Genomic DNA, 72089 nt, shown 5'->3' on the forward strand with positions numbered 1-72089 from the left:
ATTCTTTTCTTTTGAATACATAGAATTGCAAGATATTAATTTACAATCTATTTCTCATAGTTTACAATCTCCATTGTTAATAGGGATACTCTTTCAATTAAAAATGATCTTGAATCTCATATAATTCCTACATATTTAGATGCAAAATCTAAAAAGGTAAATGGTCAGGTTTTTGAATACTTGGAATATCTTGGTAAATCTGAATTTCAGATTGGTATGTGTGTCTTTGACCATTATACTAATGGTGATGCTATTAATTTTCTATTCTTACAATTTTAATCTAATTAGATTATAGTTGGTGCTCCTGGTCCCAATTCTTTCATTCCTTCTTCATCTCTAGAACATTATTCATTGTACCTAGATATTTTTGATAAGTTTATCATACCAAAAACCCCTCTAAGTTTTGTAGATATTTATCTAGCTAATCATGGTTACAATCAGGTATAGGATAGTGTAATCCTACAATTCAAGGATGAGAAGTTTGAATCCATTATTCATGATCTGTTCAACTATAAATTTTATGAAAGTCAAGAGAAAGACATTCATTCTCTATCTAATCAAGGGAATTCTTTAATTGATGCATTCAAAATATCTATTTGTCAAGAGTTTAATATGCCTCATCTCAAATCTAATCAAAATAGTGGAACTAATAGTGTTTTCATTGGTACATCAGATGATAGTGGTGCATGTATAACTATTGGTTTATCAAACTTCCCCAAATTTGATGATCCGCCATCAGAAAGTTTTGAGGCTTGTCAGGAAGTCAAGGCACTTCAACTCCTACTAATGGTTATGCAAATTTCTTGTGACAATATTGAGATCTTCGAATGAAGTTGGACCCAAATTTTCATGTGTAGTTCCTTCTTGAGCATCTATCCATTGGTTATGATTTTATTCTTAAAGGACATTCATCTTTTCCAAGTTAATCTTGGTGTTCCTCGAGATAAAATTTCTAATCAAATGAAGGATTCTTGTTTGGTTAGTCCTTTTTAATTTAGATCTCTTGTATTAGACCAAGGGTTGGAGAGCACATCTTTTATGGACCTTTACAACCTTAAAACCTGTCATTTTGATTATCAAGAAAAATGTCATTTTGGGTTGAAGGATTTCTCTCTATTAGCATCCTCTAGATTCGATCATCTTTTATATCATTTTTGCATGTCATGAAGCTAATCATATTCTTAGCACATTTCCTCTTCTGTAATGTTAATCAATGTTTCAATCATTCAGAAGAGAAAAATCCTTATACTGACATAAATATTGGGTTTCATTTGCTACATCTTTCTTATATTTTTCCAACTTAGTATCATGATTGGTTTTCTAGATTCACAATCTCAACAATCATTTGAATACCCTATGCTTTCATATTATGTATTTTCCATGTAATTGGATACAAAGGAAAGTTGTAGAGAATTAAAAACCTCTCATGTTAATCAACCAATCTGATCCTTATACCATAGATTCTCTTTGTGATTTGAGTGTTTTTATGGAGAATTTATCTTCTCATGAGTCTCATTGTTTTCAAACTAGTTTTTTTGGATATCAATATCCAAGCATTGAATGGTTAGAGAAATCTTACCTGGAAGGATCTTATGCTAATACTAAGTTTCAATATTTCTTGATGTTTAAAAGAACTGAAAGCATATATGAATGTGTATTCACAAATGACCTACAAGGATTGTATGATTCACATTTTAATCAATTAGGTAAAGCTCAAAAACAGCTCAAGCCAGTTAGTATGGCACATTGTTTTGTTAATAAGCAGGACCTTTAGTTCATTGTGCAAGTTTCTCAACCTTTTGTCTTTACTTTTGCATGTCAATTTACACTACTTTGAATTGTTCATATCTTTGTGGTTATAGGTTGGGAACTATGATGGCTATGGAAATTCCATTACAATTATCATTGACCTTATAGCTAGTTAGGTTAGGAGTGGGCTTAGTTGCATTTAATTTCCCTTGCATTGCATCCACCCTCTATTCTGCTTTCAATTTATTCTTTCTTTGTTCCCTTACTTTTGTCTCACATACTTTTTTGTGTGTTTTTTTTCATTTCTTTGATCTTTTGATTTTAGTTCGTTGTTTTTCTATGACTTTTATTTCATGTTTTTTTAGTAAGAATTTCCATGAAAGATTCTCCTTTTGGCTCAAAAGATAATGTGGAAAAACTTGAAAAGGGTAATTGTATCGACGAAAAATGCTTGGCTTATCTATTATCCTCTTCTCTATACTGGGTTTGCATATATGTAAAGTCAATGATGAGTAAATGGAAAATATGATTCGTTCCAAATGGAAAACCTTGGTCAAACTATGAAGCATGTATATTACTAGGATCTTCATTCCTAACTCAATTGTGCATTTAATGATGTTATGATTCGTTAACTCAACCAAGTATAGAAAGGAAAGTAGAATAAAACAAGGAACAATCTCTCCTGATCTCAATAAGTTGGGATCTCTCTTCCACCCATGTTATAAACGTTCAATAAATTCTTCAGGCATATCTTTAAAGAAATAAAATAAAGGGTGATGAAGATAAAGGCTTCCTGTGCAGAAATATGAAGCAAACAACTTCATTAGGGTACTGTCTAGGCCTGTTAGAAGCAAAGTGATGATTTTTTTTCCTTGAGGTGACTCCATTAGGGTGATGAACAAGCTTGTTGATAGTGTAGCAACACTGCAGAATGTGCTTAAAATTTCAGTATAATTATTATCCTGTTGATGCCTTTAAAATCGTAGCACCAACATTGGGGGATAACTACCCGGTCTAGACCTTAGTACAACTCCTTTTCCATTTGGTATGGTGGCTCCAACTGGATATTATGGGACCAATTTCCCAATAATGTGTGGTTTTATGGATGAGTATTTTAAATGTATATCAAATATGGTAGATGGTTGAATCTATGACTTTAAAATATATAAATATACCTATATAACCCAGGTAATCTTATAACAAATGAAATTTTTTGATAATTCCTAGCAGATCAATAATCATATAGATGATTTACTTATCCATAGAAAGATTCATTTAAATAATGATTACTTTGTTTAATAAATTAAACAAAGTAATTATAAAAACATATCGCATGACATGATAATATATATCGCTAACATATATCTCTGATTTAGCAATTATAAGCTATTCAAAAGTGACTAGATATAGAATTGCTTGAAGTGAGTGAATACATCAATAATAGAAAATTAAATGGAATGCTAATTAAATAAATACAAAAAGAAAAGTCATATAAATACCACATGAATTTGATTCTTGATATGTAGGTAACATTCTGGTTCCACCTTTTTATTCCAGAACTTCCAGGAGATACAAAAATGCAGGTCTTGAAAAATTTCTTTCACAAAAATCTGAAACCCTGATCCACCGCTCATAAAAAATAAATTTAGAAGTGTAGAAGTGAAACTTATCAGGTCTAGTTTTTGTACAAATTGAGGAACCCTTCTTCAATAACATTAAAGGGTTTATATTATAGAATTAAAACAAACTGTCAACAAAAATAGCTTAGAGTTGTTGGAACTGCAAACATTAAAATCTGGGATTTGAATTGAAAAAATAGTAGTGCGGTTTCCTTTGAAAAGATTCATCGTATCTATTTCTTCTCTTGTATCTGAAACTAAAAAATTGAGAGCATGTTTTGAATTTCTGGAGGATGACTCATCCTAGGGTGTAGTTGTCACGTATACGTGGCATGTGAAAGCTCGAGCACCATGTGATCAAGAACATTGGCAAGGCATTTGATGGTCATCTATTGGCTTTGTGGATTGTCCAAAAAGGACGAATAGGCATCCCAAGTCAATCTTTGTACTCTACTGAGTTGTTCATCTTTGGTGCCCAAATCTTGCTTCCATTGATTTTCTAACACTTTCTCTTTTGGAAGCTTTCCTGGGGAACAATCAGAAATCAAATTGGCTCCATATAAATTATCATTTACTAGCTCAATAACATTGTTCATTATAGCCTTGGACCTGGAAGTAGCCCTTTCTGCCAACATCAACTGTGTTTCCCATTCCAAAAACAATATTTCTTTATGCGACTCTTGAATTTTTGGTAGGTTAGTAGCTCTTCCTTCCACTATGCTTTGACAAGAGAGGAAATTTGTGACCTTATCATCTGCATCCTCAAACTCTAATCTGGTATTAACTGCTTGATCAATCGGTGATGTAGTTATAATGCATAATGGGTCGACAAGCCATATTTTATTGCAAAGTAGTTTGAGCTATTGAGATAAGGCTTTATTCGCTTCTAAGGCTTCCTTCTTAAATTCATCGACATTAGGATAATTTCTGAATGGTTCTATATATAGTTGTAGCTATGAGATTTGCTCCTCTTTAGCCTTCATTCCTTGTTGATGTGTGAATTGGAGTTGTTCGAGTTGTTGGGACAACTGTTGTTGTTTTTGGATGGCATGCTGGTCAATCTTTTGTTTCTCCAGGTTTAATTGTATTTTAAGCTGCTCGTTCTTTTATTTTTCTTCTTCCAACTGTTCCTCAAGCTGATTAATCTTCTATTGTTCTACTACAATTTTCTCTTTAGGTTGAGTAATCCTTTGATCTTTTTCTTTGATTAATTGGTTAACTTCAATTTCCTTGTCAATTGTAGCAACTGTGTATGCCCCTGCAAATTGGGATAACTTAGTCAAGTCCTTATAAGGATTGACCTCTGAATCCTTCCATATAACATTCATGAATTCAGATTGAGGAGCTGTGGATGATGTTTGGTAAATTTTCCTTTTTTTCCTTTGTCTCTTGACTACAACCCTGTGATTTGGGCTGTAAAATACATCCAAGGGTGGTATTTCCTCAATATTTAATGTAATTCCTCTTGAAGAATTTTCATGGATTACTTCAATCTCTTTCTGAGCTATGTCTTTACTGGGTGTCCCTTCAATCACACTATCAGTAATGATGGGCTGTTGTGTTGTAGACGATGCTGATGCAATAATGTTTTGGTGGTCGCTCTGGCTTTTTGATCTGTTGATCAAATTTCTCCCATTCTCTAATCAATATGGGGTTAGTATTAACATATGTGATAAGCGGTTCACTTTTTTTTCACTTGTTTCCCCTTCCCTGGAAATCTCTTCAATAGTCTATTCCTCGCTATGCTCTGCTTGCTGAACAATAGAGGTAGTATTCAATAAATCTAGAGGTAATTTTTGTAACCTCCATGTCTTGTATTCCATGAATTTATCCATATTTTTGGATCCCAATTTGAAACTTTCCAGATGAGTTACTTGTGAGAATAACTTTGTTGAAGTGAATAAGTCATCAAAATCATCCTCCTAATGTATCAATTTAGTAATTTTCACCTGATTGGTGAAATTAAGCGACCTTGTTTGGATCATATTGTCTTTTAGGAATCACTGGTAAACTCAACATGTTTAAAATAATGCAATGTGTAAGTGCCACAACGGAGGGGAAATGAAGGCCACACTTGTTTTTTCGAGTCTTTCAGGTTTCTAGACATTCCATTTTCCACTATCTGGTATGCTATTTCCCTAGCTAATATCTTATCTGAAATATAGAGTGGAAGGACATGAGGGTCTGCAATACTTCCAAAAACCATAATATAGGTGAACTTCTCCTCCCCGAACCAACTGCCGATTTAAGTTAAATAAATGTTAGCCTCATGAGATACCTGAGGAGCAGGTTTGTTAAAGATGGCTTGATGGACAAGTAAAATGAAACCATGGCAAATTTTGTAGATATGATTCTTGTAGTTAGACTTCCATAAATACTTATGATAAATATGAATGGGGGTTGGATCCTGGACAGTCCATTTCCAACCTAGAATGGGAAAGTCGGAATTAAAACAGATTGTGTCCATTATGTAGGCACTCATATAAAATGGGGGCACGACTCGGGTGGTGACAAATTTGTTCCTTCTATAATCTAATATTTGACTGGCCATTTTATCTAATAGATTGGTTACCCAATCCATAATAAAGGAGTTGATTGTTGCTTCCATCAAAGGAACCATTTCTGTAGAAAATCTAGCAGAATCAGGGCTTCCAAAGAGCCTACATACCATAGCAGCAACATAACAATATGGAGATGCCAAGGAGTCGACAGAGTACATACCAGAAGATTCATCTTTATGCTTGTTGGGAAAATGTCTCCACTATTTTATAGGGTCTGACTCTACCTCATTCTACCCAGTGAAAGCTTCTAGGAATGCCTTGTTGTAGTGTCATCGGGGGTCTGGCAATTGATACATTTTCTTGACATCTTCAGGCTTGAACATCTCGAACATCCTTCCATTGGTTGTAAAGAAAGCTCTGTTTGTTATATTAATACATTCAATCACCCATCTCACTAGATCATTATATGGTAAAACTTTATCACGGGCTGTTATTCTATGGAGGAAGGAGTTGGCCAAATCATTCAGTGCGTTTTCTGTTTTGTCAGTTGCATAAGCTGTTGCTTCTTCCTCTATCTCCATTGGATTTTCTACTTCAAGTAAAGCATACCTGCCTTCCCATGAGATTTTACAGAGGCCTTGACAGGTAGTGTCTACAATTACACCAATTTTGCTGGTCCTTCTTCCACTATAACGGGGCCCTTTGCCTTTCGAGATTTCTTAGACATCTTCCCTAACTATGTGATTCTCAGTTAGCTCTACAGAATGAGAAAGAAGAGTGTAACAGTCGAAAAACTTGAGAAGAGATAATACAAATTACAGACCAAATGTAGTTGAGACCATTAGATGCATGAGATGTTATATTGTACTTAGCTATCACAAATGAAACCTTTAAAGGACTTACCCATAACTGCTCCTTAATGTTTTACTATAACTTCCAACGTAAAACTTTAACGTTGAAACCATATGTTGCATCGCAAGTTTTGTAATGGTCCTTTTAAGAATAGGTTCTGTGACTCTACGATTGCGATCAACGACTGCATTATTTTAATATTTGTGTAATAATCACGTATCGCAAATCGGGAGTTACAAGCGCCACACTCAAAAGGTTTATTTGCATAGTTGCAATTGCGATGAGTGCTAAGCTGGCATGGGGATACAACGGGTTTCAATCTTGGGAAATCATGTTATTTCTTTATAATCAATCTATCCCTATGCCGCATGTATTCATATTATTTATCACTTTGCTTTTATTGAGAGCATGGAATGCGATAATTAAATCGCATCGCGATTCTTCAATGCAATGTATTGGATGCTTCCCTACGAATCGGCAATATGCGATTGTGATTGCCTTATCGCATCACAAGTTTTCAATGGAGTGTTTGGATGTTTCCCTATGAATCAACGATATGCGATTGCGATAGCCTCATCGCATTGCAAGTTTTCAATGCTGCTTTAAGTCATTCAGTGGGATTAATGATATGTGAGGCGCGATATTCACATCACATCGTGTTTTTATAAATGGATTACTTTTATTGAAACTTTGAAATGAGTGCTTTGATATGACTTTGAAAGCATCACAAGATCTCCAAATGGATGTTCATAGGTTCTAAAGAAATGTGATTTACGATGAGTGGTCCTAAATACTCTAAAATAAATTTTCATATGACTTTTATGGAAATTTTATTTTATTCAAAAGTTTATTGCTTTTATTTATATTCTAAAGGGGACCCATTTCTTATGTATCATTTTAAGACTAAGAATTTAAAAATTGGAATGGCGGGGGGGGTTGTTGTATAGCACAACAATTGGCAATTCACTAGGCGAACCAGTTATCTCTGAAAAATAATGAAATTTATAAAACTTTCTTAAGTAGAATCAATTGAGGAAAAAGACAACTATCTAAGAATTGGTTAGATAAAAATTTACTCTGAATAAAAATATATGATTTTTTCCACTTCTTGTACAAACTCTTATGATAAAATAAAGACATATTTTGGTTTCTTCAAGCTTTGATTGGTTGTTAAAGATAAAGTAGGGGGCTCTTCGAACTTAGCTTTTAAATTTACTCTTTTGTCACGGGTGGTGCCTCCACTGCCAACAAACATCTATAGACTTGGCAGGGTTACCTTTTACCATCAGTGATTCATTGTCCCATCCATCTAAGAGTATAAATTTTGAAAGATAAATCCAAAAAGATATGTCTACATCTATTTTTTATTTTTTACTTTTTTATTTTTTGGATAAAAGCCATTTTCCTGGTTTGGGGGCCAGATGATGACAAGGCCATTCATCGGTTGTAATTGAACTGAACAAGTTGGCTCGTAATGAGACCCTTGTCTTATGATTATAAGCCATTACCCTATTTTGATATGAAGAATTGGTAATGTCAGTCTAATTAGTTCCCTGTGATCATGGTAAGCAGGCTCGTCATGAGACCTCCTATCTTTTAAATCAGATATATTTTAGAATTACACTTTGAAAATCATAAACCTAGTAGATGGGGTGAATGAATTACTCCTTAAGAGTTTATGGATGACAATCTTAGAGTTGTATATGCTTAGCTGGAGAAAGTCTTTACATTTTTGTAAATAACCTTTCTCAACTTTATAAAACTCAAAATGATTTACTATATTTTTAAGGTTTGGAAGATATCACAATTTTAAAGAGGTTCTCAGAGTTTCATGTTTTATCTAACTTCCAAAATTGTAATAATTTCCTTGAAAGGTTCTATTTTTTGAAAGCAATTACTCACAATATTCTTTCAAAGATATTTTCTATCATGAAAAGCCAATGGGAGACTATTCACAACATTATTTCCTAAAACAAACTAGCTTGCATAAAGAATATGTACAGGTAAGAAGGGGTTAGCTCCTTAGGAAAATAATTTATTTAAGATAAGCCCATTCACAGGAAGAGAATCTCTCTTTCATGATAAGTATTGTAGTAGAAACATTGATGAGCCTATCTTTTCAATGATCTGAAATGGTCCAAGCCACATTTTCTAAAATTTGGTATGCTTACCTTTCTCTTCATGTGCTTTGTCCCATTTCAAAATGAGATCATTGATCTGTAATGATTTTGAGCTGAAAGAACTTGCATCAAAAGAAGATTAATGGTTTGTTGATGCTTAGCATGAGTAATTTTGGCCTTCTCACTTTTCTCATCAAATTTAAGGATTTTATCAAACCTCAATTGAATGGAGGAAGAAGGGATTTCTTCAAAAATTGTACTAGGGCTAGAGATGGTAGTGCTAAATTTGGTGGTATTACAACTTCTTTCCCATACACCAAGTTAGAAGGTGAAGTACCTATTAAGGCCTTCTGAGTTATGTGATCTGCCCATAATGCAAATATTAAATATTTATGCCAATTCTTCTAATTTTGATCAACAGTTATTTTAATAATATTGATGAGATTCTTGTTAGTTGACTCTACTAAGCCATTTCCTTGAGGATAGTAATTTGCAAAGTATTTTAACTTAAAACCTATCTTAAGAAAAAATTCAACTATACTATTCCCAGGAAAATAAGATGCATTATAAAAAATAAGTGCGTTAGGTAAACCAAACATGGTAATGACGAACTGATGAATAAATTCAATAATCGCATCAGAATTAGCTACCTTTAGTGGAATTTCTTCTACCCACTTTGTGAAGTAGTTTGTGGCCATGAGGATGTATTTGTGTTTCTTGGAAGAATGTGGAACAATCTCTCCTATAATATCAAGCCCCCACTATTCAAATGGTTGCTCAATATTTACTGGTTGTAGAGGAAACGCTGGTTTTCTTTGTCTTCCACTAGCAATTCCACATATCTTACATTTCCTTACATAGTCATGGGAATCTTTAAACAAAGTCGGCCAATAATATCTAGCATGTAGTATTTTGTGAGCTGTAGTATCTCCTCGAAAATTTCCACCTGTTGGGCCATCATGCAATTCCTGCAAAACCATTTGTTCTTCAGTTTTTCAAGGCACCTTAAAAAAATGAATTATAGTTTCTCTTGAATAACACATTATCAATGATTTCAAAGTGTTTGGATTTTAATATTAAGGCATGTTTGTTTTTGTAACTGAATTCAGGGGGATCATATCCATTTTTCAGGTAAAATATCAGATCATCATATTTAGATTCAAAATCAAAGATACTTATCTCATTTACTTGTGTAATATTGTTTGAATCTTCATGGTCTGGAATATTGGAAGCTCCTGCCAATAACCTGAAAAAACCTTTCCCTCTAACAATTTTCGTTGGTTTAACATCAATATCATGCTCTTGTAAAGTTGTTACCCAGTTAGCTCTATTTGCTCCTACTTCCCTTTGAACTAGCAATTGCCTCACTGCAGAGAATGGGACTATTACTTTTGTGTGTGTTTTAAGGAGAAATGATCTAAAGTGTTTGATAGATTTAAATACAGTGAAAGCTTGTTTTTCAACTTCAGCATAGTTGACCTCAACACCTTGCATATTAGAACTAAAGAAGGATATGGGTGATCCTACTTGCTGGTCATTGATCTGTGTTAAAGCAACAATATAAGATGTTTCAGTGGCCAAAGTATACAAAATAAAATGACTAGAAAATTTCGGAGTATTCAATGCACGAGCATTAATGATTACTTGTCTGATCGATTGAAAAGCCTCTTTTTCATTATGTCCCCATTTGAAAACTTAACTTTTCTTAATCATAGATTTCAAGGGTAAAAATATATGAGAAAAATTAGGAACAAGTATTTTCACGAAATTTATGTGTCCCAAAAATGATTGTATAGATTTCATATTGTGTGGTAAAGGAATATTAGAAATCTCTTTTATCCTGTCCAGATCAATATATATGTCATCTTTGGATACAATAAACCCTAACAGCTTACGTTCATTAAGAGCAAAGAATGATTTCTTAGGATTTAAAGAAATCCCATATCTTTTGCAACATTCAAAGATCTACCTTAAATCATGGAGATGGTTGCTCCTTTTCTAAGAATAGACAGTTATGTCATCTAAGTAAAAGTGATTGTCTTATTGATCAAACCTTTGAAGGCTATATCCATGGCTCTTTGGAAAGTAGCTCCAACATTTATCAAACCAAAACGCATTTCTCAAATGCATATGTTCCCCATTTAGTCTGGAATGTAGTCTTTAATCTATCATCTGGATGTACTAGTATTTGATTGTATCCTGATAAACCATCAAGAAAAGACATTAACTCTGAGCCAACTACTAATTGAAGTATTTGTTCCATGGTTGGCAATGGGAAATTATCTTTCTAACATGCTTTGTTGAGATTTCTAAAATCTATGCAAATCCTAATATCACCATTCTTTTTCCTTACAGGTACCAAGTTTGAAACGCATTTAGAATGTTTAACGGGAAAGATTATTTTAGCTTTAAGGATTTTATTCAACTCTACTTTGATTTGTCTTTCATGATTCAGGTGAACTTTCCTTAGCTTATGTTGTACAGGTTTTTCATGAGAAATCATTGGAATTATTTGTTGAATGATAGAGGCATCATAAGTTTTCAGATCTTCGTAATTCCAAGAGAAATTTTTTTTGTATTTGTTTAATAATTTGATGAAAGCAAATCCTTCCTATGATTAAATTCCAAGTCCTAGATTGACATTCTGGGGTATGGCCTCAGTGCCAAGATTTACTAATTCAAACATTAAAGTAGAACTTTGAAGTTTTTTATTAATTACCTTTTTTAATCTATCCTTAGTATTATAAAGATATTCGAGCTTGACCACAGATTTAGGAATAGGATTTTCATTGAGTCTTTATTTTAATTGAAGATCATGATCACTTTCATCGATAATCTGATCGTCATAAGATCTTTTAGAAGTCGAGAAATTTAAGATGTCTTCATCATGATTAAGTACACACCAATGGGTGACATTATCTAGGACAGATGGCCAAAAAATTAATTTAAGTGAAAATCTATTTGGACTATAATCCTCGGATGGAAGGAGTTTAGAAACAACATTAGCCAAAAGATGGGATATTGAATTTGGTGATCTAGGAATAGAAGAAATGTCAAATGCTAGAAAATGAGTTATGAGATATTGAACAAGTGATTGATAATGTTTAAGATGACCAGAGTGTTGGAAATAATACTGAGAGGGGGGGTGAATCAATATTATCATATCAATAATTTAATTTTCAAAACTGATTTGTATATGCTACTTCAATTTAGTGAACTAGCATGTATATGAAACTGTACTTAATGCAACCAGCGTATATGCAGAGATCTTTTGATTTACCTAAATTATCATACATTGAACTTTAACTAGTATGCGAGGAGTGCAGTAAAGACAGAATAAAGAATCACACATAAGAAAGACACATGAACACCAAGATATAAGGTGGAAACCTAATGTGGTTGAAAACCACGTGCTGTAGTTGTCTATGTATTCTTTTAATAATAGGAAAATTATGTTTACAATTTTTTTACTGGTGTAGTCTTATACCAGTACGCAGGCTTCTTCCTGCAGAAGGCTACAACATTCTCTCTTTCTCCAGTTTCTACTGAAGGGAGCTACAACCCCCCTAGCTCTTGTACTAGCTGATATGTTTACTAGTACGTAGGTGCCGGCCTACAGAAGGCTACCACCTTCTCTTTTCTTCAAGGGACCACGTTTCATAAATTTTCAGACTGGATCCATCAACAACATCATTCAATCATCAAATATATCTGCATCAACCAATATCCTTTTGAACCAACCACAACCAAATCAATCAATCACTCCATCAATCTAAACATTCGAAATGTTGTCACCAGAATACAATAACCAAAACCCAAGCCAAAATATAGAACACTGCAACAATAGACAGAAGCAAGTAAAACATATTTTATAATGTATATGCTACTTCTATGTGTCGAAGTTGCGTGTATATGTGCTTTCCTCAAAGCTAAATAGTGTACAGATCTGCAAATCAAAGTTATGATGTATATGCTGCTTTGATATGCAGAAACAGCGTGTATATGCTCCTTTTATAAATTGAACCTGCGTATAGATCTGTAAATGAAGATTTAAACATTACAAATATTCCAGACTTCAGTCATACCTAGACCATCATATTTACAGACTACAACATGTACCAGTTATTCTGATACATGATCAAACCACATAAAGATAATTCACTTCAAGCCTTGAGATCCTGATACATCATTAGATCTTATCCTTCATCAAACACTAAGGTTCATCCTTGGTTCAGATCAAGCACAACACCATAATCCAATAACTTTCATATTAGATCTCACACTTCATCAGATATTCAATACTTGCACACCTTGGTCTAATGATTTTCTCCTCCTTTTATAGTTTTAGGCCTTTCTGAATACCCTGGACCAAAACCACTTAGGACTAATACTTTGGACCAAATACCTAGGGTCAATACCTCGGACCAGATACCTTGGACTAATACCATGGATCAAAATACCATAGACAAAATACTTCAGACCAAAAATTTCATTTTCCAGGGTATACATGCTTTTCCTTCTGTGAAAGTGCGTGTGTACTTATAAGCGACTTGTATATAGTGAACCTGCATGTATACATAGCTTGGCTAATGGTGAACCTGCATATACCTCTCTTTCTTCATTCTGTGAAGACTAATCTATCATTCTTTGTTGTTTACCTCCTATACTGTGATCTTTCATCTAAGTGAGTTGTCTTTAGAACTGATTCCTTGAAGGTACCCTGCATTTCATCACATCTGTAAACACTACTGTGATGCATTATGTCACATTTGATATCTCTTCTATAGATTCATCTAGTTACCATATACAAGTGAGTTGTTCTGCTACAAGTGGGTTTCCATCAAGTGCAACACATACATCATAATTCCAACAATCTCCCCCTTTGGACTTGATGGAAACAACCACAGCAAGTCACTCTCCCCCTTTGACATCAAGGGAAAATGGTCATGCTCCCCTTGAGTGTATGCTGAATTCTTTCATATGTTGAAATGTGCTGGTTGAGCTCTCGTGATCGAGTCCATGCTCCCCTTGAGCATAAGCAAAGTCTGCAAAGAGATGTTCTAAAAGAAGAACATGACTCTATACATACATCACAAATGACCTTCCTATCACCAATGACTCATACATACATCCATCTCCCAACTAAGAGGGGATATACCAAATTTGACTCATCCACCCAACCAAGTGGGGATATATCAATTGTTTATACATGTCAAAAACAAGAAACATTACATCATCCATCCCATGCATAGTGGGGTTACAAATTAGGTCTTTTCATGACCGATACATTAAAATATATACATAACATATATAACAGAGACCAAATATATTAAACAAGACCATGATAGTCATCAACAACTATCATATGATCTGCACCATCAGCAGCATCTGTCAACAACATCCAGACCAGTAACCTGTGTATGTCCATCATTAGTTCCCAAAATATCATCAACCATGTTCTCCCCCTGAACCTATTCCACCTGTTCACTGTCAAATCTGATGATTGCATACGTCAGTAAGAGATATCAAAACATCATCATCAATCAGATATACATCAAGTTATCAACAACTTTATGAGGACCAATATATTTCCACATGTTATCAGTAGAGTGAGAACATCATCAAGTAGAGCAGATAATTGATAGAACCATAGCAGACCCCTTTTTCCTGAGTTTGGGCCACTGCTTTTCTTTAAACCAACATATACATGACTGTGCCAATAAAAACTTGTGTATGTACGCAACTACTCTTCATGAAACTTGCGTATAACCACCTTTCTCTGGAAAAATAGGATTTAATAGTAGGATGATGTAGCAACTACTCCCAGCTTTTGTCTGAGATATTCAAATGTCTCTCTGGGTAGTGGTTTAGTGAATATGTCAGCAACCTATTCTTTGGAGGGAACATATTCCAGTTTGACCTTTTGTTCAAACACTTGTTCACATAGGAAATGATATTTGATTGGTATGTGCTTGGTCTTGGAGTGCATGCCTGGATTCTTTCAAATACTAATGGCACTTATATTATCACATATAATGGAGATGGGTGGAGTACATGTGATCTGAATATCTTGCAAGGTTTTCATCATCCAAAGTAGTTGTGTTCAACAAGATGCAACAACCACGTATTCTGCTTCAGCTGTAGATATTGCAATTGAACTTTGTTTCTTGCTGAACCAAGACACTAACCTGGACCCCATATAGAATGCTCCACCACTAGTTCTTTTTCTGTCATCAACACTTCCTGCCCAATCTACATTTGTATATGCATGAAGTGTAAGATCTGTATCTCTAGGATACCATAAACAAAAGTTTTGTGTTCCTTGAAGATATTTTAAAATCCTTTTGACCACCTGAAAGTGTGATTCCTTTGGATTTGCTTGGAATATTCCAACTATTCCCACTGCATGCATGATGTCTGGTCAGGTACCTGTTAGATAAAGCAGACTGCCAATCATGGATCTGTAAGTTGGTTGATGTACTACTGCTGATTCATCATTTGAGCTATGACTGCATCCTGTTACCATTGGGGTATATACTAGTTTAGAATCTTCCATGTCATACTTTTTCAAGATCCATTTGAGATATTTGGTTTGTGAGAGAAAACTACCATCTTCATTTAGTTGAACTTGTAGACCAAGAAAATAGGTAAGCTCACCAAGCAAGGACATTTCAAATTCTTGCTACATTACTGAAGCAAAATTCTTACTAATGGATTCTTCATTGCTACCAAAAATGATATCATCAACATACACAACAATTATTGGTAATTTTCTAGTGTTCATCTTTGTATATAGATTGTTATCTGCTAACCCCTTTGAAAAACCCTGTATGTGGAGATATTTGTCAAGACGACAATACCATGCCCTTAGAGCTTGTTTTAGACCATAAAGAGCTTTTCTCAGTTTGCATACAAGTTTTGCATCATTTCCAAGAATGAATCCTTATGGTTGTTCAATATATACTTCTTCTTCTAAGTCTCCATTAAGAAAGGTAGATTTTACATCCATTTGGTATACTTTGAATTTCTAAAAACTAGAACGAGAAAGAAACATTCTTATGGCTTCAAGTCTAGCAAGAGGTGCAAAGAGTTTCTTCAAAATCTATACCTTCTTGTTGAGCATATCATTTACAAACAAGTATGGCCTTGTGTCTAATAACTTCTCCATTTTTGTTCATCTTGTTTTTGAATATCCATTTAGTTCCTATGATATTCTTATCATGAGGTCTAGGAACTAATTCCCAAGTATTATTCTTTTCAATTTTCTCAAGTTCTTCATTCATGGCCTTGACCCAACATTCATCTCTGCATGCTTCATTTACATTTTGAGGTTCAGTGGAAGATAGTAATGCTAGATAGCTTGAAGCTTCAGCAATGGTTCTTCTAGTGAGCACACCCGACCCTTTTTCTCCTAAAATTTGAGTTTTCAGATGATTTTTCTGAACATACCTGAATTGAGTATCTTCTCCTATCATTATCTCTTCTTCTGGTGCTTCATTGGTTTCTTCTTCAGAATCAGTGTGATTTGATGTGGGAAAATGATCCTCATCTTCTTCATTGTCATAATCTTTAGTTTTTATTTGTTTTAGATTTTTGCATGCTTCATCAACCACAACATCAATACTTTCAATAATTTTCCCAAGTATTCTATTGTAACATTTATATCCTTTACTTCGAGAAGAGTAGCCAAGAAGAATACCTTCATCTACTCTAGGTTCAAACTTACCAAGTTTTTCATCAGTCCTTTTGATGTAACATTTGCTTCCAAAAACTTTGAAGTATTTTACAGTAAGAGTCTTACCATACCAAAGCTCATGTGGAGTTTGAGTTCTGTTTACCCGAACATTTGCTTGGCTGATAATAGTGACGGCACCGAATGCAACTTCACCCGAGAAGGTTGCATGAGTTCTAGATTCATCTAGCATAGCATGAGCCATTTGTTGAATAGTTCTGTTCATCCTTTTACCACTGCATTTTGTTTAGGAGTCCTTTCCGTGGAGAACTTCCTTTTTATTCCATGTTGTTGACAAAAGTCAAAGAATTTATTCGAGGTAAATTCCCCTCCTTGAACAGATCTGAGGCATTTGATTTTGCAATCTGATTCATTTTCAACCAAAGCTTTGAAGGCTTTGAAATTTTAAAATGCTTCATCTTTATGCTTTATAAGACTTATCCAATACATTCTGGAAAAATCATCAATGGACAATATAAAGTATTCTTCTCCACGAGGTGACTTTTTCCTTGACGGTCCACATAAATCAGTATGAACAAGTGCAAGAGGCTTACTAGTTGATCCTTCCTTTTCGATGAAGTGAGATCTCATTTTCTTACCGAATTGAAATGATTTTCATATAGTATTTTCAAGAATTTTGATATCTAGAAGATCATGAACAACCTAGAATCTGCATGCTTTTCTTATTTGAGAAAAGCTTAGATGTCCCAATCTTCTATGCCATAGCTAGTTTTTATCATGATAGCACTATTGTTGTCCTCCCTTGAGTATGTATAGGTTGTTTGGAGTTCTTGTCCCTTTAATCACAGTTTCTCCTATATCAAGCTCACGAACACCACATCCATTTGATCGAAACACTACTGCATTTCCTTGATCACACATTTGGCTCACACTCAACAGGTTATGCTTTAAGCCATCAACATACATAACATTCCCAGCTTTAACTTTTTCTTTCAAGGAAACAGAGCCTTTACCTTTTATGACAGCAGGAGTGTCATTTCCAAATGAGACACTCTTTTCCTTTTCTAAGGAATTATATGAATGTAGTTTTTCTTTGTCACCTATCATGTGTTTTGAGCATCCACTGTTGATATACCACTAGTTTTCTTGTCCTTCTGCATACAAGGCTATACCACATCTTTTTGTTTGTGGTTCTTTCTTTCTCCATATTTTGGGATTTAATGGAGTTTCTCCTTTTGAGCTATTTTCCGAAATTTACTTCTGCATTTAGATTCTTCATGGCCAAAGTTGTTACAGATTGAGCATTCTATTTCATTTTCAAGAAGAGAAAAGTTATTATCAGAAATTTTCTTGATCCCTGTCACATCCCTTTGATTTTGTGCTTGTCTAGTCATGATAGTTTTGTAAGCGACACATTGAGCAGCTTTGTGTCCAAAATTATGACATGAGAAACATTGACCGTTAAAGAAGTTTCTGCAATTGACCTGTTGATTGTAGTTTCTATTGATATTTATCTTTGAATCAAATTGTGTATGATTTATCTGAGGTTGATTGTGAATTATGTTCATCCTTGAAGTAAATTGAGCCTAATTCACATGGTGATTTGCTTCATGCCTTTATTAACGATTGTCAAATTGTTCACTGATTTTTGCTGCATCAAGATAGCTTTTAGTGGAGGTTGATGGCTTCTGTGATTGAGATGTTTCTTCAGTATATCCAATACCTATCTTTATTAGAGGAGAGTGCTACACTTTGATAATTTCATTTAAGGTTTCTGATCCTTTAACAAATATAAGATTGAGAGATTTTGTTTTCTCGAGATCCTTTCTTAGACTCACAATTTCACATTCTATCTTTTCATTGTGTTTTTCTCTTTCAACAAGTTAGAATGTCAAGGTATCTATAATCATATTCTTTTCTTCTAAATAGATTTTGAGTTTAGAGATTTCTTCATAAAGGTCATCTTCATCTAAAGCATCCAAGAAATCATCATCTTCATAAGCCATAAGAAGTCTATAGTCATTACTATTTTCATTTTCATCACTATTTGATAAACCATCGCTATCTTCATGAGTATAGTAGCTCTTTTTATTTACACTTTGTTTTCTATTCCATTTTGTAGATCCTGCTTTTCTTCTATGGCAGATACTTTTGATTCAAATTTAGTAGATAAGGATCTTAAAACTTTTTCAACCAAGGTAACTTCCTTTATCTCTTCACCGAGATTCTTCATGCAATTAACAATCTCATCTATACGTAAGAAGTAACTAGCTATAATTTCATCATTGTGCATCTTGAGAGTTTCATATTGAATTCTGAGAGTTTGCAGTTTAGCACATTTTACCTGAGAGTCTCCTTCATAGATTAGAATGATTTTGTTCCATATTTCTTTGGTTGATTTGAGTTACAGAAGTTTGACAAACTCTGATTGTGACAAAATTCCCAATAATGTATTGACAGCCTTGGCATTGGTTTCATATTGCGTTTTACCTGTTGTATATGTAGGAATTGCTGATGGAAATGTATATCCTCCTTCCATGATTTCTCGGACATCTATTCTAAGAGATTGAAGATAGGTTGTGGTTCTTACCTTCCAATAAACAAAGTTTCTCCCATCAAATATTGGCAGTGTCATGGATCCCCCACTTTCTTGATTAATCATGATGATGGATCTTCCTTCAAGCGATCAAGCCTCTTCTGAAGGACCTGTTGTGATTCCAATTATTCGAAATAATACAGAGGGGGGGTGAATAAGTATTATCATATCAATAATTTACTTTTCAAAACTATTTTTAATATGCTACTTCAGTTTAGTGAACTAGCGTGTATACACAACTGTACTTAATGCAACCAACGTATATGTAGAGATCTTTTGATTTACCCAAATTATCATGCATTGAACTTTAACCAGTATATCAGGAGTGTAGTAGAAACAGAATAAAGCATCACACATAAGAAACACACATGAACACTAAGATATAAAGTTGAAACCCAATGTGGGTGAAAACCACCTGCTGCAATCATCTCTGTCTTCTTTTAATAATAAGAAAATTATGTTTACAATTTTTGTACTGGTGCAGTCTTATACAAGTACACAGGCTTCTACCTGCAAAAGGCTACAACCTTCTCTCGTTCTCCAGTTTCTACTGAAGGGAGCTACAACGCCCATAGCTCTTGTATTAGCTAATATGTTTACTAGTACGTAGGTGCCGGTCTAGAGAAGGTGACAACCTTCTCTTTTCTTCCAGGGACCACGTTTCATAAATTTTCAAAGTAGATACATCAACAACATCCTTCAATCATCAAATATATTTGCATCAACCAATCTCCTTTTGAACCAACCAAAACGAATCAATCAATCACTCCATCAACCTAATCATACAAAATGTTGTCAGCAGAATACAGTAACCAAAACCCAAGCCAGAACCCAGAACACTACAATAGAAAATAGAAGCAACTAAAACATATTTTATAAGGTATACACTACTTCCATGTGTCGAAGCTGTGTACATATGTGCTTTCCTCAAAGCTAACTAGTGTACAAATATGCAAATCAAATTTATGATGTATATGTTGCTTTGATATGCAAAACCAATGTGTATACGCTCCTTTTCTAAAGTGAACCTATGTACATATCTCTAAATAATAATTTAAACATTACAACTATTCTAGATTTTAGTCATACCCAGATCATCATATTTACAGACTACAACATGTACCAGTTATTAGGATACATCATCAAACCACATAAAGATAATTCACTTCAAGCCTTGAGATCCTAATACATCATTAGATCTTATCCTTCATCAAACGCTAAGGTTCATCCTTGGTTCAGATCAAGCACAAGACCATAAGCCAATAACCTGCATATTAGATCTCACATTTCATCATATATTCGATACTTGCACACCTTGGCCTAATGATCTTCTCCTCCTTTTAGAGTTTTAGGTCTTTCTCAATACCATGGACCAAAACCACTTAGGACTAATACCTTGGACCAAATATCTAGGGTCAATACCTCAGACCAGATACCATGTACCAATACCATGGACCAAATACTTCGAACCAAAAATTTTGTTTTCCAAGGTATATGAGCTTTTCCTTCTGTGAAAGTGTGTGTGTACGTATATGCGACTTGTATATAGTGACTTGTGTGTATACGTATCTTGGCTAATGGTGAACCTGCATATACCTCTCTTTCTTCATTCTGTGAAGACTGATCTATCATTCTTTACTGTTTACCTACTATACTGTGAACTTTCATCTGAGTGAGTTGCCTTACGAATTGATTCCTTGAAGCTGCCCTGCATTTCATCACATCTGTAAACACTATTGTCATGCATTCTGTCACATCTGATATCTCTTTTGTAGATTCATCTAATTACCATATACAAGTGAGTTATTCTACTACAAGTGGGTTTCCATCAAGTATAACATGTACATCATAATGCCAACACCAAGAGACAATGGATAGTATTTCTTACTTGTTTAACGACAATTTCGGAATCACCAAATACTTTCAGATATTGGATATTCAGGCCTAGTTCTTTATAGAGCCCTTGAATCAATGCCTCATATTCCGCAATGTTATTGGTACACTCAAATTCTAATCTACATGATAACATCATTTTTTCTCCTTCTGGACTAACTAAAATACATCCTGCTCTTGCACCGTCATTGGATTTTGATCCATCAAAATACAAAGACCAAAACAAAGGCTTATTTACAAGCTTATTTACAAGTTCATCTTCAACACTAACACACTTTGAGGTATCAGTATGGGAAATTTTTTTGATTTGCAATATAACACTACAGGAGATTGTTGAGCATTAAAATTTCCAAGAAATGACTTAGCTGAATAGTCTCCGAGAATGTTATTATTGAAGGCTATAGGTTGATTTTCTTGTTCAAACTTAGTTGTTGTATGATTCAAATATTTTTCATGATCTATTCTTATTTGACTTGTTTTCCCGTTATACGGAAGCCACATGTGAGACCAATCAGTCGAAATATAACCGTGAATTTTTTTGGACCAATCTCTACTAACAATCAAACAATAAAACCCAGGGATGTCAGCAATTAATATATCAACTATTTGGACAGCCCTGGGATCTGCTGCTAATATTACAGTAACTAAATTTATCTCTCCTAAAACTTGTACCTTAGTTTGATCTAATTGAACAATGTGAACTACAAACTTCTGGGGCTCAATATTTAATTTTGAGCAAACTGAGGCTGGCATTATATTTGATGAATCTCCTGAATCTATCAAGCAGTTATGCAAATTTCTATTGTAGATCTCATAAGTCAAGAGAGAAGGAGGAGTATGAGAATTCAACCCATCCCCAATTAAAATAGCATCAATAGCATCTACCTTATCAGATGGTGGCTTACCTGATCCTTTAACAGCCTTGGATAATACGCTTGTTGGGAGAGTAGAAGAAGGCACAAGATTTAATTCTTTAAGCAACAACTTCTGTTGATGTTTGAGATAGCTAAGTTCATGCAAAGAAATATTTTCTTGAGTCTTCTTCATGTCTTCCACAATGTTATAATCCATGAAGTCTGAAACTACTAGCGTTCTAGATGATGAGGGAGGATTGGAGGATGATGGTTAATTTTGGGGGAACACAAGTAGAGTTTTGTTTTTGGGAGCTTTGTCTTTAGTAGCAAGACTTGAGTTTTTCTTCTTAGAATTCACTTGATTAGGCTCTACTATACTTTTGCTCCTGGTATTTATTGGGAGAGCTTCCTATTCACTTTCACTATCAGAGTTGGGCAAGATAAAGTCCCACATTCCATGACATTCATATGTTTCATCTTCTTCCGTTTCTTCAGCTGGCAAAATTGTATCTTCATGTTCATCATCATCCAGATCAGATTTTGCATTAGATATAGCATTAGGTGGTTTAGGATCAGTTGGATGATTCCTTTTAAAGTTCCTAAATGGTTTTTTTCTTGTAGAAGTTTTAGCCACCTGCTTTTTAATTTCAACCATTTCATTAGACATAGTTTTAAGAACTTTTTGTAAACATTCCATGTCATATGGATCTTTGATTTCTTTCTTCTTTGAATCATCCCTAAAGTTAACATTTTTGGATTTCCTTTCCTCGAGAGCGTTTTTCTTTTCCAAAGCCAATATATGTTTTTCAATAGCGATCGCTTCCTTCATATTTTCTTCTAATGTTGGTTTATCATCCCTATCAATGTAGATGTCTATTTTTGAAGGCAAGGCAGAGATATACCATTCATTTCAGACTTCTTCACTAGGCTTGGATGTCACAAGAATTTTAATCAATAGCTTATTAAAGCGTGAGTTAAATTCTTTGATGGGTTCCTTTGATTCAAATTTCAGATTGGAGAGATCATTAATCAAAGTGGGTGTAGATCTATCGTCTCCAAAATTATTTAGAAATTGCTCCTGAAAAGCATCCCAACTATTGATGGACCCTGGTGGTAATGAAAATTACCATGATCCTGCTGCTCCTTATAGAGTGTATGGAAATATTCTAACAACATCTTCTTCCGTGACTCCATTCAAGTTGATTGATAACATGAAATTGTTTATATGTTCTTCTACTAACAGACCAATGTCAGGGTTAAATTTTGGTAACCGTTTTTCAGGATGAGCTGGAAATTGGCTCAAAGGTGTAGGCATTTTGACCACTCCTAGATTGGTCCATGGCCTTGATTGAGGTTGACTATGTGCCACCGTTGAGCTCACAATAGAAGAGGGTGATGAATCAGTTGAAAATGATTGGGTAGAGGATGTTGATGTTCCTGTACCTGTTTGGACTATAATCTTAAGTTGGGAAATGGATGGACGACTTTGCAATGGTATAGATGGAATAGATGATAATGAGGACAGAGTCTCACTGTTTGGTTCAGATGGTGTCTTCCTAGCCCTTTTTTGACTTGGTAGAGGGAATTCAATTGGTGGAATGCCAAGTTTTTCACTCTATGCTCTAGTAAGCAGTTGCAATGGGATATATTGTGAAGTCACAATGCCTTGGGATAACTCACACTCTTCATGAGATATTGAAAACCGTTGGAGTTTATGAATCAAGGACTATACTTCAGGGGGTTCAAAAGAAGAATTGTATGGTGTGTCTAGGGTTCTAGCTGTGGGTGTTGTATTATTCTTTTCAACGTCTCGATTAGAAATAGGATACTTAGAATGTGGAGGAGAAGTTGGAGGAGATGAGGAGGGAGTTTTACTCTTGTAATGGATTGTGGAGTTAGATTTACTCACCATTCATAGTTAGCCTTCCTTCTAGCACCACAAATGTTGATACATCTAAAATTGTAGCACCAATATTAGGGGATAACCACCTGGTCAGGAACTTAGTACAACTCCTTTTCCATTTGGTATGGTGGCTCCGACTGGATATTATGGGACCAATTTCCCAATAATGTGTGGTTTTATGGATGAGTATTTTAAATGTATATCAAAGATGGTAGATGGTTGAATCTATGACTTTAAAATATATAAATATACCTATAAAACCCAGGTAATATTATAATAAATGCGATTTTTCGATAATTACTAGCAGATAAATAATCATATAGATGATTTATTTATCCATATAAAGATTAATTTAAATAATGATTACTTTGTTTAAGAAATTAAACAAAGTAATTATAAAAACATATCGCATGACATGATAATATATATTGCTAACATATATCTTTGATTTAACAATTCTAAGCTATTCAGAAGTGACTCGATATAGAATTGCTTGAATCGTGTGAATACATCAATAAGAGAAAATTAAATGGAATGATAATTAAATCAAGACAAAAAGAAAAGTGATAGAAATACCGCATGCATTTGAGTCTTGATATGTAAGTAACATTATGGTTCCACCTTGTTATTCCAAAAACTTATAGGAGATACAAAAATGCAGGTCTTGAAAAAGTTCTTTCACAAAAATCTAAAACCTTGATCCACTACTCATAAAAAATAAATTTAGAAGTGCAGAAGTGAAACTTTTTAAGTCTAGTTTTTGTACAAATTGAGGACCCCTTCTTCAATAACATGAAAGGGTTTATATAATAGAATTAAAACAAACTGTCAACAAAAATCACTTAGAGTTGTTGGAACTGCAAACATTAAAATCTGGGATTTGAATTGCAAAAATAGTAGTGTGATTGCCTTTGAAAAGATTCATCGTATCTATTTCTTCTCTTGTATCTGCAACTGAAAAATTGAGAGCATGTTTTGAATTTCCAGAGGATGACTCATCTTGGAGTGTAGTTGTCCCGTATACATGGCATAGTTGTCCCGTATACATGGCATTTGAAAGCTCGGGCACCATGCGATCAATAACATTGGCAAGGCATTTGATGGTCATCGATTGGCTATGTGGCTTAACCAAAAAGGACCAATACGCATCCCAAGTCAGGCTTTGTACTCTGCTGAGTTGTTCATCTTTGGTGGCCAAATCCTACCTCCATTGATTTTCTAACACTTTCACTTTTGGAAGTTTTCCTAGGGAACAGTCAAAAATCAAATTGGCTCCATATAAATTATCATTTACCAACTCAATCACATTGTTCATTATAGCCTTGGCCCTAGAATTAGCCCTTTCTACCTTTATCAATTGTGCTTCCCATTCCGAAAACTATATATCTTTATGCAACTCTTGAATTTTCGGTAGGTTAGCATCTCTTCCTTCCACTGTGCTTTGCCAGGAGAGGAAATTTGTGACCTTATCATCTGCATCCTCAAAATGTAATCTGGATCAGTGATGTAGTTATAATGCATAATGGTTCGAAAAGTGATATTTTATGGAAAAGTAGATTGAGTTGTTGAGATAAGGCTTTATTCGCTTCTATGGCTTCCTTCCTAAATTCCTTGACCTTAGGATACTGTCTAAACTGTTTTATATGTAGTTAGTTGTGAGATTTTCTCCTCTTTAGCCCTCATTCCTTGTTGATGTGTCAATTGAAGTTGTTCGAGCTATTGGGACAACTATTGTTGTTTTTGGATGGCATGCTGGTTAATCTTTTGTTTCTCCAGGTTTAATTGTATTTTAAGTTGTTCGTTCTTTTGTTTTTCTTCTACCAACTGCTCCTCAAGCCGATTAATCTTTTGTTGTTCTACTGCTATTTTCTCTTCAAGCTAAGTAATCCTTTGATCTTTTTCTTTGATTAATTGGTTAACTTCAGTTGCCTTGTCAATTGTAGCAACTATGTATGCCCCTGCAAATTTGGATAACTCAGTCAAGTCCTCAGAAGGACTGACCTTTGGATCATTCCATATAAAATTCATGAATTCAAATTAAGGAGCTATGCATGATGTCTGGTCAATATTCCTCCTTTTCCTTTGTCTCTTGATTACAACCCTGTGATTTGGGCTGTAAAATGCATCCAAGGGTGGTATTTCCTCAATATTTTATGTAATTTCTCCTGAAGAATTTTAAGGGATTATTTCAATCTCTTTCTGAGCTATGTCTGTACTAGGTGTCCCTCCAATCGCACTATCAATAAATATTGGTTGTGTTGCGGGTGATGTTGATGTAATAATGTTTTGGGGGTTGCTCTGGCTTTTGATCTGCTGATCAAATTTCTCCCTTTCTCTAATAAGATAGGGTCAATATTAACATCTGTGGTAAGGGGTTCACTTGTTTTTTCACTTGTTTCCCATTCCCCAGAAACCTCTTCAATAGTCTGTTCCCCGTTGTGCTCTTCTTGTTGAACAGTAGGGGTAGTATTCAAGAAATCTAGAGGTAATGTTTGTAACCTCCGTGTCCTATATTCCATGAATTTATCCATCTTTTCAGCTACAAATTTGAATCTTTCCAGATGAGTTCCTTGTGAGAATAACTCCGTTGAAGAAAATAAGTCATCAAACTCATCCTCCTCATATATAAATTTTCTAATTTTCACCTGACTGGTGAAATTTTAAGCGACCTTGTTTGGATCATATTGTCTTTTAGGAATCATTGCTAGACTCAGATCCTTAGTTTTCTTTGCTTCTTTCTCAACATGTTTAAAATCATGCCATGTGTAAGTGCCACAGTGGAGGGGAAATGAAGGCCATACTTGTTTTTTAGAGTCTTTAAGGTTTCCAAACATTCCCTTTTCCACTATATGGTATGCTATTTCCCTAGCTAATATCTTATTTGAAATATAGAGTGGAAGGACATGAGGGTCTGCAATACTACCAAAAACCCTAATATAGGTGAACTTGTCCTCCCCGAACCAACTGCCGATTGAAGTTAAATCAATGCTAGCCTCATCCGATACTTGAGGAGCAGGTTTGCTAAAGATGGCTTGATGGATAGGTAAAATGAAACCATGGAAAATTCTGTATATATGATTCTTGTAGTCAGACTTCCATAAATACTTATGATAAATATGAATAGGAGTTGGATCTTGGATAGTCCATTTCCAACCTAGAATGGGAAATTCGGAATTAAAACAGATTGTGTCCATTATGTAGTCACTCATATAAAATGGGGTCACGACTCAGTGGTGAAAAATATGTTCCTTCTATAATCTAATATTTGACTATCCATTTTATCTGATAAAATGGTTGCCTAATCCATAATAAAGGGGTTGATTTTTGCTTTCATCAAAGGAACCATTTCTATAGAAAATCTAGTAGAATCAGGGCTTCCAAAGAGCCTACATAGCATAACAGCAGCATAAAAATATGGAGATGCCAAGGAGTCCACAGAGTACATAGCAGAAGATTCATGTTTATGTTTGTTGGGAAAATGTCTCCATTGTTTGGTAGGGTCTGACTCTACCTTGTTCTCCCTAGTGAAAGCTTCTAGGAATGCCTTGTTGTAGTGTCACTGGGGGTCCAACAAGTGATACATTTTCTTGACATCTTCAGGCTTGAATGTCCCGAACATCCTTCCATCGAATGTAAATAAATCTCTCTCTATTATATTAATACTTTCGATCACCCATCTCACGAGATCAATATATGGTAAAACTTTATCACGGGCTGCTATTCTATGGAGGAAGGAGCTGGTCAAATCATTGAGCATGTTTTCCATTTGGTCAATTGCATCAGTTGTTGCTTCTTCCTCTATCTCTATCAGAATTTTTGCTTCGAGTAAAGGATATATTCCTTCCCATGAGATTTTACTGAGGCCTTGATAGGTAGTGTCTGTAATTAACACCAACTTTGTTGGTCCTTCTTCCACTATAATGGGGGCCTTTGCCTTTCGATATTTCTTATACATCTTGCCTGATTGTGTGATTCTCAGTCAGCTTTGCAAAATGAGAAAGAATAGCGTAACAGTCGAAAAAATTGAGAAGAGATAATACAAATTACAGACCAAAGGCAGTTAAGCACATTAGATGCATGAGATGTTATATTGTACTTAGCTATCACGGATGAAATATTTAAAGGACTTACCCATAATTGCTCTTTAATGTTTTACCGTAACTTTCAACGTGAAACTTTAATGTTGAAACCATATGTTGTGACACAAGTTTTGTAACTTTGCCATGACTATGCGATTTGCGCTCAGCAATTGCATTATTTTAATATTTGTCTAATAATCACGTAACAAAAATCGGGAGTTACAAGCGCCACACTGAAATGGTTTGTTTGCATAGTTGCAATTGCGATGAGTGTTGAGTTGGCATGGGGAGACAACGAGTTTCAATCTTGGAAAATCATGTTATTTCTTTATAATCAATTTATCCCTATACCATATCTATTCATAGTATTTATCACTTTTCTTTTATCGAGAGCACGACATGCGATAATTAAATCGCATTGTGATTCTTCAATGCAGTGTATTGGATGCTTCCCTATGAATCAACGATATGTGATTGTGATTGCCTTATCACATCACAATTTTTCAATGGAGTGTTTTGATGTTTCCCTATGAATCAACAATATGAGATTGTGATAGCCTCATCGCATTGCAAGTTTTCAATGTCGCTTTAAGTCATTCTGTGGGATTAATGATGTGCGAGGCGCAATAGTCACATAACATCGTGTTTTTATAAATGGCTTATTTTGATTAAAACTTTGCAATGAGGGATTTGATATGACTTTGATCACGTCACAAGATCTTCAAATGGATGTTCATGGGTTCCAAAGAAACGTGATCTATGATGAGCGGTCCTAAATACTCTAAAAGAAATTTTCATATGACTTTTACGGAAAATTTTATTTTATTCAAAACTTTATTGCTTTTATTTATATTCTAAAGGGGACCCATTTCTTATTTATCATTTTAAGACTAAGAGTTTAAAAATTGAAATGGGGGGGTTGTTGTATAGCACAACAATTGGCAATTCTCTGGGAGAACCAGTTATCTCTGAAAAATAATGAAATTTATCAAACTTTCTTAAGTAGAATCAATTGAGGAAAAAAGCAACTATCTAAGAATTGGTTAGATAAAAAATTACTCTGAATAAAAATATATGAATTTTGCAACTTCTTGTACAAACTCTTATGATAAAAAAAAAAATTGGTTTCTTCAAGCTTTGATTGGTTGTTAAAGATAAAGTAGGGGGCTCTTCCAACTTAGCTTTTAAATTTACTCTTTTGTCATAGGTAGTGCCTCTGCTGTCAGCAAACATTGATATTCTCAGAATGGTTACCTTTTAGCCATCAATCATTCATTATCCCATCCATCTAAGAGTATAACTTTTAAAAGATAAATCCAAAAAGATATGTCTACATCTATTTTTTACATTTTTGCTTTTTTATTTTTTGGATAAAAGCCACTATCCTGGTTTGGGAGCCAGATGATGACAATGGAATTCACCAGTTATAATCGAACTAAACACGCTGGGTCATAATGATACCACTTGTTTTATGATTATAAGTCATTACCCTGTTTTGATATACAGTATTGGTAATGTCAGTTTAATTAGTTCCCTATGATCATGGTAAGAAGGCTCGTCATGAGACCTCTTATCGTTTAAATGAGATATATTTTAGAATTACACTCTAAAAAATCATAAACCTAGTGGATGGGGTGAATGACTCACTCCTTAAGAGTTTATGGATGAAAATTTTAGAGTTGTAGATGCTTAGCTGGAGAAAGTCTTTACCTTTTTGTAAATAAACTTTCTCAACTTTATAAAACTAAAAATGATTTACTATATTTTTAATGTTTGGAAGAGTTCACAAGTTTAAAGAGGTTCTCAGAGTTTCATGTTTTATCTAACTTCCAAAATTGTAATCATTTCCTTGAAAGGTTCTATTTTTTTAAAGCAAGTATTCACAATATTCTTTCGAAGATCTTTTCAATAGTGAAAATCCAATGGGAGACTATTTACAACATTATTTCTTAAAAGAAACTAGCTTGCATAAAGAATATGTATATGTAAGAAGGGGTTACCTCCTTCGGAAAAGAATTTCTTTAAGATAAGCCCATTGACAGCAAGAGAATCTCTCTTTCCTAATAATACTTGCATTATAAATGTTGATGAGCATATCTTTTCAACGATGTGAGATGGTCCAAGACACATTTTCTAAAATTTGGTATGCTTACCTTTGTCTTCATGTGCTTTGTCTCATTTCAAAATGAGATCACTGATCTGTAATGATTTTGAGGCAACAGAACTTGCATCAAAAGAACATTTAATGATTTTTTGATGTTTAGCATGAGTAATTTTGGCCTTTTCTCTTTCCTCATCCAATTTAAGGATTTTATCAAACCTCAATTGAATGGAGGAAGAAGGGATTTCTTCAATAAATTGTATTAGGGCTAAAGACGGGAGTGCTAAATTTGGCGGTATTAAGGCCTTCTGAGTTATGTGATCTTCCATAATGCAAATATTAAAGATTTATGACAATTGTTTTGATTTTGATCAACAATTATTTTAATAAGCTTGATGAGATTCTTGTTAGTTGACTCTGCTAAGCCATTTCCTTGAGGATAGTAATTTGTAGAGTATTTTAACTTAAAACCTCTCTTAAGAGAAAGTTCAGCTATACTATTCCTAGAAAAATAAGATGCATTATCAAAAATAAGTGCGTTAGGTAAACCAAACCTTGTAATGATGAACTGATCAATAAATGCAATAATCGCATCAAAATTGGCTACCTTTAGTGGAATTGCTTACACCCAGTTTCTGAAGTAGTTCATGGCTATGAGGATGTATCTATGTTGCTTCGAAGAATGTGGAACAATCTCTCCTATAATATCAAGCCCCCAATATTCAAATGGTTTCTCAATATTTACTAGTTGTAGAGGAAAGGATGGTTCTCTTTGTCTTCCACTAGCCGTTTGGCATATCTTGCATTTCCTTACATAGTCATGGGAATATTTAAACAAAGTCAACCAATAATATCCACCATGTAGTATTTTTTGAGCTGTAGTATCTGCTCCAAAATGTCCACCTGCTAGGTCATCATGCAGTTCTTGCAAAATCATTTGTGCTGCAGTTTTTTCAAGGCACGTTAATAAAATTGAATCATAGTTTCTCTTGAATAACACATTATCAATGATTTCAAAGTTTTTGGCTTTTAATCTTAAGGCACGCTTATTTATTTAACTGAATTCGGGGGGAGCATATCCAATTTTCAGGTAAAATATAAGATCAACATATTGAGATTCAGAGACAATGATACTTATCTCATTTACTTGTGAAATATTGTTTGAATCTTCATGGTCTGGAATATTGGAAGCTCTTGCCAATAACCTGCAAAAACCTTGCACTCTAACAATTTTCAATTGTTTAATATCAATATCATTCTCTTGTAATGTTGTTAGCTAGTTAGGTCTCTTCTCTCCTACTTCCCTTTGAGCTAGCAATTGCCTCACTACAGAGAATGGGACTATTACTTTTGAGTCTGTTTTCAGGAGAAATGGTCTAAAGTGCTTGATAGATTTAAATACAGCAAAAACTTGTTTTTCAACTTCGGAATAGTTGAGCTCAGCACCTTGCAAATTAGAACAAAAGAAGGATATGGGTGATCCTACTTGTTGGTCATTGATCTGTGTTAAAAAAATAATGTAAGATGTTTCAGTGGCCAAAGTATACAAAATAAATGACTAGAAAAATTTAGAGTATTCAATGCAGGAGCATTAACGATTGCTTGTTTGATTGATTCAAAAGCCTCTTTTTCATTATGTCCCCATTTGAAAACTAAATTTTTCTTAATCATAGATTGCAAGGGTAAAACTATATGAGAAAAATCAGAAACAAATCTTTTCACAAAATTTATCTGTCCCAAAAATGATTGCATAGATTTTGTTACACAAAAATATTGTCACCATGACTATTTGCAGTCAGTATGGGTCTATCATCATTCACACTGTCCTCCTAAGAAAGTCTCAAACCTCAGCTCTTCATGTCGAGCTTTGAAAATGAGAGAAAGACCTTAAAAATCATTAAAGCTCTGGTTCAACACTTTCTCTCACTGTTGCCTGCGGTCCCGCACCCTCTGTTCGTGTTACCTGCGGACCTGCCCGCTCTGTCTCTAAAGGAGTAGGTGCGGACCCCTGTGAAATTCAAAAAGGCACAAGTTTATTCTTAAAAACTCACTTTGGGTTAATTCCAGATGATTCTAGAAGGAATTTTTACGTGGATGACTCGCTCCTAGGTGGTTCATGCATCCCAAAAGTGAAGGAGCTAATCCCTTGATGAGAGGAGCTAGCCCATTGAAGGAGGACTTTATCCCCTTGAAGATGGACCTAGTAACTTCCCTCCATTGCACTATAAATTAAGGCATTGGACTGGTTGCTAGGGAGGTTAGAAGCTGAACATTTTTTAGGGTAAATGCTGGTGAAATTGAGACTTCCTAGTTGAGCTTGAGAGGAGAGATCACATACCTTTTGGCTTCATTGGGAATAGAGTGAAACTTGTCAAAGTAGAGGAGACTTCTTGTTGGACCCTGGGAGGAGCTTGTACAACATCAAGGTAGAGGTTGTAAAGTTCTTCTTTGATTTGAATTAATACAATCAGATTCATTTTTCTCAACAAATTGTCTTATGTGATTTGTTTCATGAATTCCTTGATCATCATGATAAGTATGCTTTATTATATTGGCTTTTCAGGTGCTATTTAATTTGTGTGCTTGTTTGTGTTTGCAGATTCTCTACAAGGGAGTTCATTTCGATCAACGGAGCGAGGCTTCCACAAACTTGCATTGGACCCAAGGTAGGCCTAAAACACTTGTTTTCCTTTGTTTATAAATTACATATTTAGAGAAAGATAGAATTTTATTGGCTTGCTTGTCACTAGATATAATTAGATACTAGGGAGGTCGGTCTTGTTCGCAAGAACGACTCATTTCGTGTGACAAAATGGTGACTCCATTGGGGACTTGATTTTTTTATTTGCTTTACTTTGACTTGAGAAACTGTGTTTTTGTTTCTATTTTTGGCTTGTTGTGTGTGGAATTTGGTAGATTTAGTAGATCTTGGATTATTTTTGTTTTTCATACTTTTGGGAGAGGACTGCACCCTCTGGTTGTAACACAGTGCGGACCTATCTGCATTTTTTCTTTACACACAGAGTGGTACCGCACCTGTGTCGACTGCGGGCCTGCGGATCCTGTCAAAATTTTGGAAAACTTAAGATTTTCTCTTTTAGTCAGCTTAGAATTTGTTTAGGTGTTTTTTGCCTCTGCCCAGACCTGCATGTGACTTGTCCGAAACTTTTCTTAGGTTAATTCCATTGGTGTTAGGGTTCTAGGTGAAATTCCTAGAAGTTTTGGTTATCGGGCTTGATTTTCATTTTGGTCTTGTAGTAGCTTAGAGCTTAGAACCCTTAGAAACCTTAGATCACCTTGGTTTTTACTGGCCTTCTTATGAGTCTGACCATTTGGAAAATCTACCTTTGTTGAGGAATCCATCTTGTGCTTCTCTTTGCGAAACTTCGAAAAGACTTGTGTTAAAAGTTTTAGATTTCATTTTTAGAAAAGAAAACAAAAATTGGTTGTTTTTTTACTGATTTGTGATTATGGAAAAATTAGTCCTTAGTTTGCTTATAGCTAAGTAAAACATCCTTAAAAAGAAATCTTGTAAGCTTTTACTTCAAATAGCTCTTAGAATTTATAGATCTCAAGATTAGATTTTTCCATAGTTTTGAGTGTTTTATAAAAATAAAAAAATCTCTTTTGGAAAAGTTTGTTTTTGTAGTACTTGAGTGTTTGAAATAAAAGGGAAATTTTTGTGAGCATAACTAGTTGTCTCATTTTTGAGTGCATTGGAAAAGACAAAAATTCTCTTCTTTTGATTTGTTTGTTAAGGAAAATATTTGTTTTTACAAGCATTTTCATTCTCAACTCTTTCCCAGCTAGAAGTTCATTGAAGGGAAAAGATTGCTTATCATCCTAAGTGCATTTTTTAGTGATTTCGAGTCGAGTCTTCACACCATAGGTTTCATCTCCACACCTTTTGGCTTAAGACAAAAACCAATAAAAATAACGCTTAAAGTAAAATCTATCTAGTAATCTTTTTATTTCTAGGGCTCTATTATACCAATATAGCTTAGGCTAGTGTCTTGGAGTAGGGAGTAATTAACTCTCCAAGATAGTAAAACAAACAAGTAGCTGTATCTTGCAGTAGGAGATAAAATCCAATTGTTACATCTATGCTCTGGGAAAGCTCCTCTTAAAGGAGAAGCATGAGATCGTGTCCGAACCAGTGTGGGAATCAATCCTTCATCATTGGGAACGACGCCAGATATTCACGTATTAAAAATGGTGAACCTCGGATTAACCATTGTCGAGGAGCTTGGGGTCACTTGTTGGTAAACCTTGGATTATGTCAAGGAGCCTTCAAGGGGATTGAGCTTGTTACTCTTCCCTTGCGTGCGTATCGGATCGTAGACTATTCCCCTTGGTATATTTGTTTCCTTTGGTAACCATAGTGACCATATTCTATAGAATTATTTCCTAAGGTGACGGTGGAGGGAAGATCCCACTGTACCTGGAGCAGACGTCGGCTAGACTCACTTGGATTTTCTGGGGGGTTCTCTTCACTCGAGACGATTTAGTGGAGAAACTTGTGCCAGTCTATTCATTAAGCAGGTTGCCGGGGTAACTGTTCCAACCACCATTTCTGTATTGAACTCTACGACGTTGGATTTCATCACCAACTAGTGTTTTTAGTACGGAAAGTTACTGTTTGTGTGTGGTTTGATCTCCTAGATTCTTTAGGCGTGTGATTCAAAATTGTTTGGTTCTTTAGAGGCTTTCAGGTGGTTTTCATTGAGATTTTTCTTTATTTGTGCGTGAAGTAGTTAAAATATTTAATCGTGGCTGAATTACTGAGGAAGTCCTGTAGACTTCGGGGCGAACCTCCTGAGTTTTCACCGAGCCAGCCTAAAGAGTTATGAGCCCTTGTAACTCCTAGAGACAGTAGAGTTGGGTCACCTGAAGAAGGAGAATCTTCTTTAGTGGTACATCCTGATTATCAAGCTCTAGTAGGAGATTGTAATCCAGAATCTGTTCCTGTTTCCGAAGTTACTGGTAGATTTTCATCTACTAGTGATTTAGGTGAGGAACCTGATATATCTGAACCTGAAACTGAATTTGCTGCTACGCCAACATCAGGATTTGCCTCTCCAACTTCTAGTGGTCCTGGTTCACCCAGGGTAGAAAGAATAATTACCCAAAATCTTCCTTGTGGACTTATAGCTATTGAAGAACTTGCTACTCCAGAAGAAGAAGGTATCCCTATCCCTGAAAATCAACCTGCTATAGAACTTAGGGAGCGTGAATCAATCTTTTACAGTCCACCTAGGAGCAACACTTGGTACCTTTCATTGACCAACTTTTTGGAAAACCCGGGACTAAGTTTTTCACCACCTCGCATTCCTTTTCACCCAACACCTAGGGGTTACTATACTCCGTTAAATATGTCAAGACAGTCGTCCATGTTTTCTCAATCTACAGAAACCTTTTTATACGACGGTCCTTTTGTTCCCTCTTGATATCAATTACTTACTGGCACTCTTTCGGGAGCATCTCCTCAACCTATTGAACAAGGATTATTAACTAGAAATAATGGAACTAAGCCATTGAGTCTAGAAGATATTCTTATGATGTCAGGTACTATTCCTAATCCTCGACCTCAAGATGGCTAGTTACCGCCTTGGGGGCAGCCTCAAAGTCCTCAATTATTTCCTGGGGGGCAACCTCAAGGTACCCAATTTCCGCCTGGGGGGAAACCTCAAGGACTATACATACCTACGGGACAGTACGTTCCTCAAGGTCAAACCCAGACTCAATATCTACCTCAAGGTCAACCCCAGTATCAATATGTACCTCAAGGTCAACCCTAGTATCAGTACGTGCCTCAAGGTTATCAACCTCAAGGTCAGTACCCAACCCAAGGTTTCCAACCACCTTCCAGTCAATCATATGTCCAAGGAACTGGAAATGTACCTTTGAATTATCAACCCTACCCTCAACCCAATTACGGTACTCAATATTCTCAACCTGTTATGGGTCCGTACCCCGAAATGAACTTAGTGTGGGATCCATTTCAATCTTAATAGGTCTTGCAACCGAATGTACAGTTGTCATCTCAAACTGGACAACCCTTGGTTTCTGGTTCACCCCAGCAACTTGTCCAGTCTACTATTCAAACTTCTGCACCTTCTGTAGTTTCTCAGTCTGGGCCTAGTACGCCTCGTACTCCACCTCAAATGACTGTTGCAATTGCTGCAACATCTGTTCAATCTACCCCATCTACTTCTGGAGTATCGATAGCTCCGGTTTCTACTGTTCCTATATCAACTCCTCAGACATATTTACCTCAGTCTGGATCCATAATTCGGACTTCGGTTCAAATGCCTATAGGACAACCTGGTCCAAGTACAGTTGTCACAAGTCAACCTCAAATTACTTATCAATCGTACCAGGGACAATACCAATTCGGTCCTGCTGTGCAGCAGCCAGTCTATCAGTATCAACCGTACCCTGGGTATACATATCAACAACCTCAACAACCCCAGTACGGTCCAGTTAATCCTAGTTTTCCGGGAGGATATAATATCCCAAATGCAATTCCAATTCATATTTATCTTGGATATCCTCCTCCTGGGGCTGGTCTCATGACCCAGGGTGTCAGGGACCCTAATCCTCAGTTACCGTTTATTGCAACTTTGGACTTGCCTGACTTTTCGTGCCTTACGAATGATCCCATTAACTATCTTCCATTTTGGCCGCCAATGCCGAATAAGTTGCCTAGTGATATTCCTAAGTTTGAAGGCAAATCAGGAGAGGACCCGTCGAACCATGTGATGACTTATCACCTCTAGTGTGCATATAATTCCATTTCAGATGATTCAATCCATTTAAGGCTTTTCCAGCACACTCTAATTGGTCTTGCGGCCAAATGGTACATTGAGTTACCGTGAGCCACTTTTTATAACTTTAGTCAGTTAGCTACTTCGTTTTTAACTCATTTTCATTTGCCAGTCATATATGACAATGGCACGGAATTATTAACTTCATTAAAGCAGTCAACTTCCACTTATATTTCAGATCACATTCATGAATGGAGACGTCGACGACGTTTAGTGAAAGTTTTTATCCCGGATCAAATCTTAGCTAAATGGTTTGTAAAATCTTTATTACCGAAGATCACTAAGGATGTAGCTAAGGCTAGAGTCGTTACTGAAGAACAAGTAATTGCTCAAGCTCAGTATCTTGACTTAGTTTATACGCAGTCAGGTACGTTACACGCGAAAATCCCCGATCTTCCTAAACAAAATCAAATAACTACAGCTCCTTCAGGGTCTCATGCCACTAATGGTATGATTGGTACGGTTAATACCAAAAGTAAGAAGAAATCTTCTAAGAGTTCTTCTCCTATCATAACTTTACCAGATTCTCCGACAGGAGATTCTTCCGTGGAAATTTCCACCGATATTCATGTTGTACAGTCATCCACAGCGAAATCAAAATCTGGTGGTAAGAAGAAAGGGAAGAAGAAAAATAAAACAGATAAAAATTCGAAAGACAAACCAAAAAAAGTAGAATGAACTGATGAGAAATGCAAACCTCGTTATCCTTGTCTCATTTGTGACGAAGATCATTTTACAAGAGACTGCCCTCATCATGCAGAGGTTACGAAAATTGTCAAAGGTTCCCAAACGCCTGCTGTTTTGAAGGATCCTTTTCCTAGTCAAGACAGTAAGATGATAGGTTCTTCCTAAAATTCCTCTGAAGAACCAATAATGATGATGTCCCATGTTAGGATTGCGAATCGATCGCATGATTATGGAAGTAAAAGTCCTGTTGATGGTAAGGAAGCAGAATCTTCTCATTTAAACCCATCAACTTCAACTCCTGGTTCCGATCCACTGCAGATCGAGAAACCTAACCCAGACTTAGTAATCAAACCGCTCGCCAAGGGTATACTTCGAAAGTTAGCTTTCAATCCACATGCGAGAGTGGCTAAGAACTATAACATTGTTGAAGATTTGGTTGTTTCACCTTCAGCAATGTTGGCTTTGGAAGTGCTACAATCATGTCCAGCACAACGTAAATTACTATTGTCGGCTATAGGAGCTATTGACATTCAGGACTCGAACTTTATAATTTTCGATCTAGAAAATAGTACACCGTGCCTACCTCATCAAATGGCTTTCCAGATCCCAGTGTTACTAAAAAACAGACCTTGTTATAGGACTGTGATTGATGAGGGAGCCTCAACGTGTATTATGTCGATACAGTGTTGGAGATTTCTTGGTTCTCCTATGCTAAATCAATCCTCGACGATTATAAAAGCCTTTGATGGCCGTGGGTTTCATCCTTTTTCCATTCTACAGGATTTACCTATAGGGGTTGAAGGCAAAACTGTTAATCTAGATGTGGAGGTGGTTGATGCCCCTCTAGATTACAACCTTCTCTTGGGTTGTAGTTTGTCTTACATTATGACAGCTATCATTTCATCGGTATTTCAGCTTATAAAGTTCCCTCATAATGGAAAGATCATAACTATAGACTAGCTGACTTACTTTCATCCGACCCAGCCTCTTCTGAAAGCATTCAGTATGTCGGCAAAACAACTATCCCGTATAAGGATGTTGGAGTAGGACTAGTTAAAGATTCTGGTTTACTAGGAACTTTTCCTTTTCCTCCTACCAATGCATCGTCTTCTACTACAACCATTCATATGATTTCGTCAGACACTATTGTTTATGATGATCCTTGGATTGTACCTTCCGAATCTGAGATAGACTCATTTGGTGATGTTATGCCTTTGAGTCCATATGAAATTGCGTATCAGGCCGTGCATTCGTTTTCTGACCTATCTTCAACCAAAATTTACTTAATGAATGTGGTCCATGAGGAATCACTTTCAACATCAAACTCGGATTCAACAACGTTTTCCGAACTTGTTCACATAGATGAGCAAATTCGTGAAATCCTATATGTCGATGATTTACCATGGGAAGATCCTCATCATAGATCTTCATTTTTACTGGAGATTGATCGTTTTGAAAATGAATTTTCATCTATTTTTATGACTGAATATGTCAAGGAACCTCAGAATCCAATGAAAAATCTTGATTCAGAGTTAAATTTGGGAAACATTTCTTGAACTATTCCTATTGATATTTCGGTTAAACCTGGAATTGTTGAAAACATTCATATAGGTGCCTCTTGTACGGAAGATGAAATTCAAACATATAAGGCCCTATTTCAAGAATTTGCGATGTGTTTGCTTGGTCATATGAGGAAATGCCAGGAATTGAGCCAGCAATTGTTGTTCATGAAATCAAAACTTTCCCAGATGTTAAACCCGTCCGGCAATATTTGCATCAGATCCACCCGCGAAAAGCTGCTGCTATTAAAGTAGAAGCTGAAAAATTACTCAAAGCAGGTTTCATTTATCCGATTCCGTTAACGGATTGGGTATCAAATATTTTCCTGTTAACAAAAATCAAGGGACAATAAGAATATGTATCGATTATAGGGACATTAATCGAGCCTGTCCAAAAGACAATTACCCAACTCCCTATATCGATCAAATCATTGATGAGAGTGCCGACAGTGAAATATTCTCCTTCATGGATGGTTTTTCCGGATACAATCAAATCAATATTCTACCTGCTGATCAACCAAAAATGACTTTCATTTTTCCATGGGGGACATTTGCTTATTGGAAATTACCTTTTGGGCTTAAGAACGCTGGGGCAAACTTTTCAAAGAGCCATGTCTTATGCGTTTCATGACATCAAGCACATTGTGCAACCCTATCTCGATGATTTACCTACTCATTCATTACATCGAGCTGATCACCTCATCGATTTACGAGCAATCTTTATGAGGTGTACGCATTATCAAATTAGGTTGAATCCACATAAGTGTGTTTTCTGTATAGAAACGGGTCGATTACTGGGGTTTTTCGTTTTGAAAGCCGGCATTCGCGTCGATCCCTCAAAGGTTGAAGCTATTTTCAAATTGCCCCCTCCTTCGAGTCCTCACCAACTCCAAAGTTTGGAAGGGAAAGCAAACATTTTACGTTGATTCATTCCTAAGTACGCTGAGATCACAAACGGTTTTAACCGGTTGTTGAAACAGAATACTCCATTCTTTTGGGATGAGATAGCTGATAAATCTTTTGATGCACTAAAACGCGCGTTGTCCCATGCACCATTATTGCATCCTCCCAACTACAACCAGGACTACTTCTTGTATCTCGCCACCTCCCATTCCACCATTGGAATGGTGTTAGTTCAGGAAGATGAATTTGGTACTGAACATGTGATATATTACCTTAGTTGCACTTTAAATCCAACTGAGCTAAAATACTCACATGTGGAGAAATTGGCATTGGCAGGTGTTCAAGTTGTCCAACGTTTTCATCATTACATTTTACTTCGTAAAACTACAGTGATTTTCGATTGCAACCCTATGATCTATATTTTGACCAAACAATTGCTAGTGGGCAAGTACTCCAAATGGATTGTCATCCTGCAGGAGTTCGACTTGGAATTTAAAAAGTCTAAGTCGAAGAAATCTTTAGTTTTTGCGGAGTTAATATGTGACTTCCCGCGTTCTAACACGGAAACTGTGGTGGAGGAGCCCATTGCGGATGAATCCTTGTTTCTAATCAGCACTTTAGATCCATGGTATAGGGATATCATAGTTTATCTCCAAACCCAATCCTTTCGACCAAAAATTTCAACGTCAGAACGTCGAAAAATATGATTCCAGTCCCAACAATTCAAAATTATTGGAGATACTCTTTATTGTCATGGGGCGTGGTGGGCTCTAGTATTGCAGCAATAATGCTGCAACTCCTGGAACTCCCTTCTTTAATTTTATCAACCCGGTAGTTCGTAACAAACTTGGAAGCGACGGTGTTGTATGCACAAGTACTAGTTCTTGCCGCAGCTGTCACTTGGTCAGCTGGCACAAGTCCACTAGGAGCTTAAGCCAACTTCTATGAGCTCTTAGAAGAATATTTTTAATTGATGGATGAAAGCTAACTCGAAGGAAGCTAATCTATTTGTGAAAAGAGATTGAAAAACTAAAGGATAACGCAAACCCTAGCAAACCCTAATTCTACCATCTAATCCTACTGATGCAAAGGAGAGAATGCAAACTACTGAAAGAGATGCCATTACTTCTATGAAGGTAAAATACATGTGTCTAGACTACCTCTATCTGAAGAAAACATCTTTTTGTATTTTTGAATAAGTTATTAGAATTATCATGCATGTGCTTTTAACTGGCTTTTGACTGTGCAGAGGTGGATCAAGGAGGAGAAATGCTTGGAAGAGGTCGGGAAGGTTCAGAGAGGGTCCAAGGAGTCCCTAACACCCTTCTAGAGAGTTTCACAAAGTTTGGATATCAGGAAACCTCATTTGTGAGCTTCTACAAGAAGTCTGCAGGGGTTCTACAGGATGTTTCAGGAATTTCTACAAGATGTGCAGAAATTTCTACAGGATGTTTAAAAATTGGATTTTGGAGGATGGGTGAGTGAGGGAAGATGCATGGATGGATATGGAGGTAGGATAGGGGTCTGAAGTGGCCCAGGGACTGGTGGATGGAGTGGTGAGGAGGTGTAGATGGCTAAATTGGCTCAAAGAACGCTAAAACAATGATTGCACAAAAGGGTAGGGTTACATGGACAAGAGGACAGATGTGAGATGAGGAACCTAGATAGGAGATGGATCAGATGGCTCTGATGAAGCTTAGGCAGATGAGAGAGTGGTAGAGATGCCCTGCACAATGTACATTTAACCAAATCAACAACGTCTTACAAATAATCAAAGTCCTAGCTAATCTAATCTAACTGTCAATAAAACGAACGAACAACAGCTTTATTTGGAAAGAAAACCATGTACATCAATCATGCAAAGAAACATTTCAGAGAGCTGAACCCATAACTAACTTCTGCAAATGAGACAGTACACTAAGGATTGTATGGTCAAGCAAACTAGTGTTTTTGTTGGGGCAGCATTGTTTCTTCAATTCCAGCCCCTGATCCAATAAGGATGAGGTGAAACAAAGAGTGTTGTTGACCCTTTTCTTGGATATTTTTTCTTTTATTATCCTACCAACTAGATTGGAACATGAAAATCCTTTTTTACCATCAAAAGCAATCTAAATAACAAAGCAAAATTTAGATCTAAATAGCAGATTTTATTCTAAGAATGCAGCAAAAACACATAAAGATAAATAGAGGAGGTACTGGGCACTTGAGATGGGTCCAACCCCAAGAGCTACAGCCTCTTAAGAGAGATTTAGAGCTGGTGCAAAGCTGGATTCATCTTTATTGAGCAAGAAAAGAAGAGTTACATCAAAACTATCCACAAGGGAAAGCTTGAAAATGTGCTGAAATGCAAAGCTAATCTACTGACAAAAATTGAATTGCAAGCTGGCTAACTTTTGCCTACAAAGTGACTAACTACTGGCTAACCAAAATGAGGCCATAAGTCTTCTTATTTATACAAATTGAGGACCCCAACAGTCCTCCTAAAGTTTAGGGACTCGGCTGCTCAAAACTTGCAGTTAACAGCAGTCCTACTTGACTTGCTTGGCTGCCCTTGTGTTAATTGATTTTGTGGCCCTTGAACTCCGAGCTGATGGTGGAGAATTCGAGGTAAGGGCCCATAAATGAAGGGGACACCTTCCTACAAATCCTCTCCCTTGTTCTCCCACGAATTTGGCTGCCAAGTGCTCATTTACACCTTTGATTTTGTCTCCAAATTGACCAAAAAGGCTACACAAAGCACACATTAGACTTGTTGGCATAATGACTAACCCAATTCACTCTATTAGCATAAATATAATCAAAAACATGCAATAAACTAATGAGAATGGTGGACTAAGTCGAATTAGGAGGTTGAATGAGCCCAACTAATTATCCATTTTTGGGGCTCATCAGGGCGGACTCTATTTTTCGACGTTGTTTAACTGATGAGGAAGCTGAAAGGGTTCTGAATGACTGTCACTCTAGAGCATGTGGCGGTCACATGTCTGGGTTTGCCACAACCCAAAATATACTGCACGCTGGCTATTTTTGGCCGTCTTTGTTTAAAGATTGTATTAATGTGGTCCAAAAATGCCACAATTGCCAAATTTTTGATCGAAAGATGCGCGCTCCACCTGCTCCTTTCCACTCTATAATTGCCATCAGTCCGTTTGAAAAATGGGGTATCAATTTTATTACATTTAACCCTCACTCAGTCGGGGAGCATGCATATATCATCCTTGCGGTAGATTATTTTACCAAGTGGGCCGAGGCAATGCCTACATTTGAGGCAGACGACAAAACTACTGTGATTTTCGTGTTCAATCATATAATTGCTAGGTTCAGTGTTCCACAAGCGATTATCACTGATCATGGGCATCATTTTTGAAACATTATGATGACTGAACTTACAGACCAACTTGGCTTGCGTCATGACAGTTCAACTCCATATTATCCACGGGCTAATGGTCTGGTTGAAGCCATCAATAAAGTTCTAGTCATCATGATCCGATGAATCATTGGGATTCATAGGTTGAATTGGCATAACATGCTATTTTCAGTGCTTTGGGCGTATCGAACCTTAGTAAAAACGTCAACCGGGTTCACTCCTTTCCAACTAGTTTATGGTCTAGAAGTTGTGTTACCCATTCAATGCAAAATCCTGTCATTACAAATGGCCATCAAGTTACTTCCAGCCACTTCCGAAGAGGAAAAATGTTTGTTATACTTGGCTTAGCTAGAAGAGAATCGACGTGATGCTGCATTAGCGATCGAAACTCATGCCAAACATATTAAAGCTCAGTATGATCGAAATGTTACGCCTCGAAATTTTTCGGAAGGAGACCTAGTCTTATTGTACGATCAAGCAAATGATAAATTAGGTGCTGGGAAATTCGTACCCATGTGGCATGGTCCTTATGTTGTTAAGTGAAAGCTAGCAAAAGGGGCCTATGAGTTGGTAGAATTTGACGGGGTCTCTTTAGGTAAACCCAGAAATGGTCTTTACCTGAAGAGGTATTATGCTTAAATTTGGGTGTGGAGATTTTTAGTTAAGTTAGTTTTCTTTCTAGCTGGTGTGTTTTAGTTTAAAAAGTGTGCTTAGCTTAGAGAGTGTTTTTTGTCATTATTCCTACTTATCTTGGTTTTACTCTTGATATTGCAGATGTCGACGCCTCTCCAAACATACATTGGTTTTGCTGATGGTGCTTGTCGTAATACACAGAACATTTTTGCCGCAGCTTGGGTTATCTATTCGCCCTCTGACGAGTTGGTATCTATGCATGGGGTAAGCCTCGGTCAAACAACGAACAACATTGCCGAGTATAGTGCAGTGATTGAGTTATTATCTGAATCTATTTCATTTGGGATTCAGAGTTTGATAGTGAGGTTAGATTCTGAAGTCGTTGTATTACATCTTAATAGAGTATATGCCATTAGAAATCCAGTGTTATTAAGATTATTTTTGAGTTTGCGTCTCTTGGAACGTGAATTTGACTATATTAAATATCAACATGTTCCAAGATATTTAAATATATTAGCAGATGCAATTTCTTCTCGAATGTTAAGTAGACATTTGCAATAATCATACAAGTAAATTTAAAAACATTCCATAACATGTTTTACAAGATAAGCTGGTAATAGTGATATAGTATAATATAGGAGTGTGTCAAAATATACATCATCTTCGATCATGGGTTGAAAAACACCTTACGATCGGCAAAAATGATAGTACAAAAAGCAAAAATGTCATATGTGTCTACAACAGGCGATCATCATATCACTGGTGATGATCTCGATAAGAAACTACTGTATGGGCCACCTTACAAAGGAACCTCCTAAAAGGTCTTGGGACCCCAATCACATAGCACTGTAGCCTAAGAGGAATGTCATCTATGCCGGTCTCCGGAATGTCTGCTATCAAATGCTCTAGATGGCTCTCCAATTTGGCCAAGGTCTTTGCTGATTCGTCCTGTGGGACTGGTGCCGCTGCAGCTGGTTGTTTCCTCTCATAGGGTCAGAGAGCGGCTAGTCGCCGTGGACCTACATCTGCATTTGAAACTTTTACTATCAATTTTGGGACGAGATAAAAAAAAAAAAAAAAAAAAAAAAAAAAAAAAAAATGTGTTGAAAATGATTTTACCTTAATCATCCCATTGCTCTCCTGGTGGAAGAACCATGTCTGGGTCACCACGAAAATCTACCCCAGCGTAAGGAAAGTCCTGAATAGAAAAACCTGGTTCTCCAACCAATGGAAATACTCAGGAGTGAATCGAACGACCTCTGTCCCCTCCTCAGGATGACGGGCCATAACTGCAACCCATCGCATCAGTTTGGGATCTCGAGGAAGTCCAACTCCAATAGTGAGGTGCTGTGGGACCAACATTGGGATCCTCTCTAGACCAAAGCTCACGACTAAAGCACCATATCCAAAGGTCCTCAGTTGTCTATTCTTTGCTCTAGTCAGTTGGCCTTTTATATTAGCCAACACAGCATCGCACCAGTTGATCAATTACCATCCGCATTTGGGATCCAGTGGCTACATGTAGTGTTGTGCTCCCATAGAGCCTGGTAACAGTAAACACAATTACCTTGAGTTCAGGAAGGGATATGGTTTTGATATCTATCCCTTTGTCTCTAGTCTGGTTGTTACAGAACTCTAGCCGGAGGCTATCGATAGACTGGCCACCTGGCCTAGTCCCGAATAGAGTCAAGTATTCACCTCTCTTAGGCAAACCAATCAAAAAGTAAATGTCTGCCAGCCCCATTTCGAGCTGGTGACCACCAATGAAGAAGTATTGGTCCTGTATGCTCCACCTGTCTACCAGCCACTGCAAAAAGTCCACCTGGGCCCTCATGCCAGGTATGGCCCAAAATTTGTATAAGCCACATGCCTTCAATGCATTAATCAAAGGTTGATGATTTATCGCAGCGAGATCTACATCCTCATGCTCCCGTTCTCGCCAATCAAGCATGATATATACTCTACATTCAACAAAAATGCGAATTAGAATGTCTAAAAGCAAAGTTTTTGGGTGAATTTTGAGAAGTTTAGATTTAAAAACCCTTACTGCAAGGACCGCACCCTCTCTATTAGAGATGGTGCATGGGTATGCACCTTGCCTTCACGGCAGGTGTAGACCCCTGACTTTTTTCCCGTTACGAAAAAGTCGGGGTCCGCAGGTTACCTGTGCTGCGTTTACAGGGCCCCGCGCGTGGGTTTCTAACCTAAGAATCCCTTAAAAATGAAATTAAAGCCTAAAAACAAATTTGAAAGGGATGAAATTAAAGAGTAGGATGATGTAGATTACCTGTAGGAGACAACGTTCAATTCTAACGGACGGATTTTCCGCAATCTTCACGGGAAGTTTCTGACCAAAAGTTCTATTTTCTCACCCAGAACTCAAACGGTAAAAATGAATTTACAAAAGCCCTTTTTATAAGTTTTTTTTAATAAATGATTTTTTAAATTATTTATGTTTCACTTTAAAGAGGTAACTTTTGAAGCATTTTTATCCATTTAAAACAGGTATGAGTAATGTTTGAGTTTTTGTTCAGGATAACGGATTTTTCAGGAGAAATCAGTCATTTTCGACGAAAAAACATTAGAGTCACCTTTAAGCTCTTTTCTGACTCCTAAAACATGAAAAGATTGCCGAGTTTTTCTTTTTAAGCTCGTTAAAACGGAACTAAAAAGACGGTCCACTTACAGCTTTTTTCTGACCGTAAAAACATGTAAAGATTGCCAGATTTTTGTCATTTCAAATTCGATATTGGTTATAAAATGACGTGTCATTGATCGCTTTTTTACTTTTTCGGATCAGGGGCACTAACTATGAAAAGTACTCCTTGGTCGTAATGATCAAGCAGTTCTCTCAAGTATTATTTTATACATTTTCGGGCTTGGGAGACACAAATTTACGAAAAAGGACAAGCATGGAGTCTTCTTAAGTTTTTTCAGACTCTCTAAAATTGAAAAAAACTGAGTTTCTCTTATACTGGACTCGTTAAAATTTAACAGTAAAGGACCTTTTCAATTACAAACGGGAATGGACCACTCCTTCTTAGGGTTCGAATTTAAACTAAGTTGGACTCATCCGAAGGATGAGCTTATGATCAAGCAAATGTTATCCTCCTCAAGCTTGTCAAAAATAAAGAGGTACTTGCCAGAAATGGTGGGGGAAAAGAGAGAAAAATGAGCCTGTTTGTCATACTTTGTAACCACTCTTGAACATGACACTTTTATTCACCTGGGTTGGGAAATCCTTTGCCTAACAGTTGATCAAACCATATTGAAAGTCTTCAGACGGTTTCTGGGTATTAACTTTGGGTCAATTGTCACCAAACCATGTGCAAAATATCTGTCATCCATTTTGACCATCCCTGAGTCAGTCCTTGCAACTAAATTTCTTTAAACTTGATCTATGATTTCGTGTTGTGGGCTTGCCTATGATGGATCACTTTCTATTGACTTCAGCTCATTATCTAGAAATATGATCTAGAAATCGTCAGTACCTTGAGATCTGCATGCCTCAATGGCAGGTTTCTCGCCTTCAACGATAGGTTGCATCATTGACCTTCAATCAAAGGATTCTGTGACATGTTCGACATCAACACATCTATTCACAGCTCATGGATTGTACTGAGTACTTTGAGAGCCATTGACATTACTGGTGGTTTCTCTCACACTTGTTAACAGTTTACATCATTGACTGGTAATCAAGTGGTTTCTACCATGTTCGACTTCGACACATTCATTCACATGGTTAGAATCGTACTATTTCGAGAAGTGGAAATCAAGACCCTCGTTCTAGTTTCCACCATCCAGGCTGCGAGGAATTTTGTATTCATTATACAGTGGATTATTAAACAGATGGCTGCGTCCATACTATGTCTACATGAGTCTAAACTTGTGATGTATTACAAGATCATTCCTATATCAGAGCGGTAGTTAGTTTTCTAGTTAGTTTTGATCTGAGTATGGGAATGCCTACCTCAGTGATGATATGATCTCATATATATATTTTTCATTGAATGTTTTTACAGGTTCCAACCGGTCTCTCCACAAGATGATCCTTAAAATGATAAAGTACTTCACTCTTCCTAGATGATAAATAAAATCCTCATCTACTATAGACTTCGCACTTTAGGGGGAAATATGTTACACAAAAATATTGTCACCATGACTATTTGCAGTCAGTATGGGTCTATCATCATTCATACTGTCCTCCTAAGCAAGTCTCAAACCTCAGCTCTTAATGTCAAGCTTTGAAAATGAGAGAAAGACCTTAAAAATAATTAAAGCTCTAGTTCTGCACTTTCTCTCACTGTTGCCTGCGGTCCCGCACCCTTTGTTTGTGTTACCTGCGGACCTGCCCACTCTGTCTCTAAAGGAGTGGGTGCGGACCCCTGTGAAAGTAAAAAAGGCACAAGTTTATTCTCAAAAACTCACTTTGGGTTAATTCTAGATGATTCTAGAAGAAATTTTGACGTGGATGGTTCGCTCCTAGGTGGTTCATGCATCCCAAAAGTGAAGGAGCTAATCCCTTGATGAGAGGAGCTATCCCTTTGAAGGAGGGCTTTATCCCTTTGAAGGTGGACCTAGTAACTTCCCTCCATTGCACTATAAATTAAGGCATTGGGCTGGTTGCTAGGGAGGTTAGAAGCTGAACATTTTTTAGGGTAAATGCTGGTGGAATTGAGACTTCCTAGTTGATATTGAGAGGAGAGATCACATACCTTTTGGCTTCATTGGGAGGAGAGTGAAACTTGTCAAATTAGAGGAGACTTCTTGTTGGACCCTGGGAGGAGCTTGTACAACATCAAGGCACAGGTTTTAAAGTTCTTCTTTGATTTGAGTTAATACAATCAGATTCATTTTTCTCAACAAATTATCTTAAGTGATTTGTTTCATGAATTCCTTGATCATCATGATAAGTATGCTTTATTATATTGGCTTTTCAGATGCTATTTAATTTGTGTGCTTGTTTGTGTTTGCAGATTCTCTACAAGGGAGCTCATTTGGATCAACAGAGCGAGGCTTCCACAAAACTGCATTGGACCCAAGGTAGGCCTAAAGCACTTGTTTGCCTTTGTTTATAAATTTCATATTTAGAGAAACATAGAATTTGATTGGCTTGCTTGTCACTAGATATCATTAGATACTAGGGAGGTCGGTCTTGTCCGCAAGAACGACTCATTCCGTGTGACAAAATGGCGACTCCATTGGGGACTTGATTTTTTTATTTGCTTTACTTTGACTTGAGAAACTGTGTTTTTGTTTCTGTTTTTGGCTTGTTGTGTGTGGAATTGGGTAGATTTAGTAGATCTTGGATTATTTTTTGTTTTTCATACTTTTGGGAGAGGACCGCACCCTCTGCTTGTAACACAGTGCGGACCTATCCGCACTTTTTCTTTACACACAGAGCGGTACCACACCTGTGTGGACTGCGGGCCTGCGGATCCTGTCAAAATTTTGGAAAACTTAAGATTTTCTCTTTCAGTCAGCTTAGAATTTGTTTAGGTGTTTTTTGCCTCTGCCCAGACCTGCATGTGACTTGTCAGGAACTTTTCTTAGGTCAATTCCATTGGTATTAGGGTTTTAGGTGAAATTCCTAGAAGTTTTGTTTGTCGGGCTTGATTTTCATTTTGGTCTTGTAGTAGCTTACAGCTTAGAAGCCTTAGAAGCCTCAGATCACCTTGGTTTTTACTGGCCTTCTTATGAGTCTGACCGTTTGCAAAATCTACCTTTGTTGAGGAATCCATCTTGTGTTTCTCTTTGCGAAACATCAAAAAGACTTGTGTTAAAAGTTTTAGATTTCATTTTTAGAAAAGAAAACAAAAATTGGTTGTTTTTTGACTGATTTGTGATTCTAGACAAATTAGTCCTTAGTTTGCTTATAGCTAAGTAAAACATCCTTGAAAAGAAATCTTGTAAGCTTTTACTTCAAATAGCTCTTAGAATTTATAGATCTCAAGATTAGATTTTTCCATAGTTTTGAGTGTTTTATAAAAATAAAAAAATCTCTTTTGGAAAAGTTTGTTTTTGTAGTATTTGAGTGTTTGAAAGAAAAGGGAAATTTTTGTGAGCATAACTAGTTGTCTCATTTTTGAGTGCATTGGAAAAGACAAAAAAGCTCTTCTTTTGATTTGTTTGTTAAGGAAAAGATTTGTTTTTACAAGCATTTTCATTCTCAACTCTTTCTTAGCTAGAATTTCATTGAAGGGAAAAGATTACTTATCATCCTAAGTGCATTTTTTAGTGATTTCGAGTCGAGTCTTCACACCATAAGTTTCATCTCCACACCTTTTGGCTTAAGACAAAAACCAATAAAAATAACGCTTAAAGTAAAATCTATCTAGTAACCTTTTTATTTCTAGGGCTCTATTATACCAATATAGCTTAGGCTAGTGTCTTGGAGTAGGGAGTAATTAACTCTCCAAGATAGTAAAACAAACAAGTAGTTGTATCTTGCAGTAGGAGATAAAATCCAATTGTTACATCTATGCTCTGGGAAAGCTCCTATTAAAGGAGAAGCACGAGATCATGTCCGGACCAGTGTGGGAATCAATCCTTCATCATTGGGAACGATGCCAGATATTCACGTATTAAAAATGGTAAACCTCGGATTAACCATTGTCGAGGAGCCTGGGGTCACTTGTTGGTAAACCTTAGATTATGTCAAGGAGCCTTCAAGGGGATTGAGCTTGTTACTCTGCCCTTGTGTGTGTATCAGATCGTAGACTATTCCCCCAGGTATATTTGTTTCTGTTGGTAACCATAGTGACCATATTCTATAGAATTATTTCCTAAGGTGACGGTGGAGGGAAGATCCCACTGTACCTGGAGCAGACGTCGGCTAGACTCACTTGGATTTTCTGAGGGGTTCTCTTCACTCGAGACGATTTAGTGGAGAAACTTGTGCCAGTCTATTCATTAAGTAGGTTTCCGCGGTAACTATTCCAACCGCCATTTCTGTATTGAACTCTGCGACGTTGGATTTAATCACCAACTAGTGTTTTTAGTACGGAAAGTTATTGTTTGTGTGTGGTTTGATCTCCTAGATTCTTTAGGCGTGTGATTCAAAATTATTTGGTTCTTTAGAGGCTTTTAGGTGGTTTTCATTGAGATTTTTCTCTATTTGCGCGTGACCATAGATTTAGGAATAGGATTTTTGTTGAGTCTTTGTTTTAATTGAATATCATTATCGCTTTCATCAATAATCTGATTGTCATAAGATCTTTTAGAAGCCAAGAAATTTGATATGTCTTCATCATGATGAAATACACGCCCATTGGTGACATTATCTGGGAGAGATGGTTGAAAGATCAATTCAATTGAAAATCTATCTAGACTATAATCCTAGGATGGAGGGAGTTTAGTAGCAACATTAGCCAAAAGATCGACTGCTGCATTCTGTGATCTAGGAATAGGAGAAATGTCAAATGCCAGAAAATGAGTTATGATATCTTGAACATGTGATTGATAATGTTTGGGATTACCTGAGAGACAATGGATAGTATTTCTTACTTATTTAATGACAATTTGAGAATCACCAAATACTACTAGATATTAGATATTCAAGTCTATTTCTTTATAGAGCCCTTGAATCAATGCCTCATATTCCGCAGTGTTACTAGTACCCTCAAATTCTAATATACATGATAAGATCGTTTTTTCTCCTTCTGGATGAACAAAAATACATCCTGCTCCTGCACCGTCATTGGATTTTGATCCATCAAAATACAAAGACCAAAACAAAGGCTTATTTACAGGCTTATTTACAAGTTCAACTGCAACACTAACACATTTTGAGGTATCAGTATGTGAAAAAATTTCAATTTGCAATATGACACTATTAACTGGAAAAGGAGATTGTTGAGCATTAAAATTTCCAAAAAATGATTCAACTGAATAGTTTTGGAGAATTTTATTATTGAAGGCCATAGATTGATTTTCTTGTTCAAACTCAATTACTATATGAGTCAAATGTTTTTCACAGTCTATTCTAATTTGATTTGGTTTCCCATTATAGGGAAGCCACATGTGAGACCAATCAGTCGAAATATAACCATGAAGTTTTTCAGACCGATCTCTGCTCAAGATGAAACCATAAAACTCAGGGATGTCAGCAATTAATATATCAATTCTTTGGACAATCCTGGGATATGTTGCTAAGCTGATATTAACTGAATTTGTCTCTCCTAAAACTTGTAGCTTAGTTCGATCTAATTGAACAATGTGAACTATAGACTTCTGTGGCTCAATATTTAATTTGGAGCAAATTGAGGCTAGCATTATATTTGATGGAGCTCCTGAATTTATTAGGCAGTGGTGCAAATTTATATTGTAGATCTCATAAGTCAAGAGAAAAGGAGGAGTATGAGAATTCAACCTGTCCCCAATTAAAATAGCTTTAGTAGCATCTACATTATTAGATGGTGGCTTACCTGATCCTTTAGTAGCCTTGGATAATACACTTGTTGGGAGAGGAGAAGAAGGTACAACATTTAATTCCTTAAGCATCAACTTTTTTTTATGTTTGAGCTTGCTAAGTTCATGCAAAGAAATATTTTCTCGAGTCTTCTTCATGTCTTCCATAATGTGATAATCCATGGAGTCTAAAACTACTAGCAGTTTAGATGATAAGGGAGGATTGGAGGATGATGGTTGATTGTGGGGGGACACAACTAGAGTTTTCTTTGTGGGAGCTTTGTCTTTAGTAATAGGACTTTAGTTTTTCTTCTTAAAATTCACTCAATTAGGCTCTGCTATATTTTTTCTCCTGGTATTTACTGGGAGAGATTCTTGTTCACTTTAATTATCATAGTTGGGCAAAATAAAGTCTGACATTCCATGACATTCAACTGTTTCATCTTATCTCGTTTTTTCAGCTGATGAAACTATATCTTCATCTTCATCATCATCCAAATCAGATTCTAAATTAGATATAGAATTAGGTGATTTAGGATCAGTTTGGTGACTCCTTTTAAAGTTCCTAAATGGTTTTTTTTGTTGAAGTTTCAGCCACTTTCTTTTTAGTTTCAACCATTTAATTAGACATAGTTTTAAGAACTTTTTGTAAACCTTCCATGTCATATGGATCTTTGATTTGTTTCTTCTTTGAATCATCCCTAAAGGTAATGTTTTTGGATTTCCTTCCTTGAGAGTGTTTTTCTTTTCCAAAGTCAGGATACATTTTTCAACAATGATCACTTCCTTCATATTTTTTGATAATGTTGGTTTAGCAACCCTATCAACGAAGATGGCTATGTTTGAAGGCAAGGAAGAGATATACCATTCATTTCAGATTTCTTCACTAGGCTTGGATGTTGCAGAAAATTTATTCAATAGCTTATTAAAGCGTGAGTTGAAGTCTTTGATGGGTTCCTTTGATTCAGATTTCAGATTGGAGAGATCGTTAATCAAAGTGGTTGTAGATCTATTGTCCTTAGATATAAATTTCTCCTAAAAATCATCCCAGCTATTGATGGACCCTGGTGGTAATGAAACTTACCACGATTCTGCTGCTCCTTGTAGAGTGTATGGAAAGAGTCTAACAACAAAATATTCCTCCGTGACTCCATTCAAGTTGATTGGTGACATGAAATTGTTTATATGTTCTTCTACTAACAGGCCAATGTCAGGGTTAAATTTTGGTAACCATTTTTCAGGATGAGCTGGAAATTGGCTGAAAGGTTTAGGCATTCTGATCGCTCCTAGATTAGTCCATGGCCTTGGTTGAGGTTGATTATGTGCCATCGTTCAGCTAATAGTACAAGAGGGTGATGAAGTAGCTGAAAGTGATTGGATAGAGGATGTTGAAGTTCATGTACCTGTTTGGACTATGATCTAAAGTTGGGAAACAGATGGATGACTTTGCAGTGGTATAGATGGAATGGATGATGATGAGGACATAGTCTCACTGTTTGATTTAGATGGTGTTTTCCTAGCCCTTTTTCGACTTGGTAGAGGGAATTAAACTGGTGGAATGCCAATTTTTTCACTTTGTGCTCTAGTAAGTGGCTGCGATGGGATATATTGCAAAGTCACACTTCCTTGGGATACCTCATACTCTTCATGGAATATTGAAACCCTTGGAGTTTATGAATCAAAGACTGTACTTTAGGGGGTTCAAGAGAAGAATTTTCTGGTGTGTTTAGGGTTTCAACAGTGGGTGTTGTATTCTTCTTTTCAACTTCTCGCTTAGAAATAGGAGATTTAGAATGCGAAGGAGAAGTTGGAGGAGATGGTGAGGCAGTTTTACTCTTGGAATGGCCTGTGGATTTAGATTTACTCGCCATTCACAGTTAGCCCTTCTTCTAGTGCAAAAAATGTTGATGCCTCTGAAATCGTAGCACCAACATTGGGGGATAAGCACCTAGTCTAGACCTTAGTACAACTACTTTTCTGTTTGGTATGGCGGCTCCGACTGGATATTATGGGACCAGTTTCCCAATAATGTGTGGCTTTATGGATGAATATTTTAAATGTATATCAAATATGATAGATGGTTGGATCTATGACTTTAAAATATATAAATATACCTATATAAACTGAGTAATCTTATAACAAATGTGATTTCTTGATAATTCCTAGCAGATAAATAATCATATAGATGATTTACTTATCGATAGAAAGATTCATTTAAATAATGATTACTTTGTTTAAGAAATTAAACAAAGTAATTATAAAAACATATCGCATGACATGATAATATATATTGCTGACATATATCTCTGATTTAACAATTCTAAGTTATTCAAAAGTGACTCGATATAGAATTGCTTGGAGCATGTGAATACATCAACAATAGAAAATTAAATGGAATGCTAATTAAATCAAGACAAAAAGAACAGTGATAGAAATACTGCATGAATTTGAGTCTTGATATGTAAGTAAAATTCTAGTTCCACCTTTTTATTCCGAAAACTTCTAGGAGATATAAAAATGCATGTCTTGAAAAAGTTCTTTCACAAAAATCTAAAACCCTGATCCACTCCTCATAAAAAATAAATTTAGAAGCGTAAAAGTGAAACTTCTAAAGTCTAGTTTTTGTACAAATTGAGGACCCCTTCTTCAATAACATGAAAAGGTTTATATAATATAATTTAAACAAGCTATCAGCAAAAATTGCTTAGAGTTGGAATTGCAAAAATAGTAGTGCGATTACCTTTGAAAAGATTCATCGTATCTATTTCTTCTCCTATATCTGCAACTGACAAATTGAGAGCATGTTTTGAATTCATGGAGGATGACTCATCCTAGAGTGTAGCTGTCCCGTATACTTGGCATCTGAAAGCTTGGGCACCATGCGATCAACAACATCGGCAAGGCATTTGATGGTCATCTGTTGGCTATGTGGCTTGACCAAAAAGTACCAATATGCATCCCAAGTCAGGATTTGTACTCTGCTAAATTGATCATCTTTGGTGGCCAAATCTTTCTTCCATTGATTTTCTAACACTTTCTCTTTTGGAAGATTTCCTGGTGAACAATTAGAAATCAAATTGGCTCCATATAAATTATCATTTGCCAGCTCAATCACATTTTTCTTTATAGCCCTGGCCCTGGAAGTAGCCCTTTTTGCCTTTATCAACTGTGTTTCCCATTCTGAAAATAATATTTCTTTATGAAACTCTTAAATTTTCAGTAGGTTAGCAGTTCTTCCTTCCACTGTGCTCTGCTAGGAGAAGAAATTTGTGGCCTTATCATTTTCGTCCTCAAAATCTAATCTAGTACTAACCACTTGATCGATCAGTGATGTAGTTATAATGCATAATGGGTCGAAAAGTGATATTTTATGGCAAAGTAGATTGAGCTGTTGAGATAAGGCTTTATTCACTTCTAGGGCTTCCTTCTTAGATTCCTCGACCTTAGCATAATCTCTAAGTTGTTATATATATAGTTCTAGCTATGAGATTTTCTCCTCTTTACCCATCATTCCTTGTTGATGTGTCAATTGAATTTGTTCGAGTTGTTGGGACAATTGTTGTTGTTTTGCAATGACATGCTGGTCAATCTTTTGTTTCTCCAGGTTTAATTGTATTTTAAGTTTCTCGTTCTTTTGTTTTTCTTCTACCAACTGTTCCTCAAGATGATTAATCTTCTGTTGTTCTACTGTTTTTTTCTCATCAAGATGGGTAATCCTTTGGTATTTTTCTTTGATTAATTGGTTAACTTCAGTTTCCTTGTCAATTGTAGTAGTTGTGTATGCCCCTGCAAATTGGATAACTCAGTCAAGTCCTCAGAAGTAGTGACCTCTGAATCCTTCCTTATAACATTCATGAATTTAGATTGAGGAGCTGTGGATGATGACTAGTCAATTTTCCTCTTTTTGCTTTGTCTCTTGACTACAACCCTGTGCTTTGGGCTATAAAATACATCCATCGGTGGTATTTCTGTAATATTTAATGTAATTTATCCTGAAGGATTTTCAGGGATTATTTAAATCTCTTTCTGAGCTATGTCTGTCCTGGGTGTCCCCTCTATCGTACTATCAGTAACGATGGGTTGTTGTGTTACGAGCGATGCTGATGCGATAATGTTTTAGGGGTCACTCTGGCTTTTGATCTAGTGATCAAATTGCTCCCATTCTCTAATAAATATGGGGTCAATAATAACATCTATGCTAAGGGGTTCACTAGTTTTTTCACTTGTTCCCCTTCCCCAAAAATATCTTCAATAGTTTGTTCCCCTCTATGCTCTACTTGCTGAACAATAGGGATAGTATTCAATAAATCTAGAGGTGATGTCTGTAACCTCCATGTCCTGTATACCATGAATTTATCCATCTTTTCGGCCCCCAATTTGAATCTTTCCAAATGAGTTACTTGTGAGAATAACTTTGGTGAAGTGAATAAGTAATCAAACTCATCCCCCTCATGTATAAATTTACTAATTTTCACATAACAGGTGAAATTGTAAGCGAACTTGTTTGGATCATACTTTCTTTTAGGAATCACTACTAGACTCAGATTCTTAGTTTTCTCTGCTTCTTTCTCACCATGTTTAAAATTATACAATGTGTAAGTGTCATAGTGGAGGGGAAATGAAGGCCACACTTGTCTTTTAGAGTCTTTAAGATTTCTAGACATTCCCTTTTCCACTATCTAGTATGTTATTTCCCTAGATAATAACTTATCTAGAATATGGAGTGGAAGGACATGAGGGTCTGTAATACTACCAAAAACCCTAATACAAGTGAACATCTCCTCCCTGAACTAACTGCCGATTGAGGTTGAATCAATGCTAGCCTCGCCAGATACACGAGCAGTAGGTCTGTTAAAGATGACTTGATGGACAAGTAAAATGGAACCATGGCAAATTATGTATATATGATTCTTGTAGTAAGACTTCCATAAATACTTATGATAAATATGAATGGGGGTTAGATCCTGGACAGTCCATTTCCAACCTAGAACGTCAAAGTAAAAATTAAAATAGATTGTGTGCATTATGTAGGCACTCAAATAAAATGGGGACATGACTCGGGTGGTGACAAATTTGTTCCTTCTATAATCTAATATTTTGCTAGCCATTTTATCTGATAGAATGGTTGTCCAATCCATAATAAAGGAGTTGATTGCTGCTTCCATCAAATGAACCATTTCTATAGAAAATCCATAAGAGTCATGGCTTCTAAAGAGCCTACATACCATAGCAACACCATAACAATATGGAGATGCCAAGGAGTCTACAGAGTACATACCAGAAGATTCATTTTTATCCTTGTTGGGAAAATGTCTCCACTGTTTAATAGGGTCTGAATCTATCTCATTCTCGCTAGTGAAAGCTTCCAGGAATGCCTTGTTGTAGTGTCGCTGGGGGTCCGACAAGTGATACATTTTCTTGAAATATTCAAGCTTGAATGTCTCGAACATCCTTCCATCGGCTGTAAAGAGAGATTCGTCTGTTATCTTAATAATTTCGATCACCCATCTCACTAAATCATTATATGGTAAAACTTTAGCACGGGCTGTTATACTATGGAGGAAGGAGTTGGCCAAATCACTGAGCATGTTTCCTATTTGGTTAGTTGCATTAGTTGTTGCTTCTTCTTATATCTCTGTTGGATTTTCTGCTTCAAGTAAAGCATATATGCCTTCCCATGATATTTTATCGAGGCCTTGACATGTAGTATCTGCAATTAACACCAATTTTGCTGGTCCTTCTTCCACTATAATGGGGGCCTTTGCCTCTAGAGATTTCTTAGACATCTTTCCTGATTGTGTGATTCTTAGTTAGCTCTACAAAATGAGAAAGAAGAGCATAAAAGTTGAAAAAATTAAGAAGAAATAATACAAATTACAGACCAAACGCAGTTAAGCACATTAGATCCATGAGATGTTATATTGTATTTAGCTATCACAGATGAAATCTTTAAATGACTGACCCATAACTACTCCTTAATGTTTTACCATAACTTCTAATGTGAAACTTTAATGTTGAAACCATATGCTGCATCAGAAGTTTTGTAACGGTCCTTTTTAGAATAGATGTCATGACTCTACGATTTGCGATCATCAATTGCATTATTTTATTTTCTATGTAATAATCGCATATCGAAAATCAGGAGTTACAACCGCCACACTCAAAAGGTTTGTTTGCATAGTTGCGATTGCTATGAGTGGTGAGCTGGCATGGGGAGACAACGGGTTTCAATCTTGGAAAATCATGTTATTTCTTTATAATAGATTTATCCCAATACCACATGTATTCATAGTATTTATCACTTTTCTTTTAGCGAGATCCCGACATGCGATAATTAAATCGCATTGCGATTCTTCAATGCAGTGTATTGGATGCTTCCCTATGAATCAGTGATATGCGATTGTGATTGCCTTATCACATCGCAAGTTTTCAATGGAGTGTTTGGATGTTTAACTATGAATCAAAAATATGCGATTGTGATAGCCTCATCACATCGCAAGTTTTCAATGCCGCTTTAAGTCATTCCATGGGATTAATGATTTGCGAGGTGCGATAGTCACATCACATCGTGTTTTTATAAATGGCTTATTTTGATTAAAACTTTTCAATGAGGGCTTTGATATGACTTCGATCGCATCGCAATCTCTCCAAATGGGTGCTCAAGGGTTCTAAAGAAATGCGATTTGCAATGAGTGGTCCTAAATACTCTAAAAGCAATTTTCATGACTTTTAAGGAAACTTTATTTTATTCAAAATTTTATTGCTTTTATTTATATTCTAAAGGGGACCCATTTCTTATTTAGCATTTTAAGACTAAGAGTTAAAAAATTCAAATGGGGGATGGGGGGTTATTGTATAGCACAACAATTGGTGATTCACTGGGAGAACTAGTTATCTCTAAAAAATAATGAAATTTATAAAACTTTCTTAAGTAGAATCAATTGAGGAAAAGGACAACTATCTAAGAATTGGTTAGATAAAAATTTACTCTTAATAAAAGTATATGAATTTTGCAACTTCTTGTACAAACTCTTATGATAAAATAAGAACATTTTTTGGTTTCTTCAAGCTTTGATTGGTTGTTAAAGATAAAGTAGGGGGCTCTTCCAACTTAGCTTTTAAATTTACTCTTTTGTCACAGGTAATGCCTCTACTGCCAACAAACATCTATAGTTTCAGTAGGGTTAGCTTTTAACCATCAGTCATTCATTGTCCCATCCATCTAAGAGTATAAATTTTGAAAACTAAATCCAAAAAGATATGTCTACATGTATATTTTATTTTTTACTTTTTTATTTTTTGGATAAAACCCATTTTCCTAGTTTGGGAGTGAGATGATGACAATGCCATTCACCTACTGTAATTGAACTGAACAAGCTGGCTCGTAGCGAGACCCCTTGTCTTATGATTATAAGCCATTACCCTATTTTCATATGTAGTATTGGTAATGTCAGTTTAATTAGTTCCCTGTGATCATTGTAAGCCATCTCGTCGTGAGACCTCTTATCTTTTAAATTAGATATATTTTAGAATTACACTCTGAAAAAGCATAAACCTAGTGGATGGGGTGAATGACTTACTCCTTAAGAGTTTATGGATGACAATTTTAGAGTTGTATATGCTTAGCTGGAGAAAATCTTTACCTTTTCGTACATAACCTTTCTCAACTTTATAAAACTAAAAATGTTTTAATATATTTTTAAGGTTTGGAAGATTTCACAATTTTGAAGAGGTTTTCAGAGTTTCAAGTTTTATCTAACTTCCAAAATTCAAGTTTTATCTAACTTCCAAAATTGTAATCATTTCCTTGAAAGGTTATATTTTTTTATGAAACCAACTCACAAAAAGATAGAAAAGATAGTTGAAAGCCTTATAATTCAGCCTCTTCGAGGGGGAAACCTCCTTTACATTACACAAATGAACAATTCTTGGATGATACAAATGACAAGACCTCCTTTCTATAGATAGGAGTCTAAGGGGTCATAATATAATTAGAGCTGACATAACAATAATAATGTAAAGGCACAATAATAACAATAGTGGGCTTTTATGGGGCATAATAATAACAATATGGTAACTACATGGGCACAACAATATAATAATAGGGTTGTACTAATAACAATAAGGGGTTACACTAGTATTATAGGGGCCTAACATGCCCCTATCCTTCAAAAAGTGTTGTACTCAATGCTTGAGTAGTTCTTGATGATTCTATATAAAATTCTTGTCCTCCCATGTGGAATCTTCAGTGGGTAAGTTCTTCCACTTGATGAGATACTCTGAAATTGACTGATTTCGTAGCTGTCGGGTTCTTGTTTTTGTGACTGCTCTGGGTTCCAATATGATTTTTCCTTCCTGTTCAAGTTCTGGCAATACTATTTGAATTGGGACCTTCTGCAACTTTTGAATGAGTGGGCATACTTCTTTTTTCCTTCTTCCATTCATCCCTTGCTTCGTTTATCCAATCTGGTTGGATAATAGAAATAGCACAAAATAATGCTTCCACATCCTCATCCTTTCTTGAGAGTGTATCTACAACAAAAACTTTCTTCCCTTTTCTATAGATGATGTCAAAGTCATAACCCAGCATATTTGTGACCCATTTTTTCTTTTCTTATAAAGATAATAGTTGTTCTAAAAAGTGTTTAAGACTATCATGATCCATTTTTACCTTGTGGTGTCTTTCCATTCGGTAAGGTTTCCATTTCTTAAGTGCATGTAGTATTGCCAACATTTCCTTCTCATAAATAGCTTTCTTGAGATGTAGCAGTAAAAATACCCAATCACCTACATCAAAAATTTTTTCACTATGATGTTGATCTACCTATTGTTTCATTCGATTTTGCACCAAAGTGGCGTTATCCTTTAAAAGTTGGAGAACTTGTTGCTGATGCTCGATGTGATCTTTCACTGCCTGAACATTTTTCTTCTTGATATGTCCTTCTATCTTGAGAGTTTGAGGAGTGGTAATTTCTTCCAATGCTTTACAAGATATGGTCGGATTCATTTCTTAATGCTTAATGTAATCTTTCACTTCTTGAACATTTTTTTTCTTGATATGTCCTTCTACCTGGATAGTTTGAGGAGTGGTAATTCTATCCAATGCATTACAAGATATGGTTGGATTCATTTCTTCTTTATTGATGTGATCTTTCACTTCTTGAACCTTTTTCTTCTTGATATATCCTTCTATATTTAGAGTTTGAGGAATGGTAATTATTTCCAATGCTTTACAAGATATGGTCGAATTCATTTCTTCTTTCTCTGGGGTTGGGTCCTAGTGTATATCCTCTTATTTTGATGCTTATTGATCCTTTTCTTCCTCCTCTTCATAATCTATATAAAATAATTTCTTCTCAACACACTTATGACCTTTAGTGCATTTTCTATCACAATTGTAACAAATCCGTTTTTCTCTTCTTTCTTCCAATTGTTGTGGTGTAACCCTTGTAGGTTGTGGAAGGTTAGGAGAATGAACACTTCCATCTTTATAGTTGTGAGGGGTAGAATTCCTTGTTTCCATAATTTTTCTTTCCACTTTGTAACAAAGCACTTTTTATCTTTTTTCTTCCAATTGTTGTGGTGTTGCTCTAAAGAAGGTGTTGCTCTTTGTATTCTCATAATGTGCTATAATTTCCTCCATGAAAATTGACCACATAACAAGTTTCTTACGAGAACAAAGCCCTTTATACCATAAAATTGATCCAGTTCTAAATATGAAGATGCAATACATACCTTTTGCAACAGTGGTACACCATGTAGATCAAAATATTTCTCGATCTGTAGTATCCAATTTACCGGATCCGTGCCATCAAACTTCCTCATCTCATTTTTTCTTGATTTTAGGAGCTCGATATTGAAATGAATGTAACTCTGTACTTTCATATCTTGTAAGTTCTAAAATTGTGACCTACAGTAGCCCTCTACTACTTCTTTCCAAAGCCACCAGTCTGATTGGAACTAGATTCTCCAAGAAAGGGCTATGCAAAATCTCCCAAGGTGACCCGATTATATACCTTTTCAGAAGAGTGAATTTGTATGAAGTACCACACATCATTGTTTTGATCTTAGTATCTGATAGATATAAAAAAGAAACTAAAGTCCATCCTCTTTCTGCAACTTCTTACGAAATTTTAATCTGATGCTCAAAACAAATGTTATGACAATTTTCCCCAAGTCACTTGTTTGGAATGTAATTCGGGAGTTTGAAAAAAGGACAAGTTGCTCATATCATATCTCTGCAAATATAGCACAAAAAGCTCTGAAATTTGGACCTGAGATTTAGAATGATTTCAACCCAAATGGGTTTTTATTTTGGTGTCTAAAACTCGCAGAAAAAAAAGTTAGAGTGAAAATTCCACAATGACCTGTTTGGAGCAGCAGAACCCTAGAATCCAAAGCTCTAATACCAAATGTTATGAAACCAACTCACAAAAAGATAGAAAAGATAGTTGAACGCCTTAGAATTCAGCCTCTTCGAGGTGGCAACCTCCTTTACATTACAAAAATGAACAATTCTTGGATGATACAAAGGACAAGACCTCCTTTCTATCTATAGGAGTCTAAGGGGTCATAATATAATCAGAGCCGACCTAACAATAATAATGTAAAGGCACAATAATAACAATAGTGGGCTTCCATGGGGCACAATGATAAGAATATGGTAACTACATGGGCACAACAATATAATAAGGGGGTTTTACTAATAACAATAAGGGTTACACTAGTAGTATAACGGCCTAACATATCTTTTGAAAGCAAATATTCACAATATTCTTTCAAAGAGCTTTTCAATAGTGAAAATCCAATGGGAGACTATTTACAACATTATTTCCTAAAAGAAACTAGCTTGCATAAAGAATATGTATAGGTAAGAAGGGGTTACCTCCTTAGGAAAATAATTTCTTTAAGATAATCCCATTCACAGGAAGAGAATCTCCCTTTCCTGATAAGTCTTGCAGTAGAAATGTTGATGAGCCTATATTTTCAATGATCTGAAATGGTCCAAGCCACATTTTTTGAAATTTGGTATGCTTACCTTTGTCTTCATGTGCTTTGTCCCATTTCAAAATGAGATCACCGATATATAATGCTTTTGAGCCAATAGAACTTGCATCAAAAAAATATTTAATGATTTGTTGATGTTTAGCATGAGTAATTTTGGATTTTTCTCTTTTGTCATCCAATTTAAGGATTTGATCATACCTCAATTGAATGGAGGAAGAAGGGATTTCTTCAATAAATTGTACTAGGGCTAGAGATGGGAGTGCTAAATTTGGTGGTATTATAGCTTCTTTCCCATACACCAAGTTAAAAGGAGAAGTACCTATTGAGGCCTTCTGAGTTATGTGATCTGCCCATAATGCAAATATTAAAGATTTATGCCAATTCTTTTGATTTGATCAATAGTTCTTTTAATAATCTTGATGAGATTCTTGTTAGTTGACTCTGCTAAGCCATTTCCTTGATGATAGTAATTTAGAGTATTTTAACTTAAAAACTCTCTTAAGAGGAAATTCAACTATACTATTCCTAGAAAAATAAGATGCATTATAAAAATTAAGCGCGTTAGGTAAACCAAACCTTGTAATGATGAACTAATCAATAAATTCAATAATCACATAAAAATTGGCTACCTTTAGTGGAATTACTTCTACCCACTTTGCTAAGTAGTCTATGGCTGTGAGGATGTATCTGTGTTGCTTGGAAGAATGTGGCACAATCTCTCCTATAATATCAAGCCCTGACTATTCAAATAGTTGCTCAATATTTGCTGGTTGTAGAGGAAAGGTTGGTTTTCTTTCTCTACTACTAGCAATTTGGCATATCTTGCATTTCCTTACATAGTCATGGGAATCTTTAAACAATGTCGGTCAATAATATCCAACATGTAGTATTTTTTGAGCTATAGAATCTCCTCCAAAATGTCCACTTGTTGGGACATCATGCAGTTCCTACAAAACCATTGGTGCTTCAGTTTTTCAAGGCACCTTAATAAAATTGAATCATAGTTTCTCCTTAATAACACATTATCAATGATTTGGAATTGTTTGGATTTTAATCTTAAGGAATGTTTGAATAACACATTATCAATGATTTCAAATTGTTTGGCTTTTAATCTTAAGGAATGTTTGTTTTTGTAACTGAATTCAAGGGGATCATATCCATTTTTCAGGTAAAATATCATATCAGCATATTGAGATTCATAATCAACGATACTTATCTCATTTATTTATGCAATATTGTTTGAATCTTCATGGTCTGGAATATTGGAAGCACCTTCCAATAATCTACAAAAACCTTGTCGTCTAACATTTTTCACTAGTTTAATATCAGTATCATACTCTTATAAAGTTGTTACTGAGTTAGATCTCTTCTCTCCTACTTCCCTTTGAACTAGCAATTGCCTCACTACAGAGAATGGGACTATTACTTGTGTGTGTGTTTTCAGGAGAAATGGTCTAAAGTGTTTGATAGATTTAAATACAAGAAAAGCTTGCTTTTCAACTTCAGAATAGTTGAGCTTAGCACCTTGCAACTTAGAACTAAAGAATGATATGGGTGCTCCTACTTGCTGGTCAATGATCTGTGTTAAAATAGTAGCATAAGATGTTTTAGTGGCCAAAGTATACAAAATAAAATGACTAGAAAAATTCAGAGTATTCAATGCAGGAGCATTAATGATTGCTTGTTTGATCGATTTAAAAGCCTCTTTCTCATTATATCCCGATTTGAAAACTGAATTTTTCTTAATCATAGATTGCAAGGGTAAAATTGGGAACAAATCTTTTCACAAAATTTTTCTGTCGCAAAAATGATTGCATAGATTTCTGATTGTGTGGCAAAGGAATATCAAAAATCTATTTTTTCCTCTCCGGATCAATATATATGCCATCTTTGGATACAATAAAAAATAAGAGCTTACCTTCATTAAGAGAAAAGAATGATTTCTTGGGATTTAAAGAAATCCCATATCTTTTACGACATTCAAAGATCTGCCTTAAATCATGGAGATGGTTATTCATTTTCTTAGAATAGACAGTTATGTCATCTAAGTAAACAATGGCTATCCTATTGATCAAACCTTTGAGGCTATATCCATGGGTCTTTGTAAATTAACTCCAGCATTTATCAAACCAAAAGGAATTTTCTGATAAGCATATGTTCCCCATTTAGTCCAGAATGTAGTCTTTAATCTATCATTTAGATGTACTAGTATCTGATTGTATCCTGAAAGACCATCAAGAAAATACAATAACTCTGAGCCAGCTACTGATTGAAGTATCTCTTCCATGGTTGGAAATGGGAAATTATCCTCTTGACATGCTTTCTTGATATTCCTAAAATCTATGCAAATCCTAATATCACCATTATTTTTCCTTACAGGTACCAAGTTTGAAACCCATTTAGAATTTCTAACAGGAAAGATTATTTTAGCTTTAAGGAGTTTATTCAACTCTTCTTTGATTTTACATTCAATATTCTGGTGAATTTTCCATAGCTTCTATTTTACAGGTTTTTCATCAGAAATCATTGGAATTGTGTGTTGAATGATAGGGGCATCATAAGGTTTCAGATCTTTGTAATTCCAAGTGAAAACATTTTTGTATTTGTTTAATAATCTGATGAAATAAAATCTTTCCTCTGATGAAAGTCCAAGATTGACATTCTGGGGTTTTGCCTCAGTGTGAAGATTTACTAATTCAAACCTTAAACTAGATCTTTGAAGTTTTGCATTAGTTACCTTTTTGAATCTATCCTTAATATCATAAAGATCTTCAAGCTTGACCACAGATTTAGGAATAGGATTTTCGTTGAGTCTTTGTTTTAATTAAAGATCATGATCACTTTCATCGATAATCTGATCATCATAAGATCTTTCAGAAGTCAAGAAATTTAAGATGTCTTCATCATGATTAAATACACGCCAATTGGTGACATTATCTGGGACAGATGACCGAAAAATTAATTCATATGAAAATCTATCTAGACTATAATCTTCAGATTGAAGGAGTTTAGAAGCAACATTAGCCAAAAGATCAGCTACTGCATTCTGTGATCTAGGAATAGGAGAAATCTCAAATGCCAGAAAATGAGTTATGATAGCTTGAACAAGTGATTGGTAATGTTTGAGATGACCCAAGAGACGATGTATAATATTTCTTACTTGTTTATTGACAGTTTCAGAATCACCAAATACTTTCATATATTGGATATTCAAGCCTACAACTTTATAGAGCCCTTGAATCAACACCTCATATTTCACAGTGTTATTGGTACACTCAAATTCTAATCCACATGATAACATCATTTTTTCTCCTTCTAGACTAACTAAAATACATCCTTCTCCTACACCATCATTGGATTTTGATCCATAAAAATACAAAGAACAAAACAAAGGCTTATTTACAGGCTTATTTACAAGTTCATCTGTAACACTAACACACTTTGAGATATCAGTATGGGAAAAAAATTTGATTTGCGATATGACACTATTAACTAGAAAAGGAGATTGTTGAGCATTAAAATTTCCAGAAAATGACTCAGCCAAATAGTTTCCAAGAATGTTATTATTGAAGGCTACAGGTTGATTTTCTTGTTCAAACTCAATTACTATATGAGTCAAATGTTCTTCACGATCTATTCTATTTTCATTTGGTTTCCCATTATAGGGAAGCTACATGTGAGACCAATTGGTCGGAATATAACCTCGAAGTTTTTTGGACCAATTTCTGCTAAGGATCAAACCATAAAACTCAAGGATGTCAACAATTAATATATCAATTCTTTGGACAACCCTCGGATCAACTGCTAATATGATAGTAACCGAATTTATCTCTCCTAAAACATGTACCTTAGTTGGATCTAATTGAATAATGTGAACTGTAGACTTTTGGGGCTCAATCTTTAATTTGGAGCAAACTGAGGCTCGGATTATATTTGATGAAGTTCTTGAATCTATGAGGCGGTTATGAAAATTTTGATTGTAGATCTCATAAGTAAAGAGAAAAGGAGGACTATAAGAATTCAACCTGTCCCCAATTAAAACAACATCAGTAGCATCTACCTTATGAAATGGTGGCTTACCTGTTCCTTTAGCAGCCTTGGATAATACACTTGTTGGGAGAGGAGAAGAAGGCACAACATTTAATTCCTTAAGCAACAACTTTTGTTGATGTTTGAGCTTGCTATGTTCATGCAAAGAAATACTTGCTCGAGTCTTCTTCGTGTCTTCAACAATGTTACAATCCATGGAGTCTGAAACTACTAGCATTTTAGATGATGAGAGAGGATTAGAGGATGATGGTTGATTGGGGGGGACTCAACTGGAGTTTTCTTTGTGGGAGCTTTGTCTTTAGTAACATGAATTGAGTTTTTCTTCTTAGAATTCGGTTGATTAGGCTCTGCTATATTTTTTCTCCTTGTATTTACTGGGAGAGCTTCCTGTTCACTTTCGTTATCAGAGTTGGGCAAAATAATGTCCCACATTCGATGACATTCAACTATTTCATCTTCTTCCGTTTCTTCAACTGATAAAACTGTATCTTCATCTTCATCATCATCCAGATCAGATTTTGCATTAGATATAGCATTAGGTGGTTTAGGATCGATTGGATGATTCCTTTTAATGTTCCTAAATGGTTTTTTTGTAGAAGTTTCAACAACTTGCTTTTTAATTTCAAAAATTTCATTAGTGTTATAGGAAGATTTGGGCACATCAAACCCAACTTCCAGATCAGTGATATTAGGGTCCATCAAACCCTAATTCAGTTGTTGTCATTCCCTAATGAAGTTAACCTACATCATGTTGAGTTTCATGACACCATTCATCCAAAAAATGTCCAAAAAGAGACCATCACATGTAGCCTTCTATCTGGTTGGCAATGAATGGTAGGCACTACACTGTCAGGGTGCTATGCATAGCACCTGGCCTTTGTATCACCTGCAATGGGCGAGATTGAACAAATATTTCAAATGAATCCATTGGATTCCTCATCCAATGGATGCTTCTAGATGTTTCTAGAGGGATTGGGCTCACTTTTGGATGAGGAAGGAGATGAGTGAACTTTAATCCATTATCCCTTCCTCCATGGAACCACTTCCCAAATATGGAAAAGTATTCATGAGGGTCAATAATGGCCAAACCTCCTATTTTTAGCTATAAAAGGACCAGGCATTCAAGGATGGTCTAAGGTCGAACTTCTTGAGCTAAGGAAATGCTGCTTGGATAAGATTAGTATAGAGAGTAATGTTACCATGTCAAATTGTTGTTTCCATCAGAAGAGAAGGGTTTGAAGCTGGGAGGATGATGCTGAATCAGACATGCATCTACATGGGTTGTTATCTCCCTTTCTATCAATAAAGAGTTCTTTGCTTTTTCCGTTCATGTGTTATGAAATGTACATTGTATTTTCGATTTTATAATGTGTTTGGTTAATAGATCGATATGTATGATTTGATGGTTTTCTGTCTTGGCTTGTGTTCAGGTACCTTTCAAGCATGTTATGTACGGAAGGGAGTGGAGAAAGTGGTCAAAGGGAATAGGGATCGAGTGAGAGATCTAGGTTGGTACTTTTTCTCCTCTTTGTTTTATCTGTTAGCTATAGAAAAAGAAATAGAATTACTTTAAATGTTGTTCTAGACTTGCTACTAGGTCTAGGGGTTAGTCGTTCGAAAAGACACTCAATTTTCCCATAACAAAATGGTGACTCCACTGGGGATTTATCCTATCCCTTATAGTATCTAATCCATCTTTTGAAACATTTTGACATACTTTACCCTTTGTTTCTCATCGCATTTAAGTCCAATTCACTGAAATTGAGTCAATTTTGAGCATAAAATTGTCCTTATGTAATCATAGCACCTTTGTAACTGGCAGGGTGCTATTCATAGCACCCTTTGCACTGAGACAATGGTATGCATCGCACTGTCCCTCACTGTGGCATGTGATGATGCCTTTTGGAGAAGTTTTCCCATCTAGGAGCTGAATCCTTCAGTCAATTTTTAGTTGTCTGAATTGTTTGTTGGATTTAGATGAGTTCTTGTCTCTGAAAGTAGTCTTTGTTTCCTTGTTTCAAGCCATTTTCGATTGGATTGTTAAATTTTGGTTTATGTGTTTGTTTATCATTTGCATTCCTTAGTTGAAAGTAGTTTTAGTCGATTGTTTCAAAGTGTCATAAAATCTTCCGTTATTGAATAAGTCGATTGATCTGTTTTGTGCATCTGATTCATATTTTCATTTAAGTGTCAAAAAATCTTCGTTTCCTTGAAGTTAAAAGTGTCGTTTAGTATTCCTTTATCTTTAAGTGAAATTTTCATAAATCGACATTTGTGTGAAAAGAGCTTTTGAATCATTTGTTCATTTGTTTTTCTTAGTGCATAATTCACATTAAGGAGAATGGAAAAGAAAAAGAAATACATGTAATTGCATCTTAGAGTTTGATTGTGTGTGCTTAAACAGAATGGTAAGGGAAAATGCACTAATGAGTGCTCTTTTTTGTTTGATCCAAAAAGAACTTGTTTGCTCTAACCCTTATTAGTTATGATTTTCATTGTTGAAAGCAAAATGGAAAGAGTGCTTCTCACTTAGCTGCATTCTTAGGAATCTTGGAAAACATCACGTGGTGAAACCCAAAGGCAAATTTTAAGCAAAATCAACCTAATATTAACCTCAATTAAACTAAAAATCCATTGGAGCTTAATGCAAACATCTAGAGGTGTCTGGGCTAGAGATGTGTTCCAATGTCTTAAAACCTAGTGGCTATCATTTCATTGAGGTTGGGTGATTCCTCCTCTCTGAAATGGTAAGTACTAGTACGGACTTGAGCTCCCTGTACTGTCATGTATATAGTGGGAGACCCTAATAGGCTTACATCATTTATTGCTAGGAAGCCGAGTCTGCCACCTTACCAATCACAATGCATTGAACATAACATTCGGGAAGACTGATTGTCGTACGGTAAATCCTTGGTAATTTCTCTTTAATTTTCCACCAAGGTGTATATTTCAGTTTTGTGGTTAGTTTGGTAAACCCTCTTGCTTAGTATATCCAGAGTAGTCACTTTTGTTCCTTTTCGACTCCTTGAAAGAAAAGGTCCATCAGAGCGCTTTTCATTTCAAGCTCATTAAACAACGAAAGAGACTAGAGTCATCTTTTGCTTTTTCTCGACTCTTAAAACATGAAAAAGCAAAGTTAAGTTCTTGCATCGTAAAAGTTAATTGACTGTGAAAACATCTTTTTTTCCTTAGTTGAGTTAGGTTGATTAGATTAATCAGCAATTTTGGAGGAAGATCAACCTCCACTTCATCGTTCGAAGAGAGTTACGAGGAAACCGCCCTTGCCACCGAAAGCGACACCCATCTAGTCAAGGTTGACTCATCAAACTGAGCTTGGTACTTCAAGAGTTTATGGTACTTCATCTGAATTACCAAAGCCACCTATCATGGTTAGTACTGAGCCTCAAGTTACTCCAACTATTTCTGGAACATCTGTTACATAAGAGGAAGTTACTCAACTACCTGAGGCCACTATAACGGAAACAAGTGAACAAGTGCCTGAAGTTTATCAAGAAACTAAAGTGAATCAACCGGAAATTACTTCAGAACTTGAACCTGTTCAATTGGAATTTGATCGAGAACCCATAATAGTTGAAACTGAAGACATTCCTGAACCTGACGTTGTTCACGAACCTCTCGTTGAAACTGAAGTTCCTTTACCGGAACATCTGGACTTTGACCTCGAACATTCTGAAATTGTTACCGAAATACCTCAGTCATCAGTAGTTCCTGAAACTCCATCTTTAACACTAGAAGTCTTTTCTGGATTTGACGGTGAAATCCTTCCACCTTGATTAACTACTATAGAGGAAGAATCTGAAGAAGAGTCTGATCCCAGGACTCCGCATCATTTTTGTCCTGGTTTATATCTTTACTCTAAATCTATTCCTCATTTTGCTACTACCTCTAAAATACCACTTGATTCATTAGGTCAAATTTTGGATTAGCTAACCATGGCAAAACAACCACAAACATCCCAGACTGCTTCATCTAATGCAGTTGCGGCAGAGTCTTTTGCTACTACTTCTTCGATGTTTACAACCACACTTGAGTCACATTTATATGGACAGTCGTCCGTCCCGGCTGGTTACCAGTCTATGGCTGGAGTCCACTCAGGGGTTTCATCTTTCCTGTGGTCATCTCCTATGTCATCATCAAGAATTTTACCTGGTTCTTCTTACCAAGGACAACAATTTGATCTTGGGTATTAGTATCAAACAGGGCAATACGGTGAACAAAGGCCCATTTATCCTCTTAACACTGGATTGCCACCATATGGTTAGCAACATGCCTATTCACAGTATCCTTCCTATCGAGGAGGAAAGCCCTATGGTTATGTCCCACAGTATCTAGGTCAGCCTGAAGTGAGCGTCTGTCAGTGGCAGCCAACTATGCCACCACAACCAAGGCTTGTGTATCCGACACAACCTATGTGAACTGAGCCAATTATATTGACCCAACCTGTTGTAACTATGGAACAACAAATGCAATCTCAACCCATTGTATCTCAACTTGTGTAAGTTAGTTCTGCTGCCTTGCAACCTCAAGTTTCGAGTCAGCAGACCCAAACTTCTCAGGATATTATGCAACAACTGCTTGTTTCTGGGGTACAATTACCATAGGTTAGTGTGCCATTATCTGGAGTGACTCAAGTTGCTACAGGTTTAGTTTATTCTCAACATTGTCA

This window comes from Pinus tabuliformis, chromosome 3_2 (assembly GCF_031772625.1).
Source record: "Pinus tabuliformis cultivar Carrire ecotype Pingquan chromosome 3_2, CPIR1, whole genome shotgun sequence".
In the NCBI taxonomy this organism is placed as follows: domain Eukaryota; kingdom Viridiplantae; phylum Streptophyta; class Pinopsida; order Pinales; family Pinaceae; genus Pinus; species Pinus tabuliformis.